Consider the following 56,466-nt stretch of genomic DNA (forward strand, 5'->3'; position numbering starts at 1 on the left):
ACAGATTAAAAGGACCAGTTCCTCATGGAGGACCTTTTGACAACTTTACGGTTCTCTCAAATGAAGCATTATGTGATGCTCCTTGGCTCCTGCCTTGTCAAACTTTTGAACATAGATCAAGGAAAAAGACAGAGTCTTGTCTGTTATTGGCGTATTAAATCAAGGCTCGAAAAATTAGAAATTTTCATATTATTATTTAGTAGTGTTTTAGCTAAGTTAGAGTTTTAGTAATTCTATTGGAGTCAAGTTATGGTAGTTTTATTGTTTAGGAATTCTTATCTTATTAGGAAATTTCTTATGGTTGTAAGACTTGTTTATCAAATTATTTAATGTATAAATAAGAAGTCATATTATTGTGTTTAGTTGAGAAGAGTAAAGGATTGAAAGTCTTGTTATTATAGTGTGTGATCATTATATTATTATTGACATTTATTCCTGTTCTCTCACACATATTTTTATGTGCGTAAATTGCCTTCCCCTCATATTGATTTTGTCAAATATATCTTCAATAACTTTTTTGGTCAAATTTTTTTTGAGTTCTACATTTGGTATCAGAGCCCTAGGTTTAAGAAATTGATTCTGAAATTGATCATGGGGTATTTGTAGACATTGAAAAATTGACCCGATTACAAGGGTTAATCATGGGTGTTTTCCATTGTCAGAATTAGAGTATAAAAATTGCTGCGAAGAAATCAGTTAATCATATTGATTTTGTCAAATATATCTTCAGTAACTTTTTGGTGAATTTTGTTTTGAGTTCTACAACTGGTATCAGAGCCCTAAGTTTAAGAAATTGATTCTGGGGTGTTTGTAGACATTGAAAAATTGACCCGATTACAAGGGTTAATCATGGGTGTTTTTCACTATCAGAGTTAGAGTATAAAAATTGTTGCGAAAAAATTAGTTAATCGAGTTAGACCACAAGATTGGTCATGAAGTGTCTAGTTGTGAGGATTGGACTATAAGATTGGTTTGAGAATTGTCAGATTAATTACGGATATTACGACAGAAACCTGTCAGTTGGAATTGTGATTATGAAAATCACAAAGTAAATTGTCAATAAGTAGACATCATCAAGAAGCATGGATTATTTTCGCAAGTGAAAAATAAGTTGAGCGACTAGATAAATATGTCCAAGTGCATGAAATATTGCAGTAGTAAAAATCAAGGGAGATTATTGATCGTGATGGTGGTGAACCTGATCCAAAAAAACATTTGATTTAAGGGAGGCAATATTGGTATATTACATCAAGGCTCAAAAATTAAAAATTTCCATATTATTATTTAGTAGTGTTTTAGTAATTCTATTGGAGTCAAGTTATGGTAGTTTTATTGTTTAGGAATTCTTATCTTATTAAAAAATTTCTTATGGTTGTAAAACTTATTTATCAAGTTATTTAGTCTATAAATAAGGAGTCATATTATTGTATTTAATTGAGAAGAGTGAAGGATTAAGAGTTTTGTTCTTATGATGTGATCACTGGTGGTATTATTCCTCTTCTCCCACACTTTTTTTTTATCTGTGTAAATTGCCTCCCCCTCATATTGATTTTGTCAAATATATCTCCAATAAGTTTTTGGTGAATTTTTTTTTTTTTTTGAGTTCTACATTTGTGGTGTTGGCACTTGGGTCAGCAATTTTAGCCATGGTCATTTCACTGCTGGTGATGAGAAAGTGGAAAAGAAAACTTGTGGCACCAACCAATTTAGTTGCAGAAATGACATTTGAGAGGGTATCGTTCCATGAACACAGACAAATCACAAACGGGTTCAATGAGGATATGCTGCTCGGCTCGGGTGCTTTTGGTTCAGTCTACAAGGGAATACGTGAAAATGGGATGAATTGGGCTGTAATGGTTTTTGATTTGCTGCTTGAAGGTGCGTTAAAAGTTTTTATAGAGAATGTGAAATCCTACGTAATCTTCGTCATCATAATCTGACTAAAGTCATCAGTGCTTGATTGAACCCTGACTTTAAAGCTTTGGTACTTGAATATCACATTTGCACCATATTGGTTATAAACTAAATACCCTTTGGTCTTCGTCAAGACGGCATCATCAGTTAGGGCTGTCAACGGGCCGGGTTCGGGTCGGAACTCATTATTCGGGACTCGGACCCGAATTACTATACCGGACCCGGATCCGACCCGTTTACCCGACGGGTCTTTTATTCTATGTTCCGGAACCGGATCCGGCGGGTCCCGGATCAGGGTCGGGTCTACCCGAATAAATTTAGCAAAATTTATAATTTCTAATAAAAATGAGAAAAAATATATTTGTAAACTAATTTCTAACTAATGCAAAGAAAAAACTAAATAAGAAAAGAAATCAAATTGACTTTATTCAAATACATCACACTAATCAAATTATATTGATAAATATATATTTTTTAAATTATTAATTCATTTATATCCGGATCCGGGTCTAATACGGGTCGAAATACTATATTCCGTATCCGACCCGTTTTTGTTTGACAAAACGGATCCGGATCCGGATCCGGGAAACGGAATTAAATCCCTATCCATACCCGCAATAATTTCACGGATCCGGGTCTAGACCCGACCCGTTGACAGGCCTATCATCAGTGTTGAACAAAAAGTCTCAGTCAACGAAATGACAAGACAAGCTGTTTTAAATTCTCCGAAGCTATAATGGTATTTGGAAGGAAGGAACCAGGTTGCGACGAAGATCAATGTCAGGAACCATAACAGTTTTTGAGAATTTTCTCGAGCATCAATAATTGGCTTAAGCGTATTTTGTCAACCTCGTGTACTGGATATAAAAGCAATGGTTGAAAATACTAGTTTGGATAGTGAATTAATAATAATTTGGTTTAATTATTTTGAACTGTACTGTATTTTACATTCAGTAAGTTATTGGGACCACCCATGATCCGAATTTTCTTTATATGCATGTATCTGATGCAATAAGTACGAGTTCATTGTCTTGTTAATATTTATTATAAGTTAGAATTAACAAAAGATATAGTGAATAAATAAACATAATATCAAAGTTAATTAACAAGTATGACTTGAATAAAAAATGACCAACTTCCAGCCAACAGCCCAAAGACTGTTAATACCAACAAGACATTTAAGTCACGGTGGCGGTGGGAGACATTTAAGACTTGTCACTTAATTGTGACTTTCTTTGACGAGAAAATCCCATGCTCCCTTTCCTCTTAGATTATGTTAAAGTAAGTTATATAAATATTATCCTTTTTCTCTTAGACTAGGCTAAAGTAAATTATACAAATATTATCGATGCGATAAAAAAAAATGACTGGCTTCTATCTATACATGGTCTTAACCTCAGTTGCTTAATCAACAGAGTGGATACCAAAGGGGCACCTTTGATCAACACACCTAGCTTTATAAAGTTATGGTACAAAAATATAACAAATGATTTTTTTATGTGGAATCTAAAATAAATTAAATGATAAAGAAGGAGAGAAGATGTATAAAAGTGTCCTATTCCTTTATGGCTTTGTCAGGCAATACATACAAAGTCTAGTTCCCACTATCCCACACCGCCAAGGGACCTATCATTGTCCAAACAGTCATGCAATATGTGGAAAAACAAATCGTGGAACGACCGCAAACCAGTTAGGAGCGAAGCCATTCAAGTTGTCTTTTCAGCTTGACATTGATACGGGCTGTTGACTGGGAAACTCACTGATATATCCTGCTCTCATACCTATGAATATTGTTGTTTAACTAAGAATATACATATATATATATATATATATATATATATATATATATATAGAATTTTTTTTTTTTAGGAAAAATGATGTATACATTGCGTTAAATGAAAGTGCCTTGATGACAAAGGAATAAGTACGTAAAAAAATTTAAGCTTTCACATAAACATAGAGCAGGATTGGACAAGTTTAATGATGACTTGAAGCAATTAATTTTGAAGTTTTGCACCAACAAAAAACCAAGAACAAATTCTCTGGGGTTCAAGTTTACTTATTTTTCAAAACAGACAGTGGTGGAATGCGGTAATCTTTTATGCTTTGCTACCACATATGTGTCTGGATCTATCATGGTATTTTTAATTGGGAAATTCTAGATGTGATTTAAATTCATCGTATATTGTCTCATAAATTCTTGATTTGAACTTCGTTTGTTGAGGAGCCTTGAAAAGAACATTACTACCTTACTATATAAACTCTTCAAATATCACTGACACATACAAACACAAATATAAGTGTTACTCTCTTGAGGGCTGAGGGTCTAAATTATAGAATTAAGAGAAGCAAATCAGTCATGTTGTAACTTTCGAAATCACAAATGTGTAACTTTGTTGTTTTTGTTACTATTGATTTGATCAGTATCGCTAAAGAATGAAAATTTGCGAAATTTCTGTATAACAAATCTAGCGTAATGGGATTTATTCTGAAGTGGGAGACAAAAGATATAAGAGATTAACGAGTAAAATCATTTTTCTCATCTCATCAATTTGTACTAATTTAGTTGCATAGTTCATTTTTTTTTTTATTCAAATATGTGCACATGTGACATAAGAATGTGAGGAGAAAAGTGTTTATAATATTTTTCAAAAATAATTTTATGAAAACTTCAAATCTTAGAAAGGTTTACATGGCAACTTAATGACATGGCTCACAACCTCAAACTTTTTTGTCCCACGATGTCTGTATCCAATTGACTTTTCAGTATTTGATATTAAGACAAGTGGGCACTCTTTGAAACATTCAAACAGTGGAAAAAAACAAAAAAAGAAAAGGGAACATAAACTCCAAAACACAATTGGAACAAAAGATCGCACTCCTTTTTGTGTATTTTAGGGGGAAATTTACATACACTGGACCTATAAATTCACATTTTAATCTCATGCATTAGTCAATCACTTTGTATTATTAAAATGCATAGTTGACACTTCTATGTACCATGTGCAGATGTAAGAATTAGCTTCTAAATGTGCAATCATTCCCTTTTGGTTGCATTTCACCGATCCATAATCGAAACTTTGCAAGTAACTATGAACAAAGCTCATCTCCTTTTGCTTGCAGCCTTGCTGGTGCTGCATTTTGCCAGAACTAATAGTAGTTTCCAAGTTGTTGCGAGTAACAATATCCGTGATCAGGATGCTCTTCTTGAATTCAAGGCATCCATATTAGATCCGCCAAGAATACTCTCCACCAACTGGTCCATTTCCACCTCAGTTTGTAACTGGATTGGAATCACTTGTAATACTCGCCATCAGAGAGTAGCAGCCATAGACCTTCCTAAGATGGGACTGATTGGCACCATCCCTCCACAACTGGGAAATCTTTCTTTCTTGGTCCGCCTGAATCTTGTTAACAACAGTTTCCACGGAAGCCTTCCAACCGAACTGTCTCATTTGCGCCGACTGAGATACATCAGCTTGGAAGGCAACGACTTCGGTGGAGCGATTCCCTTATGGTTGGGAGCTTTATCTGAACTCGAGTTCTTATCTTTCCAGAATAACAGATTTTCGGGTTCGTTGTCGGGTACGCTATCCAACTCAACAAAGTTACAAACTCTCGACTTGTCTTCCAACTCAATAACTGGAGATATTCCTGATGAGTACTTCAGTGCTCTTAAGAACTTGATAGGGCTAAACATGGAAAACAACCAGCTTACAGGCTCTCTGCCCCCGTCTTTGTTGAACCTCTCATCATTGCAGAAACTTGGTCTTTCGAATAATAGCTTTTCTGGTTCCCTTCCGGGACATATCTGTAACCCTCAACTCCAACGGCTTCATTTATCATACAATCAATTTCAAGGTAAAATTCCTTCGGGTATTGGAGAGTGTTCAAGGCTTCAACGTCTGTCCTTATCTGTTAACAAATTCAATGGAACCATACCGAGAGAGTTTTGGAATCTAACCAAGCTTGAGAAAGCCTATCTTGGTGAAACCCTCCTTGAAGGTACGTCAATGGTTTGGATTTTACTCAAGTCCATGATAATTTTCAGGCTTTGCATCCATATTTTGAAAAGCGAATCTAAGTCAACCCCAATCCAGAACTAGCATAGAATCATGGTTTGGGCTTATAATCCTAGAGGAGGATTAGGACACAAACCTTACCTACAATGTTTTTAAACACAAATTGATGTGTGAATCAGATGAGCTTCCAGTTCGTGAGTCAATCAGTTCAACCAACCGAATCAAAGTTTTAGCTTTATTTTTAATATTAATAAATCCGAATTACTACCCAAAAAAAAAAAAAAAAAGTGGTCAACCAGTTCAATACCCTGCTTTTAACAATTTTGATTGGATTTGACCTTTTTTTATTTTTTTCGGGTTTAATATACCAATGGTCGAGGCCACCATGTCCAGTTCTCATTTCTCATATTTATCTGATGAACCAGCCAATCACATCCGAATTTTAAAACGCTACTTACCTTTATCTAACACATATCCAATACATATGCTACGTATAGATATACATGTATATGTATATACATATGTATCTAAGAGTGTGCTTAACTCTTGACCAAATTTATTTTGTACACATAATTACGTATTCCTAAACAGTTATAGCAATCATGATTTTATGTGCAGGTCAAATTGCAGAAGATATTATTAATCTTCAAAATCTGAGGGTTCTCAGCATAATCTACACTAACATGACTGGTATGTAATCACCTTTATTCCTATGCAGAGTTTTTTTTTAAGGCAAAACTGTAACTTTTATTGATATGGGACAGGTAAATTTGTACACGATATAGAATATTTCATTTTACATGTTAAACTAACTACCACAGGAACCTATATCGGATCATTACACTAACTAAATACTGTGAATGGGATATTCCATTCCAAAGCCAATTTCCAGCTTTCATGAGACTTTGGGATCTTTGCCCATGCAAGAGCCACATGCCTAATCTCTTCTACTATAGCTTCCATGATGCTATCTGCCAAAACTGAAGCAGACCTGAATATAGCAGCATTACGTGCCCTCCAAATATGATAAATCACCACAGAAAAAACAAGCTTTTTGAACTGTTGCACGAAAGTCTCACCAGTCCAATGTTTGGATACCCACTGAAGCTCCTCATCTAGCGTACCAATCCCTCTAAATGTCAAACACATTCTCTGAGCTTTTACCCAAATCTTGGATGAAGTTTTGCACATAAAAAACAGGTGATCAATGCTGTCTTTAGCTGCAGAACATAGTACACATTTAGTTGACTCCATTGCCATACCCCAATTCTTTAATCTGTCTCAAGTATTCAACTTTCTTTACATACCAGCCACAATATAAATGCCAATCTGGGAATAAAATTTTTTCCCCCATACTAGTCGATGCCAGTACACTCTTGGCTCTTGCTCCCTCAATCTCTCCTTTGCAGAGTTAACCTATTGCATGTGTCTTTTCAGCATTTGCTATTCTATACGCCTTTTATCGTACCAGATACAATAAGAATGAGGTGATAATATTCTCTTTCCATATGTACCCCTTTCTTCTATTTCATGTAGCGTTTGTTGCGAATATATAACCGTTCCATAATAATCTAACCCATTCATTAAATTTTTCAACGATCATAATTAGTCGAAACTGATATCTCAAGTCATGTTAAATATCGTGTTCCATTAATATTAATTTTAGGGTAAAATACAAATATTAAACCTTTTTCCTCGAGATAAAAACAGACTACCCTCGCACCAGAATTCTTCCCAGTGGGACAATATGATGATTCCTAGGAACGACTTGTTAGTACGCTTCCAGCGCTTGTTTCTAGTAATTAGTGGGAATGCTTCCCAGCTCGGGCGGCTTGGGCAGAAATGTTGGTTTTTGGACACTATCTTTTATCGGAAAATTCTAGAATAGGGTATATCATATCATGATAAATCACATCGTAGAAACAAGAGTGTGAAAAGGGAAAGAGGAAAAAAAAAAAAAAAAAACTCATGAGTAGAAGAGATTCCCATGTTCAGTTTTTCATTTAGTTGACGTGCATTAGAAGAGTAGAGGCCAAATAGATTGTGCATGACTGCATACACTCACTGTATACTTCACACAAGGATTGGACATATGTATACAGGGTACATATGTATACTTCAGTTTTCCTTCCATTGCCAATTTTAGGATTTGAATCTTGTATCTGATAGTTAGGGGTAGAAAGGATGTGGGGAAGGGTAAGAGGGAAAAAAAATACTTTAGCTCCCTGTAGTTTTAAAATATATAATTTAATCCCTTGTAATTGTAACCAAAGTGAAACTATTAGATTTTCCGTTAGATTTAACAGTCAAACTAGAATAATCAAAATTTTCATATAAAATTTATTATAAAATTACAAAATCACAATTCAATCTAAGGTTAACATAATATTCTAAATAAAATTTGAGGACAAACTATGCTTTTAAGAACTATTGAGGTAAAAATAAAATTTTAGAAAAAGCTTATATTTACTTCAATCTTAATTATTGGACTGCGATGCAATCACTGTAATAAAAAAAAAACTCTATATGCATTTGGCCTCATAAAAAAGGTCAAGAACAAATTAAAGTGGCAAGAACAAATTACAAAGCATTTATAAGCACTTTTTTATTTCAGTGATGGTAGTCCAAGACAACATTTAATACGAAGTCTTTTTAAGTTTTTCACTAGAATTTCATTATTAACTCAATATTTCCTAATAGCATAGTTTGTTCTCAAAGCTTATTCAAAATATTATCTTAACCTTAGATTGAACGGTAATTTTTTAAATTTCATAATAATTTATTGAAAACTTTGACTATTCAAGTTTGACTGTTAAATCTAACGAAAAATCGAATGGTTTCACTTTAGTTACAATCACAGGGGGTTAAATTATATGTTTTTAAACTATAGGGAGCTAAAGTTTATATTGACATTCAATTTGGATGGAACATTTTAATAGTGAAAAATTGGTCTGAATCAGAAGAAAATTTGTTCCATTAATCAAATGGCAGAATGTAGTCAATTTAATGTGATTTTTTTATCAATAACATAAGTATAAATTATACTATGAATGTGTTGATTTTCAAAAATAATATTTTAAAATCAATTTTACTATGGTGTAATGGAAAGAAGTTGTCTCCAATTTATTAACGAGAAGCCTAAACCGTTTCATAAGTGTCATTCCCGTCCAAATTCAGAAGCAAAAGCTAAAGCTTGCCTACAGAACAGCTTGCAGTATTTTCAGCAAGCAGTTTACTTATGAACTTGATTTTTCAGGTCCGATACCTCAAGCAATTGGGTACCTTAAAAAGTTGGAGATAATAGTACTAGACTCAAATAGGTTTACAGGTCGCATCCCAGTGAATCTGTTCAATATTTCGTCACTGAAAACCATATCGGCACCAGACAACAATCTCTGGGGCAATCTGCCATCGACTTTGGGCGTTATGTTACCGAATCTTGAATATCTTGATATTGGGGGAAACAGACTAAGTGGAGCAATACTGACATCTATCTCAAATTCTTCAAGACTCATTGATTTAGACATCGGTTCCAACCAATTTACTGGTGCAATTCCTCATTCTCTTGGAGACTTGAGATTCCTAGAAGTCTTGTACATTGAAAATAATAGTTTTTCTTATGAATCTCGTTCTGGAGAGATAAGCTTCTTGACTTCCTTATCAAATTGCATATATCTAAAGGAGTTAGGATTAGATGGTATTCCTTTGAATGGCTTCCTTCCAATTTATATTGGAAATCTTTCTGGAACTCTGGAGTTTTTTTATTTAAATAATTGTGGAATTAAAGGCCAAATTCCAAGTTCCATAGGAAATTTAAGCAGCTTGGCAGGCCTAGATTTGGGTGGGAATACCTTGGAAGCCTCAATTCCAACAACCATTGGAGGTTTATCCAACCTTCAGAGAATGGAGCTTGAATATAACAAAATACAAGGGTCTCCTCCACTTGAGTTCTGTCAACTATTCAATCTAGGCTATTTAAGTTTGACAAGCAATTTGCTTTCTGGTACACTTCCTAGTTGCATAGTGAACATGACTTCCCTAAGATATCTATATATGGGCTCCAACAATTTAACTTCGGACTTGCCACCAACCTTGTGGAGCCTTGAGGATATCTTGGAGCTCAATTTGTCAAAAAATTCTTTCAGTAGTTCTATTCCCTCTGAAATTGGTAATCTAAAGGCACTAATAATGATGGACCTATCTGTCAATGACTTGTATGGAGATATTCCTACAGCCATAGGAGCACTGCAGAAGTTACAGACATTATCCTTGAATCATAACAGACTACAAGGATCTATTCCGGAATCCATGAAGAGTATGTTGGAATTAAAGTCTTTGGATTTGTCCTTTAACAATTTGACTGGTGCAATTCCCAAATCATTGGTAGTACTCCAGAATCTTGTACACTTCAATGTGTCCTTCAACAAATTAAACGGATCAATTCCTCATGGAGGATCTTTTGCAAACTTTACGGAGCTGTCTTTTCTCTCAAATGAAGCTTTATGCGATGCTCCATGGCTCCAACCTTGTCAAACTTTTGAACATAGATCAAGGAAAAAGACTCTCTTGTTTGTGTTGTTGGCGGTTGGATCAGCAATGTTTGCCATGGTCATGTCAATTTTGGTGATAAGAAAGTGGAGAAGAAAAATTGTGATTCCGACTAATTTTGTTGCGGAAGCAACAATTGAAAGGGTATCCTTCCATGAACTTAGACAAATGACAAATGGGTTCCATGGAGATACGTTACTTGGCTCGGGAGCTTTTGGTTCGGTTTACAAGGGAGTACGTGAAAATGGGACGACTTGGGCTATAAAGGTTTTTGATTTGCAGCTAGAAGGTGCATTTAAAAGCTTTGATACAGAATGTGAAGTCCTGCGTAGTGTTCGTCATCGTAATCTGACTAAAGTCATTAGTGCTTGCTCAAGCCCTGACTTTAAAGCTTTGGTACTTGAATACATGCCTAATGGAAGTCTTGAGAAGTGGCTTTATTCAGGCAGTCAGATCTTGAATATTATGCAAAGGTTGGACATTATGATAGATGTAGCTTGTGGTTTGGAATATCTCCACTATGGTTATTCAACTCCAGTAGTTCACTGTGATTTGAAGCCCAGCAATATTCTTCTTAATCAAGATATGGTTGGCCATGTTTGTGATTTTGGAATCACGAAGTTACTGGGAGATGGAGAGAATGTGATACAAACAAAGACCCTAGCTACATTTGGATATATTGCCCCAGGTATGAACCTCTTCTCGACTCCAATTTCTAATATGTGGTGTCAATCAAGAATGTTTCAACTATCAATTAGCTATTATTACATATGCAACATATTGGTTGTAAAGTACTAATATTTAACCATGAACTTCAATATTGATGCTAGAGTATGGACTAGAAGGATTGGTTTCAATAAGTTGTGATGTTTATAGCTTTGGGATTACATTGATGGAGACATTTACAAAAAGAAGGCCTAAGGATGAGATGTTCACCGAAGAGTTAAGCCTAAGGCGTTGGATAGAAGAATCCTTGCCAGATTTTGTGATTAAGGTTATGGATGCGGACTTACTTCATCTTGAAGATGGACTACTCAAGACTAAGTTAGCGTGCATATCATCAATCCTACAAATTGGTTTATGTTGTACGACATCTTCTCCTGAGGAGAGAATGAGCATGAAAGATGTTTTAAGAGCACTCCAGAAGATCAAACTTCAATTCCTTGAAGAGCTGTAGCCTTTAAAGCAGGTACACAACAATTATACAGTACACAATTCACTTGCAATCTTCTTGAAATCCATGACATATCAAAATAATCTTCTAATATTAAAGATTATTTTCATTCATCCACTACTTAAATTTTTGTGTTGTGAATAAATGGCAGAGTCCTCAAGTGGTGTAATTCTGGGGAATCCATTTCTTTGACTCGCTGCACCAACCAAAATGCTTAAGGTTCGAGACAGGAGTGAGACGTGTGTTTTGTCAAAAGGGATGTTAGTTTTCGTCATTGTTGATTTCTGTGATTTTGTTAACGTTATTGTTGCTTGTGGTTTGGACTTTGAAAACGAACTTTATGAATTTATGTACCTTAATTACATTGATCTATCATTGTTCTTCCTTTGCAGAGAACTAATGGGGTTTTTTTTTAAGTAACAAGAAATGGGAAAAAAAAAAAGTTAAAGTAACTCATTGAATAAGGTTACCGTTAGAAATAAAAATATATAGATCAATAAATTGCATTTTTTCTAAATGCCAAGATCGTGAATTGTAGTACCCTGCTTTCTCAATACCTAAGATAGTCTTCATGATGAAAATTCTGAAAGTTTGTACCGTTGATAAATGTTTGGTTCCTTTAACTATAAATTTCAGAGATTGCGAGTCCATCTATCATTAAATTACAGAGAATTGTTGCCATCCCTTCTTTCTCAATAGCTTGTAATAATACTTCGCAAGTTTTACCGTAATTCCTCTAATTCAACATGATTTATATGCACTGTATTCCTGGATGGATTTTGGACTTCTGATACGCTCAATAACAGAAGGAAATTGGAACACTGGGTTGGATCACCAGGACTTCTTTGTCATTTTTTATTTTCAGGGCACTAATATGTTATCACTAGGGAGTAGAGACCTCTTTCTTCTTCCTCCTCCTCCTTTTTATGACATCAAACCAAAAGGAATGCGGATGTAATACCCCACTCTTCATTTTAGAGATTTTAAGAAAATAACAATAAAGTTTTCGAATTCAGTATTAAGACTAAAGAAGTTGAGGGGTTGGTGTGCAATTAAGTATAATGTTGGAAGAATATATTATGGTAGTGGGAATTCCCTATGTATCACTTCACCAATTCCGTTTCTTCTCTTCTTCTTCCACCAAATCTTCCTCATTCTCTTCTTCTCTAATCTTACAACAAAGAAGGATTGAAAGAGAGTCAAAGCTATGTGAAGGGTATGGAGCTTGGGAGCTCTTCTTTGTCTACTATCAAGGTGAGGTTTAGTTCTTGGCTATAGTTATGGGTTAACTGGTTTGGAAGAGTAGATTCATGACTCAAGTTTGTAAGAATCTTGGTAAGATTGTATGTATCTTGTGAATTTAGAGTGGTAACTAGTTTTTGATTTAGTTAGATATTGCATTTTTCATGATCAAATATTGAGTTTAAGTTATGGATTGTGCAGTTATAGATAATGGGTTGATTGTTTGTGTGTGGGGATGATCTTGAGTAGTTCTAAAACTTGAATCTATTTATGAAACTTATGTGGTTTAGTTTGATTTTGGGTTAACCTTACTCATTTTGCACTTGGAACTTGGTTGGGAAATGGAAATTAAGGTTGGATGGTTTTGGATTGGAATAATCTCTTGCATATCTTGGTATTGAACTTATAATTAAGGATTAGACATAACAAATACAGCAGATACTAGGTAATACATAGTTAAGAAAAATTTGAATTTCATTATTTCTGCGCTAACAGTCAGCCCTGCATGACTTTGGAAAATTGGTCATGAGTTGGTGTAGAAATTTTGGAATTGAGTGATTTTGGTTGCATTTAAAACTAGATTCACAGACCTTTTTCAATGGTATAAAATGCAGATTCTGATTCTTAAATTCGGAAAGTTGACTGAAATTCTGATTCTGCACTATACAGTAGTACTAGAGATGTCCTGACTTTTGAATGATGATAGGCCAGTTTGTGTTTTGAATCACATAACAATGTCTAGAAGGCATTATTAGCATTATGAGTTTAGTTTCCAATGGTAATAATTTTGTAGTTTTTCGATGTGTATAGTTTAAGTTATGTTTGTTTAACTAAGCACTACCAAAGCTGGAAATCATACGTAATAAAGCTACTTTGAACTAGGTTCTCATCTTATAGGTGTGGGATGAATGTTTTCTATATTTCACATTTCACGAATCTCGAATTAAATAATTTGGAATCGTTTATAGGTGAGAAGGACGTGTATCACGAGGATTACTTGAGTTAAATTGGGAATTGGTTCGTTGGGTTAAGGTAAGTGGTTTTGGTACTCGCTAGATTTCCAACTCAAATTTTATGAACGAAAATGGTTTCAATTGCTTGTGTTAATATGAAATTCGACATGTGTAAGAATACATTTATTGCTTTTCACATATGAACAATTATGATAAAGATAAATATGATTTGTTTCTAGATTATGAATGCAATGTATGCTCTATACTATGAGCTCGTGATTTCTTGGTTACTATCTCTAGAACTAGTTCCACCACTTCTGTATGTCTGACCTACCTAGTGGGACAAATGTTGTCTGGCCTACTTAGCGGGACAAATAGTTAGGAACCTTCTGTCTAGCCTACCTAATGGGATAAACAGTCAGGATTGGACATCCGATTATTGATAGAGACTAAGACTTCACGGACTTATTGTGATAAATTGTTAATTATTGAATTTGTACAATTATGCACCCTTATGACAATTGTGTTTTAAAATTTATTATGATATTAATTTACTCATGCCGGTAAACGAGTACCTAAGCTATTTATTAGGCAAGTGATTTGCTTACTCCATTTGTTAATATTTTCAGGGAAGGAGGCATTTAACAAAAAGATGCGTAATCAAGTATTGGGGCTTTTAGAGAAGATTAAAGGCTTGTTTAGTTCTGCCTTGTTTTAGTTGCTTTGTTTGGTTACTTTTGCATATAGAATTAGACTATGTCAACGAATGGTTGTATTTTGTATGAAAGATTGAATTTGAGGTTATAACCAATTGCTATAGTTGTACATGGTAGGAAGATTTAGAAGTTATTATGCACAAAGTTTTAGTTATTTTGGTTTTGATTCTAGACAAGGTGATGTTATATCTCAGTTTTGGGGCGTGACAGTGGAGCTAGTGGAAAAATTATTATTTCAATTAAATCAATATTATTGCATGTTGCATTGCAACAGCTTGATCAAGCAAGAAAATATTTACACTCCCGGCCCCTGTAACTTCTGTGCTATGTTGCCAACAGCTTCTAGCAGAACTTGGAAATGTTTGCTAGCTTGCTTAAGTTCGTCAGGTTCAGGTGGTTGTCCATCATCAAAAGCTGTATCACCACCAGTAGGTTTATCATCAGCTGAATCAACGCTGTTAACAAGACCTGCATAGTCCTTGTTACACAAGAGATCACTGAAACCATCAACATCGCCTTCGACATCAGTGAAATCCTCTCGACATTGGTCTAATCTATCTCTCAATGTTTGATTAGTTACTGGTCCCTCAATGTTGTTGATCAAAGCTTGAATTGATTGTACTTGGGATTTTGCCAAATTAATCGCGATTTGGCCTAGACTTGTAAGATCTGTGGTGTTAGAACCAGGGGCTGCTCGTAGAGTCTGGTTACAATATTGAATATCCAGTAGTGACTTGGAACAAATATATCATCAAAAAAGTCTGCTTTTGTTGGATTACATGCAAAGACTAAACAAATTATACAAAGGGCAAATTTCACTTTACCCCCCCTGTAGTTAAGCGTTTTTTACATAATCTCCTGATGGTTTCAAAAGCTATACATAACCCTCTTATGGTTTAGATTAAAATGTCAAAGTGACGGGAATGATTATTCATAACGGAATCATCTAAAATGTCAAAAATACCCTTATATAAAGTTGAAAATTATTTATTAACCAAGGGGGGTTATGTGTATATTTTGAAAATCATAAGGGGGTTATATGGTAAAGTATTAAATCATAAGGGGGTTATATGGTAAAATATAAAAATCGTACGGGGTTAATGTGTCATGTATTTATAAGGGTAATTTCGACATTTTTAGAAGTTCCGTTACGAATGACTATTTCCGTCGCTTTGACACTTTAATTTAAACCATGAGGGGGTTATGTAAAAAAAGGTTAAATCACAGGAGAGTAAAATATAATTTGCTCTTATACAAATGCTAAAACGGAACACCCCTAGCACACAAGTCATCTCCATTTTCTAGCTTGATTGATACCCTCTTTTTCTTGGTAAATTTTGTAGCTAAATATACTGAATAAAGTGCATACATGATATTTGGCTAAATGACCCTAGCTATCATATATATATATATATATATATATATATACATATACATATACATACATACTAGCAGACTTCACGCTGTGCTAAGCACAGCACATGCCCACTTAGAATTTCAAGAATAATTAAGTGAAAATCATTCTTTCGCATAAAATTAATAGAAGGCAAAAGTAAAATATATACCCACTTATGTATATTACTAAATGTAAGAGTAAATCTTAATCCTATCACTAAATACTAATTAGCTAACTTAGCTATAACTATACTTGGAGGTAAAATTTTAATGGAAGTTGATACATTGGAGTTTAACTTAACAATTAAATTTGAAATTCTTATTTATTTCAATGTTATTTAAGAATTAAGATTATGAGATAGAACTCAGGATTATGAACCTTTTTTTAGCATATCATGTTTGTTTGAGTTAAGTTGATTAATTTTATTGGAAAAACATATGGGATATTATTTTGTTACAATAATTTTTTAGAGAAAATTAAAATATTTTAACTCATTATTGATATTTCGAACTTCAAATATTACCGAATTACAGATTCTCCGATCCAATTTATCAAATTAAGGTTTGGACAGTAATTGGATATTGGTTTTAAAAAATCAATTCTCAAATTATCAAAAAATTTTTTTACCGAATTCGTGATTATTGACCGATGAACACCCATAAACATAAGGGCCAGACTTGTTTGATTTGGCATGAACAAAAGGCAAAAAAAAAAAAAAAGTGCAATGGCAAGATTAGCAATGTGTAAGAAATATTAGCAAGCCACTTGTCAAGTAAGAAGGCAAAGCAGTAAAGTTAACTTCTTTCTTATATTAAAAAATCAATTCCCAAATTACCAAACTTTTTTTTACCAAATTTGCGATTATCGACCGATGAACACCCATAAACATAAGGGCCAGATTTGTTTGATTTGGCATGAACAAAAGGCCAAAAAAAATGTGCAATGGCAAGAGTAGCAATGTGCAAGAAACATTAGCAAGCCACTTGTCAAGCTATTAAGAAGCCACATGGCAAACAAGAAGGCAAAGCACTAAAGTTAACTTCTTTCTTATATTTAAACTAGGAGGTTATTGGCTGTGCTAAGCACAGCCTAGGCCCCTATAATCTGTTGTCATATCCAAACTTTTTACATGTTTGAAGAGGGTTGTTGACCTGCTGGGTTTGATAGCATGGACGGCTGGAATTGGACTTGCTGAGGATAAATGCGCTGAATTTGTGCTCAGAAGAGCCGTGTGGTAGAGAGAAAGGAGCAAAAGGGTTAAACGGCAATTTGGGAAAGAAACACTGCAATGGCAAAAGAAGGAAAAGAAATAGAAGGCTTGAAGAGGGGTGTTACCTGCTGGGTTTGGTAGCAAAATCTCCTCTTCTCCGTTTCTTCCACTCAGATAGCCGAATATGAACTTACAAAAGATGCTACTGTTCTACCAATTTTCTGAACAAAGCATTGTACTTTCTTTCGGTTAGAACCACAAAAGCCCTCCACATGCACGTGATTGCACTTGCCCCAAGAATCAGCTTCTTTTAGGGATTGTACTTGGTTTGAATTTACCAGTGAAGTCTTCCTTTTTTCTGCTGCTACATAGTGATTCAACGGCAATTTGAGAAAAAAACAGTGCAATGGCAAAAGAAGGAAGAGAAATAGAAGGCTTCGGACAAGAGAAGCTTTAGATTCAAACAATTTGCAAGAAACATTTTACCCTGCCATTCCTTAAAAAAACAAATGCATATATTTTTTGTCATTCAAAAATTATTGCATTCATTTGCTCAACAAAAAATTTTTTTGTCAAAATAAAAGACAAATGTTCACATATCAATAAATTAAAATAAAATTGATTCGAAAGTGTATATTCTATTAGTTGGCTATTTCATTTTTGCATTTATAACAAATTGGAACTAATTTCTTTTTTTTTTTATCATTTTCCCACTTTGAAGATATCTTTTTCTTTTCCTCCGAGTTCAAAAATAGCCAAGGTTTGATTAAGAAAGTTTAAATATTTTTTTAGCATGTAGATTAAAATAATAAAATTCTTGCTATCAGATTTGGATATTTCTTTTAATTTTTGAAAATGTGACAATTTTTCTTTCATTTTTTGACGGCTTCAAAAATAGCAAAAGTTATATTAACAACGTAGCAAAAAAATAAAAAAAAAATATAAACTTTCAAAAAGACGAATAGAATTCTATGATTTTTAATAAAGTCAAGTTAATCTGTGAAATATAAGTTTAAATGATATTCCAAATCGTAATAAATATAAATTCAAATAATGATAATGATAATAATATTATAATTGGATTACATCTGTCCAAGACCTAGAGCTTGAAATCAATTTTAAATATTTCTTTTTGTTTTTGAAAATACGATGATCTGAAAAATACTCTCTCAAATTGACATCATAATAAATATAAATTGAAATAATGATAATAATAATAATAATTTGTAATTGAATTACATCTATCAAAAGCTTACAAATTGAAAAATCCAATAAAAATAATTGGACCTCATACTTGAATGTGAAGGCCAGACCAAATTTGGTCATTGTGCAGTGCAGTCCAATCTATCTATCTACCGTTGCCTATAAAAAGAAAAGGAAAGAATGAAAGCTCAAAAACTCACCAAGAGTGCCATGTGTCAATGAGACAGCATGCTACAGTAACAATGCAATGGCAAAAGAAGGCAAAAGAAGGAAAAGAAATAGAAGGCTTCGGACAAGAGAAGCTTTATAGATTTAGACAATTTGCAAGAAATATTTTACCTTGCCACTTGTCAGATAATTAAGAAGCCATGTGGCAAGAGGAAAGGAAAACACTAAACCTGGCTCTTTTCTTATATACAAGGTAGATTTAAAAAGTCAATTCCCAAATTACCAAATTTTTTTTAACGAATTTGTGATTATCGACCGATGAACACCCATAAACATAAGGGCCAGACTTGTTTGATTTGACATGAACAAAAGGCCAAAAAAAAAAAGTGCAATGGCAAGAGTAGCAATGTGCAAGAAGTATTAGCAAACCACTTGTCAAACTATTAGGAACCCACATGGCAAGTAAGAAGGCAAAGCACTAAAGTTCACTTCTTTCTTATATAATATTGGTTTTAAAAAATCAATTTCCAATTTACCAATTTTTTTACCGAATTCGTGATTATCAACCAATGAACACCCATAAACATAAGGGCCAGACTTGTTTGATTTGGCATGAACAAAAGGGCAAAAAAAAAAAAAAAAAAAAAGTGCAATGGCAAGAGTAGCAATGTGCAAGAAATATTAACAAGCCACTTGTCAAACTATTAGGAAACCACATGGCAAACAATGAGGCAAAGCACTAAAGTTCACTTCTTTCTTATATAATAGGTAGTTTCTTATATAATATTGGTTTTAAAAAATCAATTCCCAAATTACTAAATTTTTTTTACCGAATTCGCGATTATTGACAGATGAACACCCATAAACATAAGGGCCAGACTTGTTTTGATTTGGCAAGAACAAAAAATCAAAAAAAAAATGTGCAATGACAAGAGTAGTAATATGCAAGAAATATTAGCAAGTCACTTGTCAGGCTATTAAGAAGCCACATGGCAAGTAAGAAGGCAAAGCACTAAAGTTAACTTCTTTCTTATATTTAAAAAATCAATTCCCAAATTACCAAAATTTTTTTTTACCGAATTCGCGATTATCGACCGATGAACACCCATAAACATAAGGGCCAAATTTGTTTGATTTGGCATGAACAAAAGGCCAAAAAAAAAAAGTGCAATGGTAAGAGTAGCAATGTGCAAGAAATATTAGCAAGCCACTTGTCAAACTATTAGGAAGCTACATGGCAAGCAAGGAGTCAAAGCACTAAAATTCACTTCTTTCTTATATAATAGGTAGATTAGTAGTTGCCTTGGTGCTTAATAAGGCAGAGAATCGATGTATTCATTAGTTACCAAATATATAGCAAGGAATTTCCTTTTGGGACATCTAACTTGGCAAGGGAACTTAATAATTGAAAATCTTTAATTTTGGTCAGCACACTAATTCTTTCTAGAGTAAGTAAACCATAACAGACACTTCAACCCCCAACGAAATTCTATGCTTACTAAAAAAGGAAAAAAAAAAAGAAATGTGAAACAATCTAATTGTTATTATATATAGTGGCTACATAGTTTTTGAAGTTTTTATTCCCTTCTCATAAGGTTAATAGATTAATAGAAAAGGGAGATAAAAGAATAAATATTTATACCCTCATGGAAAATACGCCAAATTAAGAAAAGACATTACTTGATTACTTTACGTATTATCTTGAATTCACAAATTATCCAGCTAAATATTTTTCATCGTTCTTTAAATTTCTTCCTCTAATCAAAATTTTGCCTAAATTATTTTTTCATTGTTCCTTATATATCCATGTTGTATATTTTCGGGTACAAGGGGAGTGGATGAGAAGGGCGCCGAAAACCCACACAAACACACACAAAGATGGGTTTTGTGGGTTGACAAATAGCCCATCAAACTTAAAGCACAAATCCAGCCCAAGTGAGCTCCCTTCACCCACACCTCCCTCCTACAAACCCCGTAGTCCGCAAATTCACAATTCACAATTTTAAAATCCCCAAATTGATAAGCAATAGTTTCTCGATAATCAATTGAAACCGGGTCCCATTGCAGAGTAGAAAATTTCAATTCCCAGTGATGGAGTGGAAAAGAAGAAGATTAAACTCAATTGGCTCCCTTTCACGAGCAAAATATGGGATTTCCTGCAGAATTACAGCCTCAGTTCTTGACCTTCCCACATGCCTTTTGATTGATATCTTTTCAAGGCTTCCAGTCACCACAATTCTCAGCTGCAAACGTGTTTGCAAGGCATGGTACACATTTTTTTCATCAGAAACGGATTTTGCTAATGTTTATTTATCAAACCCACCTTTCAGTAGTATTGTAATGTCCTTTGGAAAGTCTGCTTTTTGTTTTCTTGAACTCAAAGCGGATTATAACTACTGCCTTCCCCGAAATAGTCCCAAGATTTTTCGAATCCCAGATGGGATTAATGAGTGGACCGTGACTTTGTTTGGTTCTAGCAATGGATTGCTTTGTTTTTCTGCTTATAGTTTAAATAAGCATGAGTATAAGGTGTATTTGTGTAATCCATTGCTTGGGGAATATGCTATGCTCCCTCTGTCAAATGTAGAGGAAAAAGACAGTAAGGTGGCGTATGGATTTGGGTTTAGTCCGAAAACGGGAGAGTATAAGGTGTTTAGAATTCTTAATAGGAAATGGAATCCGGGCAAGACTGAAGCTCAGGTTTGTACAATTGGCTTGGATAATGATTGGAGGGTCTTAAAGGAAAGTGCCCCTCTTCCGCATGCTAGGCAATTGATGGATCGGATATATGATAGATACCGAATTTGTGAAGTTACTGTTAATGGAGCTTTGCATTGGATAACTGATTATATGATTACGGGTGACTTCTTGTATTCATTTGACATTGGTGACGAAAAGATCCAGCCTGTTCCGCAACCTCGTGGTATGGTAGTTGGAAATGGTCGGGTGAGTTTGGGGGTTTTGAGGGGTTGCCTTTGTATCTATCAAATTGCTTTCCCTCCTGTGTTAGATATTTGGTCAATGAAGGAATATGGAGTTGTAGAATCATGGACTAAAGAGAGTATCATGGAAAGTTGCATTCCACCTCGCATGTATCGAAGCCTATATCTTCCCGTCGTAATTTGGAGAGCTGGAGAGATGTTTATGTGTACAGAATATGGGCACCTGTTTTCTTATAGTCTGGAAGAAAAGAGATCAACCATCGTCTCAGCTTATCTTGCGCATGATCATTATCGTTTTGCAGTTCCATATGCTCCGTGCTTCCTTTCGCTCAAGAATATTGTGAAGGCAGGAAAAGAGCAGGTACTGAGTATGAAAAATGTAGATTTTGTGCATTGCTAGTATCTTTTGACACCAAGAATAGCCTTTTGTTTTTTGAATACTGCATGTTATTAATGACTGTGGCAATGTTATTAAATATCTGTATTCATTGTCCATCAAGTTGCTCTTTGGATGATGGATAGATTTGTGTTTCCTCCCAGAGGGATCTTTGGTTTGTACTTGTCCTGTTTTACTCAACCAGACTGTTGTCTAGGTGGCAAAAAATGATAAATCCTTGTTGCATCTTGGATAATGGTAACAAATGGAATATTATTTACAGATATATATGTATTACTTGATTTAGAAGTCCACATGCTAATTATTTTTTTTACTATAATAATTTACTAGCATTTGTATAAAAAATAAAGGTTGTTTATTTTAGCAAATTGTATTGCCTTGAAGTTTTAGCGGATGATTTTCAAGCAGTTGTTGTCTCTTGAAATGTGGTAGACTCATAATTTGGTTATATTCAAATCTATAGACTGTTAAGTACGACAATATCTGCTTTTGGCCTTTCTTTTGAACTTGATGGAACTTCTGAGGCTTATGCTTGTTGTCAATGTGTAAGGCACTAGGTGGAGGGTCTTGAGAGACAGTGGTGTGATTGTGTGGGTGGTCTTACATGAAGAATAAAGAAAAGAAAATGAAGGAAGTTGAAGAAATGACAAATATACATGTATTCTTTTTCCATATTTCCCTTGAAAATTACTGCTTCTGTCTAATATGTGTTGGAGCGTAATTATCGTTGCTGCCTGCTGAGAATAGCTTAATCTGTTGGGCATAATTCTTATTTTTCTTTTAGTGATGAAATTATTGAAATAGATAACTATGCATCAGGGTTACCATACCATGGTATATGGTCTTTTTATTTGCTAAGGTGATTGTTATTTATTTATGCTGCTTAAAGTAGATGAACATGACCTTAGGGTAAAAGCTTCATCATTATTTTTTCTGTTCTAGGGGATTTTACTCAACAAACTCCCTAGTTCTAGTCTTCCATATCGCTCAAGTAAATTGCAGGTCAATATGATAACCTCCTTTTTTGTGCACTCTCCTTCACATGGTTCTCACTTCTCAGAGCTGTGGAGGAAGAGTGGATAGTTGGTAACATGAGTTCTTTGTGGAAAATATCTATCCAGAAGCAAGTTTAGCTTCCCAGTTATTAATTTGGGTAGTAATCTGGTCATTATTGCTGTTTTCTCTGCCCTTCTATGGTTCATTTGTGCCACTAATATTATGGTGTGCTTTGGCAATTGGACAATTTTAACATCTCAGTTAGTGTATTAATTGTTTGGCTATGACATTAAGGTCATTTTGGATTATGCTGTTACTACCCTCTGAAATTCATGCGTTCTTGTTCTTAGGAATATATGATAGGAACAGAAGCAATGTTAAGTGAGATCTGACATTTGTTGTTTGTACTTTGTGAGAGCAAATTCATGGTTCAGGATTATATGTATTTTTTTATGGACAGGTTTGCTCTAGATTCTTCTTGTTCTTGTTGTTCCTCTCTCTCTCTCTCTGTGAGAAGAATTTATGAATCTCATTTCTGAAATTGGCTGACAAGCTTGCATTTTAATAGCCATTTCAATCTTATTCCTCTAATCTTACTATCATGTTGCTTGGTAGGGAGTTGATACAGAGCTTAACTTTGTTCTGGAGCAAAACAACATCAAAGATGCTTCAGCAATTAAGCACTGGAGTACTACTACTGGAATTAGGGATTTGCCAATCTTCATTTTGGTGAATATTTTTTCCAGAGTCCCAAGCTCCACTGTTATATCAATCAAGTGTGTTTGCAGGACCTGGTACAACTTGATTTCAGATCCTCATTTTGCTGATAGTTACTTCACTACTCAAAAATCTGTTAGTCTTGTGCTTTCCAATAGAGATTCCATTTGCTCCTTTCTTGAACTCAAAACAGATTGCCATTGCAATGCTCAACCTAACATTGAAAAAATTCTTGAAACACCTGCCCAGTTTTCAAATAAGAGAGTAACATTTATAGGCTCTTGTAATGGCTTGATTTGTTTATCTAAAATCTCCCATTCTGTGAAGAAGTGCAAACTTTATATTTTTAATCCGCAATTGAGAGAATACACAATGCTTCCTAAGCTAAAAATATATAAAACTTGTGAAGACGTCTATGGATTTGGATATTGTCCGGCAACTGGCCATTACAAGGTCTTGAGATTTCACACTACAAAAAGGCAGCCAAAAACATCAGAAGCTCAAGTTCACACAATTGGAATTGATTATCGCTGGAGAACTATATGGAAATGCCGCCTCCATCCAGTGGCTACAAATTGGCCTAAGGACCTTAGCAAAGCACGATTTTGTGGGGTTACTCTCAAGGGAGCTCTTCATTGGATGGTTGAAGATTCTCACGATCCTTACTTCATATATTCATTTGACATGGAAGAAGAAGATGTCCATCCAATTCCATCTCCCCCAATTATTGGAGGGAGGGGCTGTTGGACTAGTCTTGGAGTTCTACGAGATTTTCTTTGTGTATTTCATGGTACTTCCAATCTTAATTTTGATATATGGTGGATGAGAGATTATGGAGTTGTGAATTCATGGACTAAGGAAAGTGTTCTGGCAAGCTACATCCCAGTTGGTCTAAAAGCTGGTGCATTTTTACCTCTTTTTGTTTGGAGAAATGATGAGATACTGATGTCTACTGATCATGGGGCTTTAGTTTCTTATTGTCCAAGAGACAGCAAATGTACTGTACTTAAGATTGAGCATAATGCTGGTGGCTACTTGACAGCAGCTCCACATTTCTCTAGTTTTCTTTCATTGAAGGCTGCTATGAAAGGTGTAGATTTGAAGGTGGTAAAGGTGAAGTGACCTTTTAGAGCCTTGTTTGTATGGATTCACTTCTTATAGTTCAGCAGTAAGTCATATTGCCTAGCAGTAAATATTCTTGCCATAACTCCTTGTAAATTTTGTTTGTGAGATCCTGTGCTATATTTGGAGTATATCATAATAATAGCTGAAAAATTACTCTATTGTTATGCTTTGTTGTGGTTTACAGCTCCTGATTGCTAACAAAGTTTTTGGCTGTTCTCCAGTTCTTTGCGCGCAGGGATTGTCACGAGTTTTTAAGAAGTTTTGATCATTTTTCTGTAAATCATTGTTAGGTTTTAAGAATTAATCTTATGATTTGTTCTCAATTCTACATTAGGAAGTTTAAACTCTTGTGGACTCCCAATTGTAGGTGGTTTTTAACCAATTATATTTTCTACATAAATTGCTTATATGGACCCCCTTCCATTTATTCATTTAGTTTGACAAATCCTTTCCGTGATCAATTTGCTATGTTGTCTGTAGGGGTAATTTTATGAGTTGTTGGTAAAGAAATCTTGTAAATTGTCCATGATTGTGCTGTAGGGATTGTGTGAATCTACTTGGTTTGGTAACCAAACCAAACTTTGGTTATTAGAAATACAAGTTGAAAATTGTAAAAGTACTTTGTCGATCTAAATAGTAAAATGTAATTTTCGTATGTACTGACTGTGTATATAATATTACGATCGAATGCATGACACACATGCAAAATTTAGATGATTTTTTTTTTCAAGATTCAGCTTTAATAGTGCTGCAAGGTCACAGCAGCTTGTTGCTTTTCTGTGAACGTAGGGGTGAGGTTTTTCTTACAAATTACAAGAAAGCCAGTTCTTACTTAACTTTTTTTACATTTCAAGTGAGATTTTTTTTCCCAGTTCAAGTGAGACTCTAATAAGTCTTACAAGCTGGAAGAAGAAAAGGGAGGGTTTTGAGAGTGGAGTCAGGAAAATCAACATTTAATTGTTCTTATCTAACATACACGTGGTATATGTTGTTGCATTTCAATTGTTATCTTTTACTACATTCCAAATATATAACTCCATTTCAGATCCTCATTTTGGTAATACTTACTTCACTACTACATGCACCATTTGTCTTGTGCTTTCAAATAGAAATTCCATTTTCTCCTTTCTTGAGCTTAAATCAGGTTCTGATCACAACGCTCAACATGGTGGTAAGAAAATTCTTGCAATGCCAGCTGAAATCTCAGATAACAGAGTAACGGTTTTGGGCTCTTGTAATGGCTTGATTTTTTTTTATCTATGATCTCTAACTCTGACCAGAAGTGCACTCTTGTTATTTTGAATCTGCAACTGCATGAGTTTGCATTCCTCCCCTAACCAAAAATTGAGAAAAGAGCTGGTGAAGATGTTTATGGATTTGGATTTAGTCCAGCAACTGGCCAGTACAAGGTCTTGAGAATTTTCACCAGAATGTGGCAGCCAAGAAAATTAGAATCTCAGGTTCACACCATTGGATTTGATGACGGCTGGGGAACTGTAGGGAAAACACTGCCCCTTTCCAATCGCTAAAAAATGGCCTGAGCATTTTAATAAAGCTTGATTTTGTGAGGCTAGTCTTCAGGGAGCTCTTCATTGGATAGTTGAAGATTCTCATTATCCTGACTTCATATAGTCATTTGACCTGGCAGAAGAAGAAGAAGGCCATCCAATTCCACCTCCCCAAATTATTGGAGGAAGAAGCTGTTGGACTAGTCTTGGAGTATTGCGAGATTGTTTTTGTGTATCCCATAGTGCTTGCCTCCCTTAGTTTAGATATATGATGGATGGAAGAGTATGGAGTTGTGACTTCATGGACTAAAGAAAGTCCTTTGGCGAACTGCATTGCCTAGCAGTATCGTAGCTGCTGTGATTTCTTCCTGCAAATATTGCTTGTGAGATTCTCGCCCCTATTTGGAATATGTCAAGATACTAACTGTAAAATGATTCGTATCATTTGTGCACTGTTGTGGTCTAAATCTCCTGATTGGTAACAAAGTTGCTCTCTCTTTCTCTTCGTGTGTAGCAGTGACAATTGCAACAGCAGCATCTTGGTTGCCCTTCACCGAATTTTCTAAGTTGTCGCTATGGCAACTTTTCAGATGGTAGAGCATTATTCTTATTGATGGAAGATAGTAGAGCTGCAGTGATTTGCACAAATCTGTTTGATTTGGTTTTGAGAAACGCTATCAATTGAATCATGTAAAAGGCCTTTTGCGGCCTTGTTTGGAAAACAAGTTTTTTTACCTAGTTTGTCTGTTACAAGTTTTTTAACAATTAATTATAGTAATCTCAAAAAACTTCTTAAAGTTTTTAAACTATACACTTCAAAATATCCAAAAATTTTCACACTTCAAAAATTTTTTCTACAACTTCTACAATAAGTTACAATAAAATTTTAGACAAACACCTAAAAAACTCACTTGCCAAATGGGGTAAATATTTGGATGGAATATAACATTCTGGCTTATGATTTTGTTGTTTTCCCATGCTTTGAAATATGATTAACTGGCAGACAATTGTTTCATGATTTTTTTCCTTCCCTTTTTCAGAATGTCGCTTAAATCTTGTACAACTTGATGATGTGTCTAATATTGCTGGGACATCTTTGCTTCGAACTGGCAAAGTCATATGGTCAGCTGTGACTTTGTTGCCTCTCTCTAACTATATGTGTTTCAGGAGCTATTGCACTTGATCAACCAATTCTTGAAACTTTTTAAAGTTGACTATCACTCATGGAAATTCAAGATTGGACTGCATAGCTAGTTGGCAAAGTTCTACTTCCTTGGAAACTATTTGGATTGTAGTTTATTTATCAACTTTTATTTATTTATATAATTAGCATATTTTTCAATCACCTTTTTATTTTTATTTTTCCTATGACATATAAAAAAAATGTTATGATATTTTTTTTAAAAAAAAATTACTCAGCTAAGAATGACCGTACACTCAAACGTAATTTTCTCGCTGTGGCCATGCCCAGTATGTGGATTTCATATATCAAGATGAAGTAAAAGATAGAATGTCTGACAAAAAGAAAAAAAATCAGAAAATCGTAATTGCCTGCCATCTTTGACCTCGATCCACCATCAAGTCATCAACACTAAAATTTCCTGGCTTTTTCGAGGTCATTTCTCTTCTTTCTTGTTTCCTGGGCATTTCTCTCCTGATAATCTTTCATTTTTGGTTGCTTTCCTTTGCTTTCTTGGTTTCACACTCACCTCAGCTCAATTATCCTCTGTCCTCCATTCACTGTGGTGTAAACAATTACGAATGCAGCACCTTTTTTCTTTTGGCAGTGATTTACTAGTGGATCTTTTCTCAATAGCGTAGAAAATTTTCCTGCAAGAAATTTCTTGAAAGCTTCCCATGTCAGGTCATCCATCCCTTCTGCGATCTACTTTGACAATAAATAGGTGGTGCAAAAGCTACTTATTCAGAAAAGGCAAATGGATCCTCAATTATACAAAGCAGCGCAATCGGGTGATTCAGATGTTATCAGACGGTGTGCAGATCAACTTGATTCTCAGCTTACTCCGAACCAAAATACAGTCCTTCACATATTAGCACAATTCTGTGACTCTTCATATGCTGTTGAGCAGATTCTCGGAATAAACCACTCCTTGCTGTGCAAACAAAATGCAAAAGGCAATACTGCCCTGCATGTAGCTGCTAGAAACCGGTACTCTGGTGTCGTGCGAGCTCTTATTGATTGCGCAAAAAATGGTGAAAAGCCTGATAAACATAACTCTGAAGGGTGGATAAAGATGCTTAGACTGACTAATGACAATAGAGACACAGCCCTTCATTTGGCTGTAAGGACAAACTGCTATGACATTGTGGAACTCTTGGTAAAAGAAGATGATGAGCTTCCACAGCCCCGGAACAAGGCAGGGGAGAGCCCTCTTTATCTTGCTGTTGAGAGGGGATATCACGATATTGTGGATCTGATTTTAGGAACTTGTAAGTCACCATCTTATCATGGTCCTCATTTTACAACGGCTTTGCATCGTGCAGCAATGGGGAACTCCTTAGGTAATGCTTAGCTTAGAATAAATTGAAGAGCATATTATGTCTTAAACTCTCTCTAGTCTCTGTTCAGTAATCATCTTAGTTAAAACAAACAAAAATGGTGGTTTCATGACTCATGAGTTAAACTTTTTTAGTCCAACTAATAGTTGTATGGATAGATGTGTAGGAATCCCTTGACAATTTTGAAATTCTTTATTGTTCTTCTCTTAGTCAACATGGAGTTCTTATAGAAGTGAATCTTGAATCAGTGAGAAAATATTTTCAATCTGGTGATTGCACAGAATGCGTGAAATTGCTATTAGGCAAGTTGCCAAATCTCACGAAGGAGGCAGATCGTGATGGACAGACTGCATTACATATTGCTGCAAAACTTGGTCACCAGGAAGTTATAAAATTACTACTCTCAGCAGATAAGTCTGTGGCCTATATCAGGTCTTGCCAGGTATACTCCATGACTAAATCCAAAACGTCCAAGACAGCCCTACATGTAGCAGTGAAGTATGGGCATTTAAATGTGGTAAAAGAAATTTTATCACACTGCCCTGATTGTTGGGAGATGTGCAATGGCGATAACCAGAACATTCTTCATCTTGCTGTGGCAAAAGAACAGAAACAATTGTTGGACTTCATCTTAGACAACGTTTGGGCTTCTGAACTCATCAATGAGGGGGACCTTGGTGGAAATACTCCTCTCCATCTTTATGCTGCTACTAAAAATTTGGATGGCTGTAATCTCATAAGTCACATCCATGCAGATAAGAATGCCTTCAATTTTGCTAATTTCACTCCGCTAGATGTGGTCGTACAAACTCCTGATCAGACTGAAAGACTGGTAAGTATCTTCAGCTATTCAGTACTTGTTCAGACTTCTTATGAATTTCTGCAGTTGATTCTGTGCAAAAATTAATAACTGCTGCCATTTTTCAATCTCGTGTTCTTTCAGAATGTAATCAAGGATGAGCTGGAGAGAAATGGTGCTACTCGAGGATTTCGCCGTAGTGGAACTAGATTGAAAGGAAAGCGTGAAGAAGCACTTTACAAAAGCAACCAATGTAATCAACTAGCAAAAGATTCGAAAAGAAAAGATGACACTTATTTGATAGTTGCTGCACTGATAGTAACAGTCACTTTTGCGGCTGGTTTTACTGTTCCAGGAGGGTATGAAAGTAGTGATGGTCCAAATAAAGGCATGGCAGTTCTAAGACACAAACCATCTTTTATTGTCTTTGTAATTGCGGATATGATTGCCTTGGCATACGCCTCAGCAGCAGTTTTTCTACAATTTAAGTTTTCACCCTCAGAAGTTGACTGTGAACGCTGGTTATGGTACAGTAAGAGTAATACTCATTGGAACATTAGAGTCGCCCTGATGGCAATGGTGACAGCATTTGTTTCTGGCCTGTTTGCTGTGCTATCATCACCGTTAATCAAAGCCTTAGTATGTTATTCAGGAATCACTTCATTTCTTGTGTTTATGGGATTTTTTGTGATTTTTACAACGGAAGATTACTACTTTTGGCTCCGAAATGCTGGAAATCGGTGTAAGATCATTTTGTCATTGTGGTGTGGAAGACTTCGGATTGCAATTGTTAGGTTCCGGAGTTGGTGATTTGTACTGGTCTTTCATGTAGTAAAATGAAGTGAATGTTGTTAATGGGAACACTTACTCTTTAAAATGCTCGGGATACCGTCAACACCAGCTTTTTCCTTTACCTTCTACCAAGACACTACTGACACTACCCAAATTCTAATTTCCATGTTGCCATTGCGTTGTACAGGCTTCTCAGTCCCCAAGGAAAGTAATTGGATTGACTACTTATTAGCCGTTTCTGTGATTCTTCATTTGCAGTTGAAAAAAATTGAATTAATTATTTCCCTGCTGCATGAATCCAGTGCAAAAGGTGAGACTGCACTCCGTATAGCTGCCAGAAACAGACATTCCAGTGTCTACAAGCAGTTATCAATAGCAAACAGGATTGTCAAATACATTGCCGAATCAAGCAAGCAGTTGCTTAGGCAGACTAAAAGGAGACTAAAAGCAGTTTTTTTGACCCCCGGAATGAGGACAGGGGAACTCTGCATAATTTTCATCCGGAGGAAATATCATTCCATAACTGATCTTATTTGGAAAATTTGAAGTCAAAACTGTCCAATTTATGCTGGCCTTTCTCGTAAAATTGCCTTGAATTCTGCAACAATAACCATTTCTAAGGTAAATTTATTCTTGGAATAGGACATGGGGTAAATTATTCTAGTTCTTTCATTTCTGACATATTTGCAGAGCCCTTCTCTTCTGTTTACAATATCAAACTGTATTCTAAGATGGATCTGGGGCAACATAAGTAAATTTAGGAACAGTCTTAGTGCATGCATCGGTCGTCATCATTTAATAAGAAGATTAAATTTTGCCATACACAATTTATGCCTCAAAAGTGTGCACTCCTCTCACACGGGCATAAAATCGAAATTGTACTACACCCAATAGGAGGACTACACTGGTTCCTGTCAAATTGGACCTTCAAAGAACAACATAGGGTGTCATTGTATCAATTTTGCATCTTTCGAAAATCATCCTTTCGACATATCATGAATAAAAGTAGATTTCAAGGAATCGACGGAAAAAAACTTGACAATTTTTACCTTCTTCTAATTCTCAATCTTAAGCATTGAAGCAAGTAAGCTATGAAGTTCAAGCTTGAAGAATGGACCTTTATTGTGCTCCCCAAAGGACAGTAGCATACCAAATCTTAGATTGAACATACAAGTACGTGAACTAAGCATGGACAATAGCTTAAAGCGTATAGAGCAGGGGTGAACTAAGCATGGACATATGATGGTACATATACAAAATACTCTATGATGGTAAACATATAAGGTACAATCCACTGGGACTTCTGTCCCTGCCCCTTTTCCATGAGAGCAGTGGAGAGTTAAATTATTTGTTTCCAGGATTGTCACTTGGCTCTCTTTATTGAAATCAAACTTTCCTTGTAAGTTACAGATCTAAAACGAGTGTAATGCCCAAGAAAAACATCAAAGTTCTGGAGTTGCAGACTTGCAGGCATGCACTGAGGGTACACAAATAAACTCTTTTGTGGACTTGCTAACCAGAAGAAGCTCATCCTTCCAAAAAAACCAGCATGTTCCTGAAGGCAGTGAGCTCAGGTCCAGTCGAATACACCTTCATCCTAGACTCCTCAACACGGTACTCCTCCATCACCCATACGCCAACATGCTCCTCTGCTATACCACTCTCCGGTACTCCACCATGAAATCAAGGCAAGGGATTCTCTTAGCACATCGACACCACAGGAGACATAACATGTTTGTTGAGATATGCCAACTTTTCCTACTGATTTTTTTTAGATTATGTTTGGTATCAAAATAATTTAGTTAGTAGAAGAATAAATCTTGTAGTCAAGATATTTGTTAATCAAAGATCATGTTGGTTTGTTAACAAATATTTTAGCTAAGATTTACTAATAAAAGATTATGTTTTATTGAGATTTTTCTGGATAATTGTTAGGTAGATATTTGCTAGTTTGTTTCATGTAATCACTATAAATAATGAGTTGATGAATGAATAACATAAACTTATTTTTACCTTCAATACAAGTCTCTTATAAGTATTTTTTGCAACACTAAAGTGTTGTTTCTTAATTTATACCCCAAAAAATTAACAATGTGGTATTAGAGCCTATATCTTAAGGGCTTGAGTCTTTTTTTGAGAGTGAATGTATTCGGTGAGGATCTTTTATAAGTTCAAAACCATGATAGGAAAGAAATTTTTTGTCAAATATTTCAACTTTTAGTGGTGAAACTTGTCAAATTTGGACCATTAAATTTTGAACTTATTTGGTAGTCAATGATCTAAGGGATATGGTGGAGACAAATTTTGTCTTGCCAATAGAATCGATGGATACGCAGATTGGAAACATAGAGTTGCAGTTAGACAGAGATCCGAGGCCAACATTAATGACAAGTGTCCATTTTACCTAATAGTTTGTGTTATTTTAGATCATTTGTAGTTAATTTTGAACTCCTAAGAAATTATGAAAGACCATTTTGACAATATTTGATGTCCATGAGTAACTTTGAGAAGACTTGTGAATTCGTCCCTTTTACTTGTTAAAATTTATCATTTTTGGTAGGGATGAAAGAGCAACAAAAATACGGGACTATTTACAAAAAGTCATCACCAAATTGGATGAAAGCATACGAGACCGGACAATGACTTTCGAGTTAGATACCAAATTGGATGCCTGTTAGAATGTTTTGCAAGAGAAAGGGTGATGAGTAGCATACGGCGTCGGATAAAGGGAGTCAAACCAGATAATCGTGCCAGATACTCTTTAGAGGATTTTCTGAAGAAGAGTGTTTAGTAATATACAATGTCAAATAGTGAAATTCGCTTCGGATACCACTTGGTATACTTGATCAGGAAAAATCAATAAGTTGCGCAACTTACACAACTTGCAATCAGCTTTTCATCCTTCTTTTCTGTAATGGCTATGACGTTTTGACAGCTACATTTTGGGTCCAAAACATCAATTTTTGTCAACTTTATTTCACTCCATTGCACATTTTTAACTCTTCAAGACACAAAAGATATTTTGGTGGAAGATTGGAGAAGTTTTGAAAATTATAAATAGAGGAGCCTTTAGTCTTAGAAGGAAGCTTTTGAGCTTTAGTTTCTAGTTGGTTTTAGAGGGGGAGAAAGTTTTGAAGCAAAAGAGAGAAACAAAAGTTTATAGGCAAGACACAAACCCACAATACTTATAACTTTTTTCTTCATTTCTATTAGTTTATAGGACTAGTTTAGGACTTTTGTTGTGCATCCACTCTTGTATTGGCTCCACAAGGAGGCCGATGGAGATGAAGATGGAAAAGCTCAAGAAACTCTAGTGACAAGGGTTTTCTTTTCCTCACCTCTTAATCTTTGTATTAGATTCGAAATTTTGTTAATGCAAGTTTTGGATATTATATTTGTGATGTTGTTTTAAAATTTATGCCTTGAGTATTTGGTTGAGTTATCTATAATTTCTAAGTATTGATTTCTTGATTATTTTAAGCTTTTATCTTGATTAATTTATTCAGTACTTTTGATCTCAAAATCATGATTAACTGGCCATTAATTGTGATAATTTCAAGGTGTTAGATTTGCAATAAAAATTAAAATTGGACACTAGTTCATAGAAGTATTAAACCTAGAGAATACACTCACGAAAGTAGAAATACACTTTTGTAGCTTGTTTCGCAGTAATTTCATAGAAGTAAATGAATTTATAGTTAATCTCATAACCACAAAAGTAGATATAGATTAGTTATAGATATGGTTGATACACCAGCGAAAACAAATATCACGTATGATAAGTGACTAATTTGAGCTATATTTGAATGACATTTTATATTATTTTTAGTCACTTTGGCTATATTATAGGAAGAAAATTGATCATTTTGGCTATAATTTGTTTAAAATGCTCTTAAGTAATTAAATGAGGTTTATGTCACTTTTTACTTGCATTTTGTCCATAATTTGTATAGGAGTTGAAAATAAACCTCATTTGGATGAAAAGGAAAGTTGACAATTTTGACACATTTTTGTATTTCGGCTATAACTTGAGTTACAGTGATCGAATTAAGATGATTCTTAAACTATTTTGAAGATAAGAGATAGATCTACAAATCTTGTGAAGATATCAAAATCCAGTTTGAAGGTTTTCCAGGTCAAAAAGTCGAATTACAGTAGCCAATTTCTATGGTCAAAACTGAAATGAGACATTGAGTAACGAAGGGTATTTCAGTCATTTCTCAGCCTACACATATCCAAATGAGATGATTCTTGATGTATTGGAAAGCTAACTCAAAGGGTTACAAGTTTTATGTTTTGGTCAAGAGTTAATTCAGCTTCTATCATCGTGAAAAGTTCAATTGAAGTTGATGCAAAATTGGAATGCCTTGAAGACTGAACAGAAATTGCAAAGAAAGGCAGGGGAGCAATCCAGCCGTATTATGGCCGGATTTTGGTCAGAAATGGCTGCTCTCCACTTGTACAACTTGTTTCCTCCTCCAATAATTCACAAAAATTGATGGACGTGTGACAACCATTTAGCAGCTGTAAAAGGGATATTTGAAGCCTCATTTTTTGACTACATTCATCTATAAATGGCCATGGACTTACAAGGATCAAGAGAGCTTGGGGGAGAGAAAGGAAACACCATAAAAATATAGTTCTTAGCTTGTTTCTTAGCTCTTTAGTTTAGTTAGTGTAGGATAGTTAGTTTCTAGCTAGTTTATCCTTTCTTGTATAGAAGCTAGAAGAAGATGAAGGTGGAGGATGAAGAAAGCAAGGAGAGAGCTCATGTGACAAGGGTTACTTTACCTTCCAAATCTTTATCTTTTGTAATTGATTCTTAAATTTAGTTAATATGCAAGTTATGGATTCTATGTTTATTATGTGTTTCTAAAATTTATGCCTTGGGTTTGGTTGAACTTTCTATGATTGTTAGTGTTTATTATTTGGTTATTTGATGCTATTATTTTGAGTAAATTATTTAACATTTTAGCTCTTTAAATCATGATTAACCTGGTACCATTAATTGTGATTATCTAAAGGTGTTGTTTTTTCAATGAAAATTGAGATTTAACGCTAGTTCAAGAAGTGCTAAACTTAGGGAGTTCACTCACGAGAGTAAAGGAGTATCTTTGTGGTTTAAGTGATTCATTTCATGTAATTTCATAGAAAAAATGAACTTGTAGTTAATTTCATAACCACGAGCGTAGGTATGGATTAGTTATAAGTATAGTTGATTTACTACGAAAGTAGGTTTCACATGTATAAGGAAATTACGCCATAACTAGCCAAGATAGTAGTACTCAATGATCCAAAAGTAGCACTTGCATGAGTAGTTAGGAATACCATAACCTAAGGAGCTTTCATTTGTTATTTTCTTGCATAAGTTTAGCATAGCTTTATTTCTTTTAATTCATTGATCGTCTAAATAATAGAGAAACTTTAGTAGTGCCAGTAATTGTCCAATCTTTCTCGTGGGATCGACCCGATATATGCCCTAAATTATTAGTTGACCTGTATACTTGCAATCAAAACGGATATAAATTGGATTTAAACTTATACTTATATTTAAAACCCGTCAACGTAGATAAGGAAATTACACCATGGCTTAGCCAAGATTTTAATACTAATTTAGTCAGAAAGTTGCACTAGCATAAGTAGACAGAGATTCCATTATCCGAGGAGTTTTCATTTGTATTCTGTTCCCATTAATAGCTTAGATTTGTTAGTTATAGTTTGTTGAACGTCTAAATAACAGAGAAACTTTAGTAGTGTCGATAGTTGTCCGTCTCCCTGTGGATTCAACCCTAATTATCCTTTACTCGCTTACGACCCGTATACTTGCGAAAAATCACGTGTGAGGTAGTTTAGAAGATTATAAATTTAAAATTTGACTATAGATTGAACTTTATTGTTATATGCATACCCTACGCACGTCAAATTTTTGACGTCATTGTCGGGGAAGATTTATAGCAATATCGACGTGAAGAGTGACTTTATTGGTTTAGACATTTTTATTTGACTTCTTGTGTTATTCTATCTCTTTTTTTCGTTTGTATGTTGGTGTGTTTGTTTGAATTTTGTTTTGTTGTGTTTTGTTTTTGTTTTTACCGAGTGTGCTACTAACATCTATTTTTCTTACGTAATCTTACTTTTGAGGTGTTTAGAAGTATTTTTAGAAAACGAGAAAGATAGATTCTTTTGAAGGACGAGGCTTGATAGGAGGAAAAAAGGAAATGAATCCTCCATACTTTCAAGACTATAATAATAGAGAAATTCATAATAATCATGCAAGTATGCCTTTTGATAATGGCATAGTAAGGTTAAATGCTAAATTGAACAATTTGATACACTTGGTTGAATAATATAGAAATGTTAATGTTTCAAATTTCAATTATATGGTTTGTGTTTTGTGTGGAGGTTATCACGTTGATTATCAATGTATGCAAGCACAATATCTAGATTACTTTGATGGATTCGGGTATTGCATTTCTTATGTTGATCACCATGACCTTAATTGGGGCAATATGCATGATTTTGGTTGGTATGATCATTGTGCTTCTAATGATTTTCAAATTTTTTATGATTTTCAACATATTGATATCCAACAAGATTATAAACCATCTTGAAAATTGACAATTGATAAGTTGGCTAATACACCTTTTCCTGGAGAGTTAGAAAGAGCAAAATTAACTAACAATTCTAAACTATTTTGGGAGCTAGTTATAGAAAAATTTATTCATGATATGAATTCAAAACTTGAAAAGCTAGCCAATGAGATAGACAAACGTTTTGCTCGGTTGGAGGATAGAATGGAAGAATTGGATTCACATTTTGGTAGAATATATGATTAATTGCATGTTTTGTGTGAAGTTGTGTTTTCAAATAAGCATAAATGGTAGAAATGTCATATGTGAAGGTGGACTACATTTTGATAATCATGATGAATCTAATTGTGGTATTGATGAAGAAATACCCACCTTGCATAATAATTCTTTTGGAACTAACCTTGAATCTCAAAGGATGAGTTTTAGTGGTTTATTTTTAACCTCTCTTGAGGAGTGCTTAGAAAGCAAGTTCCAAAGATATCTACCAAGTAATCCCTTCAAAAAGTCCATTGATGAGTTCTCAAATGGTACACATTCAAGGTGATATCTACCAAACACTTGAGATCGGTATACCTTTTTCTACTCTCTTATCATTTGGATACATGGTTCATTCATTTGAGTTATCATTTGTAGATCCACCATGACCTAAATTGGTAGATTACTCTCTGACAAGTCTCCTTGATAATGAGGTAAAATAGTCAAACTAATGACTATAAACAAACGTTTGTTGGGAGACAACCCAACAATTTGTTAAATTTCTTATATTTTTGGTGTGTTTTAAGTGTATTCATTTTCATTTTGTAAGTTTAAAGAATAAAGGTAAAATGAGCACTTTCAATAGATATTTAAAAATTAATGACACAAAACCATGATAAATCACCTACTACATCAGGGGAGTATTTCTTTTCTTTCCCTTTACCTTTTCATATTAAGGATAATGTGTAATGTAAGTGTGTGGGTAAGATTGACTGGAATTGAAGGCATTCCTTAGTATTCATGTGAAAATTAATATGTTTGTTAAGAATTTTGATAGTTGGTGATATTGGTATGATTGAAATGTTAAATTTTGGGATTGTTGGAATGGAGAATGGCCCAAATACAAGGAAAAACTCTACCAAAATTTTTAAAAATTTAGTACCAATAGTATCGTTGGTTGTGTCATTCTTATTGATATGAGATTATGTGTAAGATGCTTTGAAATTGTTATTATGTAAGTGAAGGATTTTGATTTTTAGGAAACTTAATGTCTTATAAAGTGGAGTTTATCATGTTGAGATTTCCTTAAATTCATGAAATGTATTGCTCTTGATTTGTTTATGTAAATTGGGTGATTGGTATGATTGATGAATGTGAAATTTTTCTTGTGATTTTTCCCTTAAATTTAGTTTTTACAAGAATCAAATAATGTGTATTTGCTTTCACAAAAGAAGAAAAAAAAAGTTATATGATTGTTGATGACATAAGCATCTATTCCAATGATTCGAAACACTTAGTAACCAGAGGTCGGCATCTACAAATATTGACATTCGCGTAAAATGGTGTTAGAATTAAGAGTATGCAAAGCAACGAGAGTTTGTGATTTGATTGAGCAATCAGGGGTATGCATCTACCAATGTTTGTTTTCGCGTCAAAAGACATGTTCACTGCTCGAATAAAGTTTAATGAGAAAAAAAAAAGCAAGGAAAAGAAGAAAGTATGTGATCAAAGTGTGAAAGTTTTCTTAATTTCTTATTCTTGTTTATATAAGTTTTGAGGGGTAGTTACAAGTTTAGTTACTGTCGACCTCCATTTTTTGAAAAATAAATTTAGTTTTTATTTGAAAATTAGTTTTTTATTTTAGAAAATAAATAAAGAAAAAGGACCTAAAATGAGACATGTAAAGTGCAGCGGTTTGGGTCCAAAATAATAGTCTAAAAAGGATTTTTAGAAAAAGTTGGAGTCGCCACTTAATATTAAGTTAAGGTGTACCAAATCATCCAAAATAAATAATAAATAAAATCCCTTTTAGACGATTATAGATCTTTGAAAACAAGAAAAAAGAGTTCGGAAGTCACAGTTGAAAAAAAGGGAAGACAAAGATTTGATAAGTTCAAATCTAAGGCACCCTTTCAACCTAATCAAAACTAGTTGCGAGATTTAGTCAAAAAATTTTCTAATCTAACCTATAAAACTTATCACATTTGGATATTCTTATGTGGTGCAAATCTAGACCTAAAGGATATCGGGAGGGTTGAAATATCTTTTCAAAGTTTAATTGGTGTAAATCACATTAATTGTGATGCCTAAGAATGATTCTTAAAAGAGGTCATGAATATGTAAAAGATGCGACTCGAACAAGAACTTATAAAATATATAGATAAATATACATGACCTAGGAAAAGGAAATGCAACATAACGGGTACGGGATGTTAAGATTCATGATTAAATTTTCCTTTTTATAAAAGAAATACGAACGTGCTAAGGTTAAAAAGATATACTCATTTATTTTTCATATTTGAAGAGTGATTCTTCTAATCTAGTCAAGCAAAATGGACTAGCCTATTTCTAATTTTCTAAAATGAAATACAAGCCTAAATGATATGGTCCAAACATATAACGGGTAAGAGAATAATAATAGGAAAAATATCATTCAAATGAAAATAACATAAAAATAGAAAAAAATGCATGAGATGCAATAAATGTCATGCGAAGGCATGAATCTAGCCGAAAATGACTTAAGAGGTCTGTATAATATTTGCAATGAATGAATTTTGTATAATTTTTTTTATTGTCAATGCAAACTTTAGTCTTTAAAATTGGTCTGTCAAAATGATTGTCATGTTGGTAATTACTGTTTAAGCGTAATTATATTGAAAAATACATTTAAATAGTATAAATGACAAAATGCTTGTAAGAAGTTTTGCTGACAACGTGTTTGATAGTTGATGTAATTAAAAATAGTTTATATGAGGGTAAATATACAAGTACATAAAATGACAACAAAATATTTATACCAAATTCCCTCCTCTCCCTTTATATATATAGTATAGATAATTTGAAATATTAAACTATTGTTTTTATTGAGAGATACAATGCTATCACAGACCGTAAAAATTTTTCCAAATTTATATTGGTTGAGACTTCCATTTGTATTAAAAAAAATCCCATTATAGATTGCTGGTTGCTACAATAAGAAGAATGAGTCATTTAAATCGAATATATTAGTAGCAAAACAAAAAAAGTATTTTAATTTATTATTTTTTCAAAAAAGGTAAGTACTAAGTAGTTGGCTAATGGGATAACAAACAGCCAAAATCAGCTCCGTATTAGGTCAGCATTTTGCCCCTCAAAAGGCGCCAAATTCACAAATTGAAACTCCCCAATTTGGTAAATAGGGTAGCTTTGCTGCCTTCATACTGACCAGTGCAAAGAATGGAGAATTGGAGGTGAAAGAACGAGGAAAAATCAGAATGATGGATTGGAAAAGAAGAAAAATCACACAGTCCTCTGCTTCACCAGCAAAAGAAAGGATCTGTAACGGTATTTCAATCTCTATTTTAGACCTTCCCATTTGCATTTTAGTTGAGATTTTTCTAAGACTTTCAATTTCTACCATTGTTGATTGCAAAAGGGTTAGCAAGGCTTGGTACAAATTTATTTCAGACACTGAATTTGCTAGTGTTTATTTGAGAAAACCAACATTTACCAGTGTTATTTTACCCGTGGAAAAAAATGGGCTTTGTTTGCTTGAACTCAAAGGAGGCTATGATTATACGAGCAAACGAATTTCCCCGAAAATTTGTCGAACCCCAGATGGGTTTTCCAGGGGATCAGTGACAATATTGGGTTCTTGTAATGGATTGCTTTGTTTAGCTCATTATATCTATGGGGAGGAGCAGAACTATAGATTGTATGTGTGTAATCCATTGCTTGGGGAATATGTGTTGCTTCCACAACCAAAAGTAGATAAAAGAATTCGTGAAGAGGTGTATGGATTTGGGTTTAGTCCAAAAACTGGACAATATAAGTTGTTTAGGATTATTACAAGGAAATGGCGTGTTGGTAAAACTGAAGCTCAGGTTTGCACGGTAGGGATTGGAAATGATTGGAGGGTTTTACGGGAAAATGCTCCATTTCCACTTGCTAGAAAATGCTTGGGTGAAATTCTTTCTACGGTCCAAATTTGTGAGGTTACTCTTAATGGAGCTCTACATTGGATATCAGGTGATTTGAGTAAGCCTGACTTTATATATTCGTTTGACATTGGTGAGGAAAAGGTTCGGCTTGTTCCTCATCCCCATGGCATGGTAGAGAGAAATCGTTGGACAAGTTTGGGAGTTTTACGTGATTGTCTTTGTGTCTTTCAAGTTACCAGATCTTCTCCTGGTATGGACATCTGGTGGATGATGAAGTATGGAGAAGTGGAGTCTTGGACTAGGGAGACTATCATGGACAGTTGCCTTCCACAAGATTTGGAGTATAGAAGACCATATCATCCAACTTTGATTTGGAAGACAAGTGAAATGTTGATGTGTCCTGATTATGGGCCTTTGATCTGTTACAACATAGAAGAAAAGACTGCCATGGAAGTGGCGACTAAAGTTGATCGCCGTTTCCGTTCCTTACCAGTTCCTTTCCACCCGTGCTTTCTCTCCCTTATCGATGTTCTAGAGGCAGGACATGTGGAGGTACTGAAATTTAAATTACCTATTTTTTCCTTTTTGTCTCTATCATTGTGTTTTAATTGTACCTAGTTTAGTTGCTTACTCTTCGTATATAGAGTGCACAACGGATTTATTGGATACTGATTTGATTTGGCCATAATGATTAAAGAACTCTAGGCAAAATTTTATTGATTTAATATCTACAACCAACTAGAAATCCTCTATCTTTTAAATGTGTTGGAAATGCTACGGGCACACTTAAGGTTGCTGTCATTAAGAATGTGCAAGGAATTTCCTTACAATTAAATTTTGGATGGAGGTTGGCTATGTTTTAAGGTACCCATCGTTATTGTCTGAATGAGTTGCTTGTGGGTACTTAAAGGTTTCCATTTTGCTATCTTACCTTAGTGGTTTTACCGACTAGAATGCAACCAACATGGCAAAATAACATTATCCAGACTCTTTTAAAGCTGTGATGATTGAATTTCTTCAAAATATTTAATTTATGAAGCTGGTGTGGGATTAACCCTTGGTATTGCTGTTATTCAGCCCATTAAATGATGATACCCAGGGAATATATCGATTGTTACTTCAGCATATTGTACTCTACGTATATGGCTGTTTAGTAATTTGGTTGTCTGCAATTTGTTTTTCTTGGTCATATTTCATTCTGTAAGTCATTGTTGGATGGAAATGGAACTCTTTCCAATTCTTAATTTTTGGTGGTAATCTTGAGGGTTGATCTGGTATTAACTTAGACATCAGCAATGTAGGACCTTAGGGATTGAGTTGGTGGACGGGGTCGTTAACTTTCAAAAATATGGAAGAGCAATAAGACAACAATGACATTGTTGTAGAAAATTGTATTAAAAATGTAATTTTAGCAGTCAAGATTGTAGACCACATGATAACACTGCATGAAGCTTGAATGGTGGATGATTGCAAGATCCTACATGTTTCACATTAGATTTCTGGTTCAAGCTCGAATGGTTCACAGGGCTTTAGCTGAACTGCTATGTTATATGTTACATATTGGGCGTTTGCTCTGTTCTTAACAATTTTTGTGTTTGTTGCTCACCATGCTCATTGGTATATTTTCTACTGGCCTTATCATCATAATACGCTTTGGACATTTTATGACCTCACATGGCTTAGTTATTGTAAATTTGTTATACAGCAGCATTAAAATCAGAAATGTGGTTATGCTCTTATTACCAATTGAACTATCAAAAAGTGCTTTTATTTCAGGAAATAAGGGAAGCACTAATTCTCATGCTCATCTTTGTTGTCAGCGGGCTGCTTTGTTTGAGAATCTACATCAAAATTAGGTTGTCAACTTAGGTCTGCAGTGTGGCATTGAACTTGGATTGTTTTTTCAGTGGATCTTTTAAACTGCCACGCTTTTCTTTTTTGTTTATTTATTTTTCTGAATTCGGTGAGCCAGGTAAAGAAGAAACTTGAGTTTCATTAATGTTCTGTTAGATTTGCTTAAAGTTGTTTTCACTTTGACTGGTAGGTCTGTTTGATCTCGGTCATTTAACTGTAAAGTTCTTTTTTAGGGTGTTGGTGGGGAGCTAAACTTTGTAATGGGTTGCAAGAGAGATGAAATTACTTCACCAAATAATAAGAGGAATGCTGGTACTAGCATTATGGATCTACCCACCTTCATTTTGGTAAACATTTTATCAAGGGTACCAAGTATCACCATTTTATGCATCAAAAGCGTTTGCAAGACCTGGTATAGGTTCATCTCAGATCCTCATTTTGCTGACACTTATTTCACAGCTCGACAATCTGTTAATCTTGTGCTTTCGACTAGAGACTCTGCTTGCTCTTTTCTTGAGCTTAAAGCAGGTGACAATAATGACAATCAACTTAACTATAAGAGTGGTTTACCTGCTCGGCTCTCTGATGATAGAGTGGCTTTCTTAGGCTCTTGTAATGGGTTGATTTGTTTCTCTGTATCCTCCAACTCAATGCCGAATTACAGTGTTCTTTTTATCTGTAATCTACTCCTCAGAAAATTTTCTCCAATTCCCATACCAAAGGTGGAAAAAAATATTCGAGAAGATGTGTATGGATTTGGATATAGTCCATTGACAGGCCACTACAAAATCTTGAGAATTTTCACAAAAAAGTGGCATCCAGGAAAATCTGAAGCTCATGTTTGTACTATAGGATCTGATAAAGATTGGAGAGTTATAGAGAATCATACTCCATTTCCAATGGGTAGGAAGTGGTCAGAATTCAGTAATGTAGCCCACTTGAGTGGGGCTGCTGTTAATGGTGCTCTTCATTGGATAGTTGAAAATTCTCAAAATCCTGATTTTATATACTCATTTGACTTGTGTGATGAAGAAGTTCATCAAGTTCCACCTCCCCCATATATGGGAAAGAGAAGCTCTTGGACCAGTCTAGGAGTATTGCGAGATTGCCTTTGTGTATATCATACTATTTGCCCTGCAAATCTAGACATATGGTCGATGAAGGATTATGGAGTTGGCAGTTCGTGGACTAAAGAAAGCTTTTCTGCAGATCACATTCCAGTTGGTTTGGCAAATCATGCAGTCCTCCCAATTCTTACATGGAGAAGTGGTGAGCTGCTGATGCAAGTGGATTCTGGCCCTCTGATTTCTTATTGTCCAAAATCAAAGAAATGTAACGTTCTTCAGATTGAGTCTGATTTTGGTGGGTGCTTCATAGCAGCTCCGCATTTCCCCAGTTTTCTTTCACCAAAGACTGCTCTGAAGGAATGCCATTTAGTATCGTCGAAATGACTGCTCTCTTTTGGCTCTTCCAGCATGATTATGTGACTTTTTTTTCACATTGTTGTGGCACTCAATCAAAAAAATTCATTGCCAGGAACTATTGTTGCAAGGCTCTCCATGCTTCTTTTATTTGACCTATTGTGCCTCATTAATATGTTCTTTTTTTTATTTGTTTATTTTGAATTTTTGGTACTTACAACCGTGATGTTTATCACTGGCAAAATATATTGGTATCACCAAAATACCTTTGATGCATTGACCTTACCCTTACAACAAAATTGATGGGATAGAGCAAGGCAAACATTTCAATGTTTGAAAGAGTATATATACAAGCAGATAAGAAACTCCAAACAAGGAGTGAAAATTGTCAAACAAATGTTACAATTACATTAAACGGTTGCAAGCTACCTCTGCCTGGCAATGACCTTGGCTTGTCCTCCTATGCAGAGATTCTTCTTTTCTTCATCATCCCCTCAAAGAAATCATACGCATTTCCACTTTTGTGATTAAATTTGACGGATGAAAAACTAGCAGGAAAGAAGACAGATTCCAGCGTTTGTATCCACCAAAACATCTGTGCCTTCTCTGAAATGAATTCAAGGCATTGATAAGATCTGCCTCTTCAAAGTCTGGAAACAACTTGTCCACAAAAGGGAATTCAGTGTCTGCCAATTGCCACAGCATGAAGTTGCTCACTCTTTGTTCACCACTGGTTCTTATCAGCAAATCTGGATTAGGGAATTCAACGCATTTCGTTTCTAGCTCTTCTTCAAACAATTTCCATTTATGTTTTCTAGGAGCGCCTCACCATCCCTAACTTTGCTAGTAATTCTATTGATAGCCTGCAATATTTCGTTTCTTCCACTATAGTTCATTGCTATGAGGACATGAAGTCCTGTACTAGCCTTTGTAGTCTCCTCTACCAAAGTCATGGTCTCCTGCAGGGACTTTGGAAGCTTTGTTGTGTCCCCAATAATGGAAACTTTTATACCTTCCCTGTGACGAGGGACAATTGTTTTAGATGGAGAAATGGACCAAGCATGTTCCAAGATAGGCTCGACTCCGATGAAGCACAATCCCTTGGATTATGTCGTAAAATTTGGCAAAGTATGACTTATATAGTCGTATTAGTGTTAAAAAAAATGATTTGTAGGACTTAACAGTCTTGACCAACGAACAAAGAATTCACAATGAATTCTAAAAAGCAAAAGAATCAAAATTATGATAGTTTAGTGAGCCCAAATTCGACTCAAAGATCTGTCAATCGAGCTTGAACCATGATATGCAGACGGGGGCCTGTGCGGAGCTAAGTACAATTGAGGTTGAGCAATTGCCCCTCAACTGTGGACAGCTGCTAAAGTTGCCTTAAGAATGTTTAAAATTTTTAATTTTAGTTTTTATTTTGTACCCCTTATAATTTTCAAATTTCCTTTTTCCATTATATTGCTCTCCCCCTCCCTAAATTTATAGGATAATTGCATTTGTAGCTTGCTTTAAACACGAATACATCCAAAATAAAAGTATTATTCTCTTGTTTTCAAATGATAATTTATTTTCTTTTTCTATCTTAAGAAAAGAAAATAAAGTATTAATTGAAAACAAAAGAATAATCTTTAAATTTTTGGGACATACAAATGTATAAATGATCTTCATGTGTTGACTTGGAAGATCATCCCAAAATCTACAAGGATTTAAGTGCCAATTAGTCAACATAAATCCAGGTACGCTTTCGCAATTTGGCTGTTAATTTATTTTTTAATAATCACCATACAGATTTTGGGTTTAATAGGTGATGGTTTTCAACAAAGGTTAATATAAACATCCACCTAACAATATCTCCACTAAAATACATGTAGGAAGGTCCATAATGCTCCTAACTGTTCTTGCCGTTGCTCTCAACCTTTTGCAGCTTCCCATGCTGGTTGCTTCTGGTGAGTTTATGGCAGAACTAAAATCATAAGGTTGTCTATTAGGCATATGGGGGGGGGGAACGGTCACATACATATGGAAGTCTCGCAGTTTTAGAATCTAGGATTTCCTATTCCTTTTCTGATTTTTTTTAAGGTGGCATTATTATCAAAGCACCTTTTTTTTTTTATTTAACGTCGGGACATTCTATTTATACTCCCTCCCTCCCAATGCATCCCTTTTATATTATTACCGTTAAATTCATGACATGTATGTAAAAATTGAATTTCAAATTTAAAGACGAGATTTACCGGTTTGGATTTAGTCGAGCAGCAGGCCAATACAAGATCTTGAGGGTTCTGACTATAAAGTGGGTACGACAGTTAGAAGCTCATGTTTGCACAGTAGGATCAGATGACGGTTGGAGAAACTCGGGGAGACTTTCTGCGGATCGAATCCCAGTTAAGTGGTCAGAGAAGACCAATAAAGCTCGGCTATGTGAGGCTACTCTTAACGGTGATCTTCATTGGACAGCTGAATGTGAAAAGTACAATGTGGATTCTGAATGCATTTAATTGACGTGAATTACTGCAGCATGATACAGTGTTCAATGTTCCCCAGCTCATATAGTCTACTGATAGTTGAGGATGCATTGGGGTGCTGTGGAAAAGATTTTTCTAGATGAAACAACTTTATCTACACTTAATTTTCAGGATGCATTGGGATGCTACGGAGAAAGATTTTTACTAGATGGAACAAATTTATGTACACTTCATTTTCCATTCGGAAGTTGTTAGCTAGGTTGTAAATGTGATACAAATTGTATTCAGAGTAAGAATGGAAAATTTTCCTGGCAACGTTGTCATTGATGGGCAATTTGTTATGTGCAATTTTGCAAATCATCGTATGCCTAAAGACTAACTAGACAACTTGGGCGCTTTTATCTTTTTCCAATTTGAGAAAGTTATTATATACTAGATAAACAGGCCATGCACTAAATTGGTGACTCCAGTGCAGGATGCTGCGTTTTAAAGAACAAAACAGTATATAGGTGAATGCTTTGTTGTGATTAATTGACTTTATATTGTTGAAAATTTTCATGAATGCTTGAATTCCTTCCCAAGGTGCTGGTTAGTGATAAAGGCTACTTTGAACGGACACTAGAAACCAAGTGACTGAAACAGAGAAATTAGCAACAGGGATCTTTGAACTAGTTTCGTAAAGAATCTGCAATAGTGATAGATGGAACTGCGCCTGATGTGTTGAAGGGATTCGCTCTTGTTTCTTGTGACATGCTTGGAAATACAGCACCAAGAACAGGTACATGCTTAGGCTCGTCCTGTGAAGAGATTTCTTAGCGGCACTAAGCTAGGAAGGAAAGTGCATTCTACCTCTAATTGCTTTATGTTGGCAATTTCGAGTTTGGTGTGCTTTCTTTGGTCTAGATTGCAACAAACAAATTCAGACGTACTAATTGATACTAGAACTGAATCATCTTCCCGTCCCCAAATTTTGACTGATGAAACTTTCTCTAATAAAGCCATGCAGCATCTTGAAACCCAATTTTCTCGTATGGAGTACTCTTTAGACCACGACTCCACAACCCCGTATTCCTTCATCCTCCATATATCGAGCTCATGAGAATCATGGTAAGCAAAAGATGATATGCAGATACAATTTCTTAATACCAAGAGAGATCTTGCCTTATTCGTTTCCATGTCAAGGGGTGGTGCCATTATTGACCTAAATCTTTCTTCACCAATATCAAATGCATATATGAACACAGCTATCCTCGTGTTAGAAGTACGCTCCCGAGCCATCCAGTGCATGGCTCCTCGAAAAAGCAGGCCTTGAGGATCCAAAACATAAGGGCAATTTACCATCTCTAAGATTCTCCAATTAACATCAACTCCAACTGTAAAAATCTCACTATAACTTTTACCTCCAATATCTGAATGGACAAGTAGGACCTTGTAAAGATTAGTGGACGGATCAACGCCAAAACCACTTGTAATCATATCATCATCCACATTCCTTCCTTCCGGCAGAATCTGGCGTTCTCCTAGAATAGGATTGCATATAAGGACATTGCTCCTAAATTCAGGGCAAGAGCCAAAATAATGTTCAATACAAACAAGGCCGTTGCAAGATCCCACTACGTAAAAATTTCCTCGAATTGGTTTGATGTTTGCCCGCATAGACTTTCCCGACGTGAATCCGACTTCACCCTGCTCATGTCCAAATTCAAGAAAACGCAAAGGCCTGGCATATTTGTCTGTTACCACCACGCGGACTAAGGGCTCCAACAGGATGGCTAAGGGTTGCTGTTTCTGATGTGCATTGAGAAAATCAGGCTCGGTAAGAAATTTGGAGAAAGTTTTGTTAAGGGTCCTACATTGAAGTATTGTCTTTACTGGTAGCCTTTTGAATATCTCTACTAAGATGCAGGTGGGAAGGTCCATAATTCTCACCTTTGCCTGTGAGCTTCTTCTTGGTCTCACCCGCTTGCAGCTTTTCATGTCCATTGGTAGCAGAACATCACATCGCTGGCGCAGCAAGACGGCTAAGGGTAATATAGAGGTGCATGTAGACTGCGTATCCTATTTCTTTCCTGATTCGCAGGGAGCCCTAATCCTCGTAGGATCTCATATGGTGGGTTAACCGATCAAAAATTTTTTTTTAAAAAAAAGGTAAGTCAAAGTATTGAGGTTCAGAAAAGATATAGATATTTATTTTCCCAAATTTATTATTGTTAATTTGAATCCTTTTTCTTTTCCTAAAAAAAAACATTACTTATGTCTCTAAATTCTTGACAAAATTTACATGCACATGTTAAGGTTTCCTTGCGAATCATCTAATAGATAAATAACACACACAACCCCGTACAGATTAGATGAAGCATGGCGGCATACAAAGTTTGTAGAGATTATCCTATATGGAGAATCACTAAAAATAGTAAAGTTTTAGTTTCCTTTGTCAATGGCATGGAAATAGGATATTAAAGCTCATGCATGATTAAATTAACCAAACGAAGTAGAATTAAAATCCCCGTATGCCAATTTAAAAAATTTCCCACATAGATCACATGTAAAAACCTGTCAAACAAATGGATCGAGCCCGCAGGAATTGTTATCTTTAAAAAAATTTTATACATGATTAAAAAATATATTTACGAAAAACGTGAAACTACAGTCCAGACAAGGTTAGAATTATTATATACCAAGATCACGTGCTTTTCAGTTTATTTCTTACGTGCAAACTTCGTGAGGGGTTTTTCATTCATTTTTGTTTTTGTGCTAGTTATATGTACCTCCCTTTAACTTTGAAGTTTGTCTATATTATGAGTCAGACCCTCGCGTTTAATAAAGCTTGGAAAAGACGAGAAATTTCCAATTTTGTGATGAATTTTAAAAAAATTCTACAAAAGGGGTGATTTTGGTTAAATATTCCGCAAGGGGGTGTTCGCATTCGCGAAATGCGAGCTTCCCATTCCTTGAACCATTGCACACCTCCCTTTCCTTTATTTTGGACACCTCCCTTATTACTGCAATAAATAGAAAGACCAGACATGTAAGCATCGACAAGACTTACGTTTAAATTGAAATTTAGTATATTTGGAAACCTTATTTAAGAATAATGGTGTCGTATTTTAGTGACATACTATAGAGAGATAATATGTTGGAAAAGTAAAATTTTGGTTGGACAACAGTGTTTAAGAAATAATATAAAAATTTTCTAAAAAATGGGCAACCCATTCACATAAATTTGTAGGAGTTCAGCTACAGTAATCTACGTACTAATAACTGAGAAAGAAATGAAAAATCGAGAATATTCCAAAAAAATCCAGGTTTGAGTAGTCAATACCTGAAGTTGGAAATTGAAAAAAAAAAAATGAAGACCATGAGAATTCAAAGAATCCAAGCTTAAGAAATGGCGGAGCATTAACCACTGTACAGGACCAAACATTATTTGCAACCCAAATTAGTGGTAAAAGAACTAATATCATTCACTCTGATTCACTATATTCACTATATTCCTCACTGAGCTCGCATTCACGGAATGCGAGCTCTGTGAGCTCGCATTCCGTGAATGCGAAGACCCCCCATTTGTAGAACAACCTCCAAAAATCGCCCCAATTGTAGAATCCTTTTTTTTTTTCATCATAAACTAAGAATTCACCCTGGAAAAGACCCCTCAATCTCAAAAGTTCATAAAGATACGCCCCTGTTGTTAGTCAACTAAGGATGACCAACACAACCTTTGAGTTGTCTCGGGGTAAAATTATAACTAAAAGCCCCAGAATGCCCGCAAGATGCTGACTTTGTCTTTCATCTTCCAATCCCACTAAAACCAACATGGTGGAGGAGTTATTGATTGCAAGCTCCGACGAAATTATACTTTTAATGTTGAGAATTATATTTTTAGCTTTATTTTCTGTTTAAGGTAAATGATCTTGTACCCACATGTAGTTTGGTTTTTCACTACATAACTCTCTTTAGTTTTAAATTCTATATCTAATCCCTTCATAATTTGGATTAAAGTGTTATGTTAGTTCTACTGTTAGAATTCATGGTCAATGTTAACAAGTCAAAATTGAACTAATAAATTAAAAAAAATCACCCTTTCACTACTTTCTTTTTCCCAAACACAAAAGAAATAGATAATAAAAAAAATATGAATTCTTTAATGGCTACAAATATCATTATAGATTTTATAAACCAAATCTTTAATGACTCCAAATCTTCAATGGTATTTTATATTTCTTATTTATCTATTGTTTAGTTTTCTTTCTTTTTTCTTTTCTCATTTGAAGAAAATTAAGATTTAATAGGTCATAGGTCAGCTTCGTTAGGCCAAAAAAAGAAAGAAAAGGAAAAGAGAAAAACATTGAAAGAGTGAATTTATCAATTTATTAATTTCATTTTAACATTTTAATATTGACCATCAGAAGGAGAAAAAACTAACTATGACATTATAGGTCAAATCATATGAAAGTTATGTATAAGTTTTTAAACTATTGCTTGAGATTATATGATAAAACACTAAACTAAAACACTAAACTACAAAAAGGTATATCGGGCTTTGGGGACAATTCTTATGACTATATATATACTGATTAGTGATGGATCAAATCCGAAACCATGAGATGCTGGAACATCTCTATCCACAGGAATCGATATGCATTTATCATGTATAGGATTCCATACGTGATCCGTCAATGAATTTAAACCAGCGCCATCCTCGACCACCTACCCCAATGCAGCCCAACCCATTGCAAGAAATTTGCTTGATACTATCAATTAATACTAGTAATTGATTGAGAACCATGTCTTCTTTTTAGCAGCTCGTAAAAGAGACTATTGAGTGAAATTAAACTTGGAAGCTATGCGTGCTTCCAGCAAAACTTGTTGATATCATCCATTCTAGTAAGGGTAGACTTCCTTTCATTTATAGTACGTAGACTATCAAGTTGATATCCCAAGAGAACGTTGAGTTCTCCCTGTCTCCCCATATTTAGGTTTTAGCACGTAGAATATCACCAAAACCACATCCTAAGAACCAACTTTGTCTGGTGGTGTACTCTTGGAACCAGTTCTCCAGGATTCTTTCATTTTCCACGTACTTAGCTCTTGATCATTAGCGCGACCAATTATGCTTAGGAAGTTTCGAAATACTAGCAAGCTGCAAGAGACTCCTCTAGTTCTCATCATGTCTGAGGGAGTGCGGATTGACCTGAACTTTTCCTGAATTATATCGAATGCACATATAAAATCAAAACTTGTTGGACCAAATCTGTAAAATCCACGGTCAATCATCCAGTGAATCGTTCCCTGAAACAAGGGCCCCTGAATTCCAAAAAGCTGATTCACTTCCTTAGGTGCTACTATACTTGGACTGGTTTCATGCTCTAGTTTTCACCATTTAGCATCAAGTCCTACAGTAAAGTTTTAACTACTGAAATATCGTTAACTGGATTTTTTTCTGCCAAAACTCTTACAACCTACCTTGTAATCATCAGATGAGGGATATCATAGAACCCAAAACCATACGACACCGGAATATCTTTAATTTTGCGAAGAGGAAGTTCTGAATATTCTCCCAAAATAGGATTGCATATGTAGATGAACCTCGGCATCATATGCGCTGGAAATGTTTCTGTTAAACAAAGTAAGCCTTTGCTAGATACTAATATATAAAGCTCTCCTTCATTTGGTGGAATCCTTGCCCGGACAGGCTTCACTGTGAATCTTGATTCGCATCGATATTCACCCACTTCAAGTACTTTGGAAAATGTTTTACAGACGCAGCTACACCACAGAATAGTCTTTATTGGGAGTCTTAGAAATATTTCTACCCAAATACTGATAGGAAGGTCGAGAATGACTCTTGCCTGAGTAGATGCACCACCTTCTATTGTTTCTTGAATGCCTGATTCTCCTTCATCTTCTTTCTTGATAGTCATGCAGTTTCTGAACAGTTTTACGTACTCAGATCTTGATGATGTTTTTGAACCTTTCCATCTTGAGAATTTTACCATTATCACCTGATTTTGATCAGTTCGCTTTTCGTGATGTTTTAGAGACTTCCCATCTTGAGGAATTGATCAATACAGCCTGATTTTGATCCACTTGTCATTAGATGAAGTTAGTCTGTCATTTTCCTTATCCTTACTATCTAGACCCCAAAATGAATTTTTTTTTTTTAAAAAAAAGATCCTAAAAATGAATCGAATTTGCTATGGCTGGTGGCTTGGGTTTTGAATTGTGTCGTTAATAACTTTTGAAGGTTGTGATGCTCGCTGGGATTGTTTGCCGTGCCAATGGAAGATGTATTAACTGATTTTGGGATCTAAAATAGTCAATTTCAACGGCCACAGGCCAATTAGCTTTTGATGCTTGAAGGGCCAATTTTCCAAACTTTTTGAAGTATTGGTAGTTGGTATTTGATTTATGAAGTTGAGGCTGATGCTTTTGACGCTTGAAGGGCCATTTTTCCAAAATTATTTGAAGTATTGGTAGTTGATTTATGAAGTTGAGGCTGGATCACTGGGATTGATTACAGGGTGGAGGTAGGAAGGAGGGTGGTGATAGAAACTCAAGTACTTAATTGGACAATTAAATGCATGTGTTGCAATATCTATGACAATTAATGGAGGAAAACAAACAAAGACTTGATGTCAAAATATGGAAAATGCTGTAGTAACTATCGTTATGGTAACTAAATAGTTTTTACCTGATATAACAGGTTATTATACTTTTAGCGACCATAATAATTAGTAACTTTTGTGTCTCAAAAGGTAAATTGGAATAAATATGAAACTTACTTTTTAAAGAGATAAATTACTATTTTATATCCCAAACATACTTTTGAAAGAGTAAGTTTAGTTCAAATAATAGTAAGATATTATACATAAATAGTAATTCTTACTTATAACATAGTAAATTTGATTAATGACCAAAACTTACTAATTTATGGCACAAATGTACTATTTTGCTTAAAAAACTTATACCAAACCAATACTAGGAAGTTTATTTGAAATAACAATAAAATATTTTATTAATGATTAAAACTTAGTACCTTAGTTAGTAAATACTCGTAATATACTTGTATAATACATGATTATATGTATAATCTAAAATTTTTTGTATTTATATATTTTAAAATACTATGAAAAATATTTTGACCTTTCACATAACCTTATAAAATAATAAAATTTTGTCGTATTATAATTTTTGAAAAGTTTAAAAGTTTGGATAATAATAACAACACATCTTCCTAGTTATATATGGAATATCACTTATCTATGTAATTTCTATAATTTAAAACCTATTAATATAATAAGATGATAAAGTTTTAATATATTTATTGTCTGGAACACAAGAAATAATAAGAATTAAACTTGTATTAATATAGACCTAACAAAATGAGAGAAATAGTGTAACAATTAATACAACAATAAAAATAACATAATTAGTATAATCTGAAATTTTTTTTCTCTGGAGATTGTTCACGAATATAAGATCCAACCACTAAACAAAAATCACATGCATATATAATCTATTGTATAATTTAAATTAAATTTAGTTCAAGTACAAAATGATCCTAAAATAATTAGCACACTATAATACCATATTATTGTAACAACAAAATTTTTTTTTGCCAAAAGTCTTCAATATCCATGATATATGTATGAGAGATATTTTACCATATTTTTATCTCTTTTTTCCCATATTTGTATCTCATGTCTAATCAATGATGTTAATTTGAGGAAAAATATTTTTTTATAATAAAATCATTTTGAATTTAATTAACAAATTGAGATTTTTTTAAAATAAAAGTGAAATATTTTGGGAACTTATTTTTTATTTTCCCAAAATTAAAATATTGCTATTTTTTACCAATTGCTGCCATTAACATTTCATTTTCTAGACTAATTTTTATCAATGTAAAATTAGTTTAGTTAACAATAATTGAAGTTTTGTTGGTCCGAAGATTGGCATGCTATTGTTGTTATTTTACATGTAAATATATAACCTAAGTAATAAAATAAATAATAGCTACTTAAGAAAAGGAAATAGGAGCTCAATTGATTGCATTCAAACTATGAATTTTGTTAGTGTACAATTGCTAAATTATATTTTTATTTATAAGAAATCAATATGCATCATATATTGACCAGGACTAAATTACTGATTACTTAACAAATCATATCTAAACACATGATGTGATATATATTGCATTTGGTCACCTTTATACTCATACCATTTTCCTTTCTTTCTATTTATATTTTAATAGTGCAAAATTCTCTTGATTATTTTAGTGAAAATGCATAAAATCTTTTACAAAATTATTTCAATTTATTTACAAAATATTAGTACTTTTAGGAGAAGCAATGCATTGTAGGAATGGTTTACTAATTTTTTAGTAAACATAACTACTACATTAAATAGTTAAAAAAAAAACTTGATTTTATTATGCTTTAATTAGGAGTGCTTTTGAAGAGAAGAATTAAGGGATTAATTTTTTTGATTCAAGAATTTTTAGAGATTGTAATTATCAAAAGAAAAAAGAATTTTTAGAGATTGTAACTCTCTTATTATTTGATTTAATAAATTTCATATTTGTGGAAGTTTTCATGTCTTTTATTTTCGGCAACGAAATTTGTGCTTACAGTTAGATACAAATATGGTAAAATATCCCTTATATGTATGTCATGGATATTTGAGACTTTCAATAAAAAAAAATTTTGTTGTTAAAATAACATTGTATCATAGTGCGCTAATTATTTTTGGACCATTTTATACGTGAACAAAATTTAATTTAAATTATACAATAGATTATATGTGCAAGTGATTTTCATTTAATTGTTGGATCTTATTTTGATGAACAATCTCCCAAGGAAAAAAGTCCAGATCATACTGATTTTCTTATATTAACTGTTATACTAATTTTATGATTTTTATTGTTATACTATTTCTCATTTTGTTTGGGCTTTAAGTCTTATTAATTCTTGTGTCCCAGATGTAAATTTATTAAAACTTTATCATCTTATTATATTCATAGGTGTTAAATTATAAAAATTGTGTTATATAAACAAGTGATATTCTATAGATAACTAGGAAGATTTGTTGTTATTGTTATCCAAATTTTCAAACTTTTTAAAAATTGAAAATGATTAAAAACTTATAATATAAGGTTATCTGAAATGTGAAACTACTTTTCATAGTATTTTAAAATATATAACTACAAAAAAATTTAAATTATACCTATAATCATTTATTATATAGGTATATTATGAGTACTTACTAACTAAGGTGCTAAGTTTTAATCATTAATAAAATATCTTATCATTATTTCAAATAAATTTCCTAATACTAGTTTGAGATAATTTTTTAATGTAAAATTGTACATGTATTCCAAAAATCAGTAAGTTTTGATCATTAATCAAACTTACCAAGGTATTAGTAAGCATTACTATTTATATATAAAAACTTACTGTTATTTGAATTAAACTTACTCTCTAAAAAGTAAGTTTGGGATATAAAGTAGTAATTTATTTATTTAAAAAGTAAGTTTAATCTTTATTCTAATTTACCTTTTGAGGTATAAAAATTACTAATCTATTAAGGTTAACTTACTATTTTAGATGGAAAACTTACTTCTATATTTTTAGGTGTTATCCTATTTAGGTGGATGGATCCAACAAGTAATCAA

General features: G+C 34.2%; 6 protein-coding genes and 1 long non-coding RNA gene across 9 annotated transcripts; 5 read left to right on the forward strand and 2 right to left on the reverse strand.

Annotated features, from left to right (window-relative positions):
- The first annotated feature begins 9,686 nt into the window (after positions 1-9,686).
- Positions 9,687-12,028, forward strand: LOC113716348 (receptor-like serine/threonine-protein kinase At1g78530). The gene is made up of 3 exons (XM_072072832.1): positions 9,687-11,172; positions 11,315-11,673; positions 11,810-12,028. Exons 1-2 carry the CDS (start codon positions 9,840-9,842, stop codon positions 11,659-11,661), a joined length of 1,680 nt encoding a protein of 559 aa, XP_071928933.1. The 5' UTR covers positions 9,687-9,839; the 3' UTR covers positions 11,662-11,673; positions 11,810-12,028.
- Positions 12,029-12,314: 286 nt separating this feature from the next.
- Positions 12,315-14,840, forward strand: LOC140021789 (uncharacterized). Its single transcript, XR_011825769.1, has 2 exons — positions 12,315-13,932; positions 14,483-14,840. It is a non-coding gene; the product is annotated as an uncharacterized lncRNA (long non-coding RNA).
- Positions 14,841-14,864: 24 nt separating this feature from the next.
- Positions 14,865-18,590, reverse strand: LOC140021391 (pectinesterase inhibitor-like). The gene is made up of 2 exons (XM_072072156.1): positions 18,579-18,590; positions 14,865-15,272 (listed from the first exon to the last, which is right to left on the reverse strand). The coding sequence occupies exons 1-2, from the start codon at positions 18,588-18,590 to the stop codon at positions 14,865-14,867; spliced, it is 420 nt and encodes a 139-aa protein (XP_071928257.1).
- Positions 18,591-20,466: 1,876 nt separating this feature from the next.
- Positions 20,467-24,881, forward strand: LOC113717854 (uncharacterized). Its single transcript, XM_027242679.2, has 2 exons — positions 20,467-21,849; positions 23,497-24,881. Exons 1-2 carry the CDS (start codon positions 20,638-20,640, stop codon positions 24,718-24,720), a joined length of 2,436 nt encoding a protein of 811 aa, XP_027098480.2. The 5' UTR covers positions 20,467-20,637; the 3' UTR covers positions 24,721-24,881.
- A 2,910-nt stretch (positions 24,882-27,791) lies between these two features.
- LOC113718017 (protein ACCELERATED CELL DEATH 6) lies at positions 27,792-30,427 on the forward strand. 3 transcript variants are annotated; one of them, XM_072071612.1, is made up of 3 exons: positions 27,792-28,682; positions 29,000-29,583; positions 29,695-30,427. In XM_072071612.1, exons 1-3 carry the CDS (start codon positions 28,169-28,171, stop codon positions 30,358-30,360), a joined length of 1,764 nt encoding a protein of 587 aa, XP_071927713.1. In that variant the 5' UTR covers positions 27,792-28,168; the 3' UTR covers positions 30,361-30,427. The 3 variants fall into 3 exon arrangements, with proteins under 3 accessions (XP_071927713.1, XP_027098720.2, XP_027098721.2); XM_027242919.2 differs by having other exon boundaries at positions 27,793-28,754; XM_027242920.2 differs by having other exon boundaries at positions 27,795-28,754; positions 29,033-29,583.
- Positions 30,428-40,208: 9,781 nt separating this feature from the next.
- Positions 40,209-44,472, forward strand: LOC113717975 (uncharacterized). The gene is made up of 2 exons (XM_027242850.2): positions 40,209-41,599; positions 43,135-44,472. The coding sequence occupies exons 1-2, from the start codon at positions 40,382-40,384 to the stop codon at positions 44,350-44,352; spliced, it is 2,436 nt and encodes an 811-aa protein (XP_027098651.2). The 5' UTR covers positions 40,209-40,381; the 3' UTR covers positions 44,353-44,472.
- A 3,107-nt stretch (positions 44,473-47,579) lies between these two features.
- LOC113718549 (F-box protein At3g07870-like) lies at positions 47,580-48,776 on the reverse strand. The gene has a single exon (XM_027243448.2). The coding sequence runs from the start codon at positions 48,774-48,776 to the stop codon at positions 47,580-47,582; it is 1,197 nt and encodes a 398-aa protein (XP_027099249.2).
- Between the last annotated feature and the right edge of the window lie 7,690 nt (positions 48,777-56,466).

This window comes from Coffea arabica, chromosome 11e, assembly GCF_036785885.1.
Source record: "Coffea arabica cultivar ET-39 chromosome 11e, Coffea Arabica ET-39 HiFi, whole genome shotgun sequence".
NCBI lineage: Eukaryota > Viridiplantae > Streptophyta > Magnoliopsida > Gentianales > Rubiaceae > Coffea > Coffea arabica.

Coding starts and splice junctions, on each gene's coding strand:
- LOC113716348 (XM_072072832.1), top strand. CDS start 9,840: ATGGAGCTTGAATATAACAAAATACAAGGGTCTCCTCCACTTGAGTTC. Junction 11,173..11,314: donor ATTTGGATATATTGCCCCAG/GTATGAACCTCT, acceptor TATTGATGCTAG/AGTATGGACTAGAAGGATTG.
- LOC113717854 (XM_027242679.2), top strand. CDS start 20,638: ATGGAGTGGAAAAGAAGAAGATTAAACTCAATTGGCTCCCTTTCACGA. Junction 21,850..23,496: donor TGAAGGCAGGAAAAGAGCAG/GTACTGAGTATG, acceptor GTTGCTTGGTAG/GGAGTTGATACAGAGCTTAA.
- LOC113718017 (XM_027242919.2), top strand. CDS start 28,169: ATGGATCCTCAATTATACAAAGCAGCGCAATCGGGTGATTCAGATGTT. Junction 28,755..28,999: donor AGCAATGGGGAACTCCTTAG/GTAATGCTTAGC, acceptor ATCTTGAATCAG/TGAGAAAATATTTTCAATCT. Junction 29,584..29,694: donor CTGATCAGACTGAAAGACTG/GTAAGTATCTTC, acceptor GTGTTCTTTCAG/AATGTAATCAAGGATGAGCT.
- LOC113717975 (XM_027242850.2), top strand. CDS start 40,382: ATGATGGATTGGAAAAGAAGAAAAATCACACAGTCCTCTGCTTCACCA. Junction 41,600..43,134: donor TAGAGGCAGGACATGTGGAG/GTACTGAAATTT, acceptor GTTCTTTTTTAG/GGTGTTGGTGGGGAGCTAAA.
- LOC113718549 (XM_027243448.2), bottom strand. CDS start 48,776: ATGGACATGAAAAGCTGCAAGCGGGTGAGACCAAGAAGAAGCTCACAG.